This window comes from Malurus melanocephalus, unplaced genomic scaffold (assembly GCF_030028575.1).
Source record: "Malurus melanocephalus ecotype Western Australia unplaced genomic scaffold, MMel_1.1 scaffold_2, whole genome shotgun sequence".
Lineage (NCBI taxonomy): Eukaryota > Metazoa > Chordata > Aves > Passeriformes > Maluridae > Malurus > Malurus melanocephalus.
In genome coordinates this window covers 8,825,599-8,897,111 of record NW_026623234.1, presented here as the reverse complement: position 1 = coordinate 8,897,111, position 71,513 = coordinate 8,825,599, and the positions used below count along the sequence as shown (strand labels likewise).

Below are 71,513 nucleotides of genomic sequence, written 5' to 3'. Positions count from 1 at the left end.
CATATTCAAAATACTTAAATAGAAGGACAAAGAGATAAATGAGAGCGAGGTGTCAGAAGATGAGAGCAGAACAAACTGTTTCTCTTAGTAAGCAAAGTTGTCATAGTTCTGTAGGTGGGAGAGAGCATTGCATTCCAGACACCATGCCACTGAAAACTTACCAAAGGGGCAAGGACACCAGCCAGAACAAAAGTCCATGTGTCAGAGCCCCACAGAAGGTTCAATCCTATGTGGGAAAAAACTTGCACAAAAACCAAACAGTACCTTGAAACACCTGTTTGAGGTACTTGTCTCTCTCCACAAGCAGATTAGGCTTCATATCGTAGTTCTCTAAATTCCACCTGTGTTAGAGGCTTAAAAATGATGAAAATTGACTTTGTGCCTAGCTCCCTTATTCTCTTTCTCCTGGGTTTGCAGTGTGCTGACAGACACAACACAGAGTTGCAACCCCCTGCCTTGCTTCTCTTGTAATCAGCTATGACAAGTTCATGCAGCATTAAAATAAGAGATTGGCAGCTGTGGATCACCTTGCTGCATAAACCAGTTGCTCGTGGGAGGACCCAGTGGGAGGGCCAGGAAACYATTGCCCTCCAGTACTTTGTCAGCTGGTTTTGATTGTGTTATGGTCATCTCGTCACACTTCACACACAAAGGCACTCGTGTGTACTATTCAAGCCAGAACTCGAGCAAGAGCATATGTTTTATATATATAGGCTTGACTGGCACAGAGCAAAACAATGGAGAATTCCCATTTTCCTTAGGGAGTCATCTCAGGAGCAACTCGAGTGTTATTCTCAGTATTAATAGCTTTTGCCTTGTTTCATCCCTGGGTTTCTCCTGTTTCAGCTTCTAATTTCAGATTTCACTATGTGTCTTTCCAATAAATTAAGAAGTCATCAACTATTACTAAAATTGACTGTGATAAAAAACTTAACTTTCTCTTCTATAAAAGTACGCACTTATAACATCTATCACAAGAATTAATATTTTCTAATGCTTCTATTCACACAGATTTATCTAGATCATAGATTAGACAATTGAAACTTAAAAAGTCAGTTTGGGATTGTTACCAGCATGCTGGAGGGTGCCTGTTCAACTCCCATTTCAGAGCAGGGAAGAAAGGAGGATGGCATGTGGGAGTCTTCAAGCTGCAGAGAAGGAAAACAGTCTTTGCAAATGTATTTGTTTTCTATGGTTCTTTTGTGCCTGGCATTGGCTGGTACGCAGCCCATAAGGTTCCCACATACCATAGCACACTTTGAATCTATTTCTGAGTCCAGGCTGCAGCTGTGACTGCTGTGCAAGGGGTGCTGCACATCACGTATGCCACAGGTAACCTCTGTCAAGCCAGATGCTGCAAGGACGCAGACAGAGCTGGCTCGACAAATCCGAATGTTGCTGCCCTTAGGATGAGAGGTCTGGCTGCTTCTGGCAAGGAAAAGGAGGTATAGAAAGGGGCGGTGGAGCTGTGACAAGGTGCTGGAAGGCATCAGGRAGAGCCCTGGAGAACTGGACCTGCTGTTCTGGCAGCCCCAGTTGTGTGAGAGAGGGCCACATCTGCTGCTGCGAGGAACAGTCCATATTCCTCAGATCTTCCTTGAACGGCAGGAGCAGGTTTTTCAAGCTCAGGCAAAGTAGGCAACAGTCTGTGGTGGTTTTGCTTCCCCAGGTACCTTGTGAAATGTCAGGAAAATACCTGACAGAGATTACAGAGCAGTCTCTGGAAGCACAATGCAAAAAGCTGCACCGGAGAAAGAGATCCAAACAACATGGGGAGCAGGGAACCAATTCAATTACAGATTACTGGTTTGAATTCAAGTCAAGTAAAAGAAATACCCTCTGATCAACTATCCTCTGACAAGCAGCAGCAGTGACAGCTGTGTGGATAGACTGGTCATCTCAGCCCAGTTCTTAAATATTATTTGTCTGAGGGGCATGTTGATTAGGGGTGAGTGCTGAGGAGGCAACTGTGTCTGCTGCAGGTTGCCAGAGGAGGWCCATGGAGCATGACCTGATGTTGTTCATTACAGTTCTGCATCCATCCATTACTGAAAATAGCTTCTTAGCACAAAAACTCAGACCACACAAGATCATGGGGAGGAAACTCATGTCCAATTCTCACTAGACTTGTGAAAAGAGCTGCTGGATGGCAGAGGTTTGGGTAGGCTAAGAGAAGAGGTTGTCCTCATCCATGGCAGAACTGGGGGAAAATACTATTTCCAGACTTGTTACATCAATGCTTCTAGTAAAAAGCAAAGTAGGTCCCAGCTTTCCCTTTGGGTGCYGATCTGAGAACTTCGGTGTGGGTACCTGGGGCAGCTCTGCGGTCAGAGCAGGAGAGGCTGCACAAGGCAGCCTCTGATGGAGGATCCTGGCCTTTCCACAACCAGGAGGGTGGCCTGTACTGGCTGGGAGCRGGAGAGAGAAGACACCAGTAAGATATGGGGCAAGTTTGTGTGAAGGTTTTGGCTGCCTTCCCAGTACTGCATTGAAATTATGCCTACAGCTGCCAGATGTCAGGATGGGGTGTGGAGAAGAATACAGTTCCCTGCCAAAGGAATCCTACTTGCAGAGTCTTTGTTGCTGAAACCAGCATGCAGGCTGTCCTCCACRAGCTGGAGAGGTTTTTGGCTCTGTTCCTGGTCTCACACCAGAGCCAGGCACACAGCTCCCAGATGTTTGTGATCTTTGCTCTGGGATCTTTCAGACTTGTCAAGGCATTGTGTAAAGGGAGGAACTATTTCACTTCCATATGGGGGGTGGGAATGTCAAGAGCCCCTCTAGAGATCCCTCTGCCTGCTTCTCACAGGAGGGGTCATCTCCAGGTGAGCAGCCTTGGAGAGGGCTTTGTTTCTATACAGATGAGATCCCCAGACAATGCATCCTCAGAACAGTGGTTGTTGAGCTTTCCCTGGCATGACTTCTTTTCTGGCAGTTTCCATGGTGAGCCACAAAACCAGCACAGATCTCTTTTGGAAGGCAAATAATACATGATAGTGCATGAGCCTGGGGAGGGGGAGATAACCCCACTTTTATAATGTCGACTGAGTTCTAGGGTCAGTCCTGGGGCTGGCCCCTCCCTTCCCAAGTTGTCAAGGAAAGCATTGCTGTACCATTCCTCAAAAGGCTCAAAGCAGTAGCTCCCATTTGTAGGTGTTACAAGCTGCCATAAGCAGGTTCAAATGGTGTTGCAAATTGGTTGTTATGGACAACACTGSCAAGAGATATCAGAGGCAGCCCAAGCAAGCAGTGTCTGATAGTACTTTGACTGCTTGGGATTAGTGGTAAGCGGTGGTGAAGAGCCCAGGATGTAACACAGCATGGCCCAGCATGCAAGCACATACACAGGTATGATATGCCTGTCAATGTAAAGAGGAAACCTGCACTCTGCCCTCTCTCCTGTTTGTCTGAAAGCGCATGGACAAAATCTCAAACTTGTATCCTTGGTCAAAGATGAAAACCATTCTTGTGCGAGGAACAAACTCACAGTCTTAMCAGCACTGTACCATGCCATCAAAACTGCAGCCTCTGCTTTCAAGATCTCACCCTGCCCTYTTCTTCATTATAAAAGTGGCAAGTGTTACTGAGCACACTCCTCCTCACGGAGTTTGGAGGTGCCTGCCTGCCTGATACCCACCTACCCCTTTGCATGCAGCAACAACTGCCAAACAGCACAGCTGCCAGGATGGAAGGACATGGAGAGAATAGGTAGCTGGATAGCTTTTCTGATCTGCATCCTTTTTGTGACAAAGCTTGAGATTTCCAGAAAATTCTGCAGKAGAGGAGGAGTAACAGTTATAAAAGATAATATGGCTTTCAAATACAGCAAACATGCATCTTAAAAAGGAAACCTAATTTTGTGTGCCTCCACCTCCGGGCAAAAAGCTCTTGGCTTGGTTTCAAAGATGCCGGGAAATTCAAGGGCTGGGTACCTCTGAAAAACTAGCCCCAGGGTACCTGCAACAGGGTGACCTGGAAAAGGTGCCAAAATGTTACCTTAATTTTTTTTTTTTTTTAATTTTGTAATTTCCTATCAATGAGCACTCCCTGGGAGGTTCAGAGATTGATCTAGAACTTGTCTTTCACTCTGTGCACTGCCTGAGGCCGGAATCCTTGTAAGAGAAGCWGCACYCTAACTGGAGATTTAGGTGGTGCTYGGCTTTCACTGCACTGACTGCTGCGATGTTAAAAAGACTCCCACCCATTTCCTTATGCTGCGCTCCCTTGCCCAGAGTCCTGCGGGTCTCCAAGGGAGCTTCTGAAGCTGAGGTCACTGCCCAGCCTCTCCCTCTGTCCGTGATTGCCTCTTCTGCTCTGGGGCAGCCCTGTAACCTTAGTCTTGGTGTAGAGGAGKAACCTCAGTGCTGGTGTAGTGGTGTTCTGTGTTTCCTGGCTCCCTCAGAAGCAGATGCCAGGATGYAGCACTAGACAGCCAGCCAATTAAAATAGCTCCAGCAGCTCCAACACAGAACTGAGTTTGGGCCTTCTGCAAAGGATGTCATGAGTRATTTTTACTTATTTGTTTAATTAGTGTTAATTGCACACAGTGAGAGGTCAGAACTCTGCCTGCAAATGCTCAGTTGGCTGTGAAGTGCAAGTTCTCCAGCCATTCTACAAACTCCAGTCGAGGAGCAGAAGGAGGGGGATTTGCCTTTGGTGTCACAATGTCAGTTTCCACAGATTAATGAAACTCTGGAATTTTTTTTCTGGACTGGAAGGAGGAAGAGAACAAGAACTATAGGAAAGTCATCCAGAGAGCCACCAGGAGGGTTAATGGCCAACTCGGGCCCCCTCTGCCCCAGAGACCTTGGTAYACCTTCCTGGCTGCACAGCCACCCTCCCGAGGTAGGCACGGGCACCCGATCCCACGTACAAGGGCTTGCTCTAGGTATCTAAATTGAGGGGTGTTTCCTTTTCGGGGTTCTCTTTTGGTCAGAAGTGTCTTTCCATTTGCCGCTAGTACAAAAGGCACTGTTAATATCACACACCCGTGTTTGCCTTTTTGTGCAGGAATGCGCCCAGCATGCACACTCGTCCCCTGCTATGCGTGTGAGCCACACGGCCAGTCTGTCACGGCACGGATGTCGCGCACAGAGCCCSAGAGCCGCTGCCGCTGTGCTCCGGCACCGCCTGCTGGCGGGAGGGGGCGCGGCGCCGGCGAGCTTTGTTTCCTGGCTTTGCTCTGCCTAGCGGAACCCCTAAAAACGAGCGTCCTGAGAGTGGGCGACGCTTTTGTCCGGTTTCTGCCTTACCAGGAAAACAAACTTCCCAGCGGGGAAGTCCGGCATCGCCTCTGAGAGACATAAACACAACCTYTGCTAATTACAACTGATAGAATTCTTTCTTCATCTGGATTAAGTAGAAACCTTGGMTCAGACAAACACTCAGGTAATTTTTAGGGACCATTATGGGGGTACAACTCAGAGGAGAAACGGAGTATGAAAAGCCATMATTTGGTATGGGTTCCTGTTGGAAGGATGCTAAGACTTAGCCCAAACCATGTCTCTGTGACMTTGGATGCACATGCTAACTTATAATCCTGACTCAGCAGACACTTGGGTAATTATTCCTGAAAAGCAGATAAGCACTGGATTGTTTTACCAGATAAACATATGGGACTGTGTAGGGGAGTAGCAAAAAGTGTTCCTAAATCAATGATTGCATACATTAGCTATGTTCAGTTCAGCCATTAGTTGAAAGAACTATTTTCTCTTTGGTCCAAATCCAGAGACTTTTTTTTCTCCTTATATTCGTTCAARTTGGACCCACTTCCACTCTTAAAACAAGTCAAAACTCAACCCTGATTTTTCTGTAGAATCCACTTGTCTCTTCTCAGCCTTGACTTTTTTCTCATAAGGACAAATTGGCATGAGTCATTACCATTTATATTTGCCCAAAGATCACTTAGCTTCTCCAAAGACAACACAGAAACAAAAAGCTATCTATAAAACCTTTCATAAATTAAGAATTYTAACAGAATATTTTTTGTGCTGGATCAAATTTATATTCTTCTAATGTCATTCTTCTAATGAGCAAAAGTAATGCCACCATGACTGCAAGGTTGGGCTGCTTTTGCTTTTAAATCTAGGAGAGCTTCAGAGCCTGTATTGCTGGCTTTACATTACCTCTGCAAAGCAGTGTGCAGCCATACAGAAAAGCAGGGTACTGACCCCAGATTTCTATAGGCTTGTCTGAAATCAGTGCCCACAGTGTTCTGTTTGAGTTTAGATTTATGTTTAAGGCAAGCCTGCTGCCATAAAAAGTATTCTGTGAATTGTAGCCATTTAGGCATAAAAGAAGAGTGGATTCAGGACATCTTCCACCAATTCTCCTGTGCATATTTAGGCAACATCCCCCTGCTTGCAAGAGGTTATGCTCACATGGATTTGTGACTGGTCACATCATACCAACTCTGCAGAAGAGACAGCATGTTTTGGATAGCAGCAGCTGTGCTACTCCTGAAAGCTCATATTTGGTCCTCCCAGAGACCAAAATCTCTGGGAAGTGCCCTGAATTTCCAGTAGCTGTTTACACCATTATCACCAAATCAATCACAGATGGTGCTTTTGATGCTGGCAGGTTGGAAAAAATAATTTCTTGGCTTATATCCTGAGCACATTTGATCTGGACTGACTGAGTGGGATTGTGACAGCCCATCATCTTGTCATGGGAACAGAAACGTTTTCTTGAYTGCAACAAACATTTGGGCAAGGATGAACACTTTCCTTTAAATAGCAAACTTCAGCCTTAAATAGTTACACTTTGCCCTTGCTGTTCGGCTCTGTTGCATACCAAAGAATTAGCTCTTAGCAACATGAAATCTCATCCTAATTGGCTACTGTTTAACAATAMCACTTTGTACCACTCTCAGAATGCCAAGCTCCTATTCAGGGGATAAGAGGAGAGCATTTCATATCGAACCCAATCCAGTTCAAGATTCGTTCTGTGGAATTTGATTTTAAAATATATTTTTAAGTGGAAAATATCCCTGTATGTTAAAATTGAGCCACTCTGTATGAGTAAAAGTGACACTCAAGAAATTAAACCAAACATAGCCGAGAGAATCACTTGCAGAAAGCATCAAGACCCATGTACCTCCCTAGAATAAAAATTATACCAGATGGCACATGCAGCTCTGCCCACCATAAATGGCAATGACTAATGATRATAATTCAAACATGTGGGTTTGCATTTGGTCCTTTTTTATGCTATTATAAATACTTACCTTACAGCACAGTCCCTGGATTCAAGTCTCTTTCCTGGAGCCATCTCACGATACACAGAATGACAAGCCAAAGATATTTTTCTGTTCAGCCTTTCAAGAAAACTTGTTACAATCTGTTTCACTCACTATCCTTGTAACTTTGACCTAATTTCCATCTCACAAATTTACTCCCAATGACAACATGATTCTCAATGAAGACTGTATGATGACCCTAAATAGATCTATTTGCTTTGAATTCTAATATTTTGTGGTTGTATAGAATTCTGTCATTTTCTGCATATTGTGAAGTTGTACAACCAATGTATTCACATTCTTTAAAGAAAATATTTTTATCTTATAAAGTGAACAAAAGAACCCCTTATTGAAATGGCTTTGGTGCCTCTTTTTAAAGGAAAAACTCCACTGTCATATGGCACACTCCAACAACTGCAGGCAAATATAAAGCAAGCTGGGGAAAAAACTTTCCTGAAAAAGCTTTKTTGAGATAAATGTAAGGCTGCAGGACTGAGTCACTGTAAATTGGATTGGTCATGGTCCTGTAATATAATATCCAACAAAGCTTTATTTTTCAGATACCAGTGTCCATAAAGCCCTAGAGTCAGGGACTGAAATTTGTTGAGGTAATTCCTGCATGTTTTGGCTTTTCAAAAACAATGGATGCCCCTATGAAGCATACATCAGTACATCCCTTGATCTCCTGCTAAATGGGGATGCAGACAGCTCTGCAGAACTATTATGTTTTCCTCAGATGACAGAGCTAAAAACCATGTGCTTAGCCAGCTATGGAGTCTGAATAAAGGATAGTTGGTGGAGATTGCTTCCAGACAAGATTGTTGGAAATTATTAAGCACTGTGGAGAAATCTGTATTTGTTCCTGTCAATGTCAATTTGTTATTTGGGCTGGTAACAAGTACTTTTTTTTCAATTATTACCTTTGGATCCCCAGGTATCAGCATGGACAAAAACCACAGAGAACTGCTCAGATACTAAACAAAAATTTCTGCAGATAATTTTCTCTCCTTCTGCCATCCAGCAGGTGGGAGGAGATCAACACGAACAGTGAAATACAGGGTTACTTGGTGTATTGTTCCCTGATGACACCTGATTTGCTTGTGAACAGTGCAGGGCATATCCAGTTGCTCTAATTTTCATACAGCTATCTCAGGGAACATGACAGCCCCATTTTTTACTCTCTCGGAAAGAAAGGAATTAGATGTCACAGTGTTGATATTCATGGGTCACGACAAAGGGACACAGGAAACCCAGCAGTGCCTGCTGCACCTTGGGGTTGCCAGCTGGGGTTGCAGGCCTGCTGCCAACAGCTGGGGRCAGCTTGGACATCGACTTGTCTACCTGCATCTTTTCACTCATGTGCACATCAGTTTTAGACATTTCTGAGGTTAACGCTAAACACAGATTCTCAGGAATTCCAGAAGACATTGCTCTGCTATGCCAAAAATGCCCTATAAAAAGATAATCAGCACAAGTCTAGTGAAGTTGCTCTGTCAGAAAGTGTTAATTTGACGGCTGAGATGTCCACCTGGTAATGAGCTTTGGTCTTTTTTCCTTATCCTGATCATAGGGCAAGGGCAGTGAGAAYACAGGAAGTGTAAAAATTGAGGGAAAGGTTGTAGAGACCTGTTGTAGTGTATGGGAAAAGCAYGAAACACCACAGTCTGACTATGGAAGTGGAGCTTGTGATTTCCTAGTTTATCCAAGYTTTACTTGTGGTGCAGTGATGTTTGCAAGTAAGTAACAGCTAAATGTTCACAGAATTATGAGCACATAAATGTTTTATAGTCAGTGCAATACAGTTACTAGTGTTGGCGCATGCATGGGATTATGCTAAAGAAACAGCTCATTTGGGGAAGATGTACTATTTCTTTGTCCTCTAGTCTTATTAGGGGGGTTGAGAAGAACATCAGTTGATGGTGAAGTCTGTACCTCTGAGACTGGCTAATAAAAAACCCTTAATTGCTTGTATTAGGATAGACATCCCTTAAGAAAAAAAGCCTACTGAAAATGTAGCTGACTCCAAATGGATTTTATAAACTGATATCATCTTTGGCTGTGTTAAAGTAGAATAGAATATTTCTCCTTAATAGCATGCCAAATATTACAACAAATTTTAAAATGGCTTTGAACCAAAAAGCAACTATGGATTTTTTTTTTTCTGAAGAAGTGAAATTCAGTCCTGATACTTTTACTCTCAAATTCCCCTTCTATTAGCTTGCATTTTTCCTTTGGAAGGGTATAAAAGAGGTCATTTAGTTCCCATTGGCAAAGACAACTAAGGAAAAATCTTTTGAAAGCATTTGGTGGCACAGGTGTGATAGAAGTCAAATTATGAAAGTGAGATTTACTTATGCATTGTAGCCTAATTTGTGCTTCTTTCTGAGTCTCATTTGACCAGTTTAGGATGTGTCTCATGTAGTTAGTCAGGATGTTATGAAACAGAATGCACCTAGTTTGACCATCAGTCTGGGATTATTTTAGCCTGACTTCAGTGACCCAGCACTCAAGAAGAGGGCCTGAACTACTCATATAGCTCCATCTATCATCAGTGAGGACAGAAAAACTCATTTAATCTCCTTAGGATCTCTGACATTGTGCAGAAGTGCCCAGTTTGCATGAGTGAATAAATAGGGAATTGCCTGTACTGTTGAGAACTGGATAAATCCATAGAGGAAGAGTCACAACAAATTGTGCAGAGGACTTTTACAGTTGACCCCAAAGGTGCAGCAGTACCTTTGCTCATATTSAGCTCACTTGATCTGGTTCTGTGCTTATATTTCTGAGGCTGATTTCTCATGACCAGCATCAGTTATACTAGTTGTAACTGGGAGCTTTGCAGGATGACTGGGATTATTTGGTATTAAGAACATAACCTCTTGTCTCTTCTGGAATAGAAAATCCAATCAATTATGAGTTTAAAGATTTCTGGACTGAATATTGTTAAGMTGTTAAGTGTAAAATAATAATTGTAGATTAAAATACGAAAGAAAATCTAATTTCTTTTAGACATATCATGAACTAAACATTTTTCAGGACTACGTATTTATTTAATCTCATTAAATTTTTAATGGAAAATCTCCTTAATAGCTTTCCAAAATGAAGATTTACTCTTTAGACAGTATTATGGCCATCCCTATGCAATCTATGCTGGGGAAACGCCTATTGATAGCGAGCTGTGCTGTGTAAGATATAGATGAATATTTGATGAAGTAGTTATTTATTTAGCATATCTGTAGAGAGAGACARTCTTTTTGTCTGACTCTTCTTAGTCATCAAAAAGATTCGGGACCATTTAACTCCTACCCCCCTTGACCCGCTGACATTTGTTGGGATCATGTGTTTACTGTGGGACTGCTACCAGGACAGCAACAAGATCTGAAAACAGAGGAAAGAAAGGAAAAAGCTACTTTTCAAAATAGTGCAGTAACCTTCCTGTGCATCACTTTATTGGGTTCTTCATCATATGCATGCAKATGGCAGCTAAAACGGATGATGAGATTAGGTGGCTGCTTGTCCAGGCTTCTGGATATTCTTCAGTCCTGTGTGGTGAACCTCAAACTTCTCTATATGGGCCTGAGGCTATACAGAYGAAAAATATGCAAAATATTCCTATGCAATGCATTCTGAAAGTGGCATAACAAAAATAAGGTAGCAGTGAAATATCAGCTAGTGAATTCAGTGAAGACTGCAAAAGAATTCAGTTGCTAGTGAAACTGTTGTGTAATTCGTATCATCATTGTTAAGAATAATATTAATTGATGGTAATTCTTAAGAAATTCCTGTATTCATTGCTGTATTCATTGCTAAGAAGAAAGTTAACTGAACCACCATTCTGAAAACTGCTGCAATAATTTATAAATTTCTTTGTTTAGTTTGTCTCCAATTAAAAAGTGAGTAAAAAATGAGTACGAGAAGGAGAGTGCAAAAAGATGGTATGCTCTCTGTTAAGTATAGCCTCCCAGTATTTTGGAATTATTAGCAACTCAGACCCACAGGCGCTTTAACGCATAATGGCTTAAYGTACTTAATAATAACAAAACAAAAGATACCATTGTAGAAGAAGAGTTTCTCAGAGATGACTGAATCAGATAAAAGAACAAGACAAAACACATTAAAGCTGAGGAAGAGAAACTCAGACAGAAAAATACGGCAGATAACAGAAAGCTGCTTAAGAGTCACAGGATTTTAAAAAAGTCCCAATTCTGTAAGCATAATAGAGAACAATGTTGTTTAAAATGCCATCCTGGATCAATGCTTGAAGTGAAGGCATAGTTAGAAAATAAAAAGCCTACATAGCAAATGGATAAAAAGGGAAATATTTAGCAATCAATATAAATTGGAAGTTATATAATATAAAAATAGACAAAATAAGAAGACAACAGAGGAAAATCATTGGCTGGCAGGCCTTAAGACAATAAAATGAATTAAGAGTAYATTAAGAACAATAGAAATCTTAACAAGGGTACATGCTGCTGCTCAATGCAGATGAGGAAATAAAGTTGCAGAAAAGGCAAATATTCCAGATGTATTTCTGTTCTGCATTTAAAAAGAAGAAAGATGATGCACTTATATCACATGGGCTGAAGAAAAATTTTCTACTCTTAGTGACCAGGAGGAATGTCAAGTATGTACTAGAGGTAAATGCTTTAAAATCAGCAGGTCTGCATGGCTTACAAATGAATACTAATAGAACTTATTTAACTGRTCTCTAGCCTGCTGATATTGATATTTCATAAATTGTCTAACAGCAAGGAAATAGAATACTAAAGGAGGGTCTGTTTTATGACAATAGTAAAAAAATGGCAAAGTCAATAATCACAATAGATGTGCACTAGCAAGGCTAACAGCAGTTCATGGAAAAAAATGCAGAAATCTTTGGCTAAGAATAAGAAAATCTAGGGAAGTATTTTCCAGCATCACAGTAATCTTGATAAAAAAAATAAATTTTAAACATCAAGAGTAATTTAAGCACCTCTGGCATGAGCCAGAAGATGACTAGAGATGCTCTCCAAGTTCTTTATAGCCCTTCCTTCTGTGGTTCTATGAAGACATAACATGGTAACAGAGAGTCCTGACTGGACAAGAGTGAATACATGTATGGGTTGTGAATTCTGTTTGATTTTATTTCTTACATTGTTTTGTCACTGAGTCAGGATCAGGAGCAAAAATGGACATTTGCAGCTGGATGACTCTCACTCTTTGAGAAATACACAGGACACAGGATGGTTGAAGCATAAAGCAACCAGTCCAGCCAAGTTTGTCTGTTGGACATTGAAAAAAATAAAGCCATGTCACCTGTGCTTTGCAAAAGCTGTGGAAGTAGTATTAACATGAATTTTATATTCAGTACTATTCAATATTTCCATCATTGCCCTAGAAGTAAATAGAAACTCACTCTTAATAAAACATGCAGGTATTAGGAAGCCTGGTGGAATGGCAATGATCAGGGGAAAGCATTTACATAGGGCAGGTTGGATCACCTTCACATTCAAGCAAAAAGCCTTTTACTACAGCCAAATGCAAAGTTATGCATGTGGGAACCAGATAGGAGATTAGGAGATGTGTAATTGGAAACTCTACCCTGGAAAAAACAGCACTCTGGAAAGGATCAGCATCATCASAGCATGGAGAAGTTTCACTATAGTGAGATACTGTGGCAAAAAGGGTGAAATCAATCCTTGAGTGCATAAACATGGCAATAGTGAGTACCAGTACCAGGTTGCTGTTTTTCCCTTTGTGGCAGTCATTAGACTAATCATATGCAGGATATTTATTTTCAAAGGTTGCTGAAAAGTTGGGGAAGGTGCAAAGGGAGCTTGGTAATTATTCAAGATCTAAAGAAAATCCCTTATTGTAGAAATCTTTCAGTGCTCAACCTGTCTGACTTACTGAAAAAGAGATGACTTGATTTATGGCTTGATTAATGAATTGGTACTGCTGGAGGCATAAAATACTAGCAGGGAARGGCTCTGAGCAGACTAAGTTGTACTGAGGGCTGAGTGGAGAAACTATTAAGCCAGACAAATTCAAGTGAAGATTGAGACACAGAAAATGATTAACCATTAGAACAAGCTAATGTGGCGAATTCATCTCCTTATGTCTTCATCAAAATTAGACATTTTTATTGGTCTACAGCCAACTGCAAATTGTCAAGCATGAGTTGTAGCTTTTAAGACTGGAATGTAGCCATGAAAATTAATGGTCTATGATATCTAAGAGGCCATTCTAGGTGATAGTAATCCCTGAGATCCATTACAGGAGAGATATATATTTATTAATTATTATGATCATGTCAACAAGCAGTAGATAAACATGCAACATTCTCTCTGTTTGGACTTCTAAGTACTACAAATTATTGATAAGATGAATTAAGGTTGCCAAGATAACTAATGAAGGAAACTAGAGGAACGTGAAAGTCTATGATTGATTTTCTCTCTTTAGATATTCCACTATATTGTCACTTTACCAGGTRAAGTAGCATGATATGATACAAAAGAAATGCCATTTGTTTGGTGACTTCGTTTATCTTTCTTTGATCCTCCATCTAGAAACTACTATGCACCTATGATAACTAAGTAACCAGGCCTCATTTCAGATGTTTTTGTTAATCGAAAAGCTCCTGGCCTGTGGAATGTTCTTGAGCAGCTCACTGTGGATATTTGAAACACGGGAGTAGAGAGTCAAACCACGATTTTTATCTCTGAATCACTTTTATGTATTCCTTTGACACGTCCACTCTCCACATCATTTGAMATCTCACAGGAACACTTTTTCAATGTCATTCCTATTACATAATTTCTCTCAACCATCTTCATTTATCTTTGCTTTTATACTGCAACCCTTGTCTTTTCTATCACTTCTCCTTATTCATTCCCCTCTCCTCCCTGGTTTATTATCCCTACTTGACTGATGTTTGAGAAATGTATTGTAAGTGACTTGGAGCAGACACTTGTCATTTTACTGTTGATCAGAGCACTTTGCACACGTCGGGTTGTATAAATAAAAAACTACTGTTCCAGAAATATTTAGTCTCTCAGTTATATTTTGTAGTGTAATATGTAACGGAGACACTTTGTGAAAGAGAATTATTTATTATAATTATCCCATCTCTGGCACTGACATTCAAAAGCATTTTTGGTAAATCATGTGTGATCTCTCTGTCTCAGTTTCTTAGCTAGCTCAGAGCTACAAGATGTGTCAGTGAAGTGCCAGCATTGGGTTGTTTGCCATTCTAGAAACTCTTCAAATGTAACATCTCCTTGCTTAACCTGYTTTTTATTGGCTCATCTCAAAGCCTTCTAGCAAAGGAAATGTGTTCCCTCTTTTACAGCTGGGGAAACATACAGAGGTGAATTTGAGGGTGTTGGGAAGGCCTGAAACATGTTTGTGAGTACAACCCAAGCCTCCAAGCCTCAAGTGTCCTGCCATTTTTAATCGGAAACCCCAAATTAGATTGTTTTGAAGTTGGTGAAGTTGGCCTGGACATGTGCAGGTTTGCAAAGTGGCTTGCCTCTCCTCAAAACTATGTTTGCATCTTGCTGAATCTGGCAAAATAACAGAAAACAGAGTTGCCCCCAAACCCTTCAGGATCTGTAATTTCCATGTATATAGTAYTTGTTTTTCTTCTGCCCTTGAATCCAGAATAGAAACCCTGAGGGATTCTTTTACTTATTTTCATCAAAAATTCAATCAAATAGAGGTTGACTTAGTCAGCCATCAGTCACACCTCAGGTAAATCTTACCTTCTGCTTGTTCTAGAAGTCTCACGCTGCTGTGTTCCAAAGGACCTGCCTGGCATCTAATCCACATGAAGGCAAAGGYGGCAGAAGGTAGTGGAAGACACTAGTGCTCTGCTGAGCAATTTTTCCATCAGTCCAAAGAGATGATCCCTGAACAACATCTCAGAAGAAACTCACAAGCTTTGACAGTGTCTGTTAAAATAATGTCTAACTAACATCTTTTCCCATGGATACCTTGGACAGGAACACCCATGGAGAGGGCTTTTCTAAACAGGGAAATGCTTTGCTGCATGGCGCTTTGGTCAYGTCTCTTAGGAGTGAAAGTTTCCCATTTGCAGTGTTTCGTTTCAGAGCCAAGCTCTTACCAAGCCTTAAGGCATGGCAGGTATCTATTACAGAAAAATGCCTTGAAGGAAAGAAAAGGTAAAAACTAATGCAAGCTTTACTATTATAATCTATATCTAGAGGAAAGAAAATATTCTGAGTAAGGAAATTATTTCAGCAGTCTCAGACAGAAAGGCTAGAGTTTTCAAAACCAGCTCTGGCTTCCTAGGGGATTCCTGCCTAGCCTTTAATATTTTTAAGCTGATCCCATGGACAGCACCTTACTGACAGAGACTGATACTTGCACAGTTAGAAGAAAAAATGTTTAAAAGGCTTCAATTTGAGGCAGAGGTAAGTTAGGAACCTTCATGGACTTAACTCCTGCCTCTACCCTTTTGTGAATCAAGTACTTTTTCAGGAGTGATGAATATGGCGCTAGTGTCTGAGACATACAGAAAAYCCAAGACCCTGACACAAGCAAAAGAAAGAGAGGAGCCTTCAMCCAGGGAGTCTCCTCCAAATTCAAGGAATCATGTTTGAAAATTCCTTTCACGTTTTCTTCAAAAAACTCACCAAATGAGTGAAGGCAGTGCAAATCCATGGCTTTTTTTTTCTACCTTCATCAAAAGGATAAAGAGACAAAGGAAGCAATTTCCATGGTATTGCATGAAGACCTACACAAGCTGATCTGAGACAGTACGTRACTTGTGGTATTCTTTAAAATCTACTTCCTACTTTGGGGATTTGAATAACACTTGTCACCATAGTGGCTGGGGTACCCTCAGAGGAAAAAAAAATAGTTCCTTCTTTAACTTCCTTGCAAGCTTAAATRTTGCTCTTTGTTCCTCAGTTCCCTGTCAGAGAAGCCCATCTTTTGGYGGGTGTGGCAGGTACATCCATGGTGGGTTATTAAATAAATACAGACCATCTCCTCTTTATTCTCTATACACAGGGAGATGAAATTCCCAATTTCCAATTGCGAGGCCTCCTCAGGAAAACAGGAGAGAAAGAGCCAAACTTCCCTTCCCCAAGAAGGGAAAATCTCTGATTCCACCCTGAGAAGTTTTAAACAATTGTGATGAAGTTTTCATGATGGGTGTTTCCTTTAATGCACTGGCTGGGCTGTGTAGAGAATGGGACTATTAAAAGGTGAGATTCTCATTTCATTTGCTGCAGAACTCATTAGCATTAGAAAGTGAATCAGGAAATTAGGCTGACTCAATAAGCCTGGTGGTTAAACCCTGCTCTGGAAAGATGGATCCCATTCCTCATTAGTTCCTAAGCAATGTCAGACCACTCACTTGGACTAAACTGGTAAGACTATTATCCAGGTGCTCCTTTTTCAAGGCCAGTACTGGTTTTACAGAAGGGATGAGCATCCACAACTGGAATTTAAATATACAGAGACATATAAAAAACGAAATTATCTGGGGAAAAAAAGTTGCTACAAATCTCAAATTTGGGATTCCTTTTAACTGAAACATGTCTGAACTTCAAAGCCCAGTCTGCAGAGCAAGAGCTTACCTCACTGGGAATGACTAAGGTGGCAGTGATATTCATGATGCGCTCAGATGCCAGTACAATGACCACATTAAAGTGTTCCTGAAGACCTAAGTAATTCTTTTCCTTTTTTTCCTTTTTTTTTTTTTCTTTCCAAATATAACAACAAATAAAACAGTGAGTGACTAAGCTCTGCCTGTCACAGAATGGATGAGTGAGGAACCAGCTTGGGGTGTTCCTGCACTGCACTCCTTAGCGTGCCCAGAGACAGAAGTACAGCAGCAAATAAATGTGATTATGCTACTTTCCAAGATGATTCCATATGCTAGACCCAAATGAAGAAACCTTTCCAGAACCAGCCAGGCTGGTKCAGAGACATCCCAACTGGTTTTGGGCACACAAATAGAGGAACTAGATCAGATATTTTATGTGATCTACGCTATTTCAGAAAAAGGCAACACACACACGAAGGGATTATGAGACCATTAATAAGATCAGCTGCATTCCCTGTGCCTGTTTACAAGTGGCTACAGAGACTAGAGATTCCTTATGTCACCACAAACTCTTTTCATCGTGGAGCCAGCTTCCTGCGCACAAGCCTGGATGCTCCRCAGAGAATGGTGCTCGCTCCCAGCACCAGCACTTGGAGAGCTCAAGTGTCCTCATGAATGACTGACAAAAGGGCAATTCTAGAAATTGTCTCACCTTTGTCCCCAGTCTTCATCCTACTCCCACTTTCACTGTATTATAATCTCAACTTAATTTTTTTTCCCTCTTTCATTACTAGCTGAGGCTGAAAGAGTCAAGGCTGGACAGAATAACAACAGCTCTTCTGGACCAGCTAATGCAGCAGGGAWGAGCTGAACAAGCTCTCAGGTGTACAGCACCACCATCAGGTGCTTGCTCTATCATTTTTCCCTCCTGCCTGTCCCCTCAACATAGCACAGTGTCTTCATTCCCCTCACCCTGCTTCATTGCCTCTTCTTTCCTTTCTTCTCATTCTGGAAGCCCTCTCCTTTAGCCTTACCTCCTCCTTCCTCTCTCTGCGTGATGTGACTAGACAGGAGAATACAGATTTATGTATTCCCTACACGTGCTTCTCATTTTTTCCGGTCCAGCTTTGGCTGTTGATTTCTCCTTCTTGTAGGTGAGTGTCTCTCAGCTCTCTTCCTCTCTGACCTTTCCTCTGCTTCTTGTAAGGTATTCTCTGCTCTCGTACTGTGAAACATTCATGCTGTCTCATACTGTGAAATGATCTCTCTCACGCTCTCTCAAATATATTTCTAGCATGGTCCACATGCCTTCTAAAGGATATTATTTCACAATAAATACTAAGCACTGCTTCAGRCTGCTGTCTTCTCAAACTGCCTAATTGGATATGGTATTTTAAAGGTGCTTCTTAGAACATCAAAGATGCCTTAGCTATCTTACCATTTTCCTTTTCAGCTCTGTTGAAATTTATATAAAGCAATTGGGGGATTTTTCATGCAGCTTGAGGTCACCAGCACATGCAGTGCTGCCCTAGCTTGCACAGCTCGCTTACTGGGGTAGGGCTAGCTGTGCATTATTCTCCATTTCCCTTTAAAACACTCCATCTTTCTGCATCTCCAGCTCTCACAGTGAGATTGTGCAATCAGGTGACTCGGTGACAGGCTGGTTTGCTGCATTGTGGCATCCTCGGAGCAGCTACAGGGGTTTGTACACAGAGCTCCCCGGGCGAGCGCAGAGGGAACGCCAGCCAGCAGCCGGGAGCTCCTGGGCTGCACAGAGCTGTGCACGCCGCGGCCGCTTTGGGGTGTGAAGCGTCTGCTGGCCCTGCAGCTTTGGGGCTGAAGSAGCAGCCTCTCAAGAGAATACCTGCCTTGAACGGAGTCACTGCAGCCAGACATCTTGAGAATCCTTCATTGTAATTGCTTCAGGGCTTGCACAGATCCGATGTTGCCTCGTTATTGGAGCCATTTATTATTGAAACCAGACATGCTGAGTCATTAAACAGAAGTAATAAAAACATCCATATTCTGCTAAAAAACATTAGCTCATCATTTCTGGTATTACAGAAGGTAGGAGAGACCAGGAATCCTTGTGCCCGTGAGAAAGAAAATGCAGACTGCATCAGAGGCCTGGAAAGATCAGACAAGAGCCCTAAGTCAGTAACTCATCAGGAAAAGCAGGGTTAAAGGTTAAGGGCAGGTGTCTGGGCTCAAGATTGCCATTACTGTGTTTGTGTCACTTCAGGTTATCATTTTATCCCAGAATATATTAATATCTCTGGAAAGGGACAGAACTAAAACCCTCACTTTTRTCTGAAGATTATAAGGCACTTCAGAGGCACTAGCAAGCAAACTTAACTGCAGAGACCTGCTGTTACCTCCATTTTTTCATTCACAGAAAGCCACAGAAGCCACAGAAACAGAGCTTGCAAGCCCGGGTTCAGGACTGCATTCTCCTGATTTCTAATGCCAAAGAAAGACAATTTTTTTCTTGTGTCCTTGTGCTGCCAAAGAGTTAATGAAGCCAGAGAAAGGCTTTTTAAATTTATCTTTAATTTATTTTAATTTATCTTTACTACCTATGCTTTATTTTCTTACTTCTCTTCCTCAGGCACTTTTCTGAATTTGGAGAGATCCTTTTGGGTAGAAAAACACATTTTGCAGAGATTATGTTTCCCTATTTTAATACTGAAGCTACAGACAAATACTTCCTTTGATAGCTGTGTTTGATTTCCTGCACTGCAGGGATGTCCTGTCAGCGTCCAGATCCAACAGCAGGCGCATAAGGGTTACATCCCTCAGCTCATGGGGTGTGTGTTTATTTGTTTTTGTTACGGATTTCTTTGGAGGAGTAAATATGAAGAACTCGTACTGCAGGCTCACCAGCCAAGGCGCGCTGTTGCCACATCGAGTTCCCGGCCGGTGCCAGCACTCCAGGCGTTTGAGGAGCTTTTAGGGCAGGGTGCTGCCGCCACTCACCTGAGCACACACCGGCCCGCACGGGCAGGGTCCGGCTCTCCGGGGGAGGCAGGTCCCTCCCGTGGGGCTCCCCCGCGGCGTTCAGGCCCTGTGCCCCAGGATGGCCCCGGGAGGGCCCGCCGGGCCGGCCGCCCCGCCCGCGGACCGAGGGAAGCGGCTGCAGGCCGGCGCCGCGGGGCGGGGGAGGCAGTGCGAGGCAGTGCGGAAAGAGTTAAGGGAAGGTGGCGGGGCAGGCTGGCTGTCGGGAGCGAGCATGTGCAGATTGAAACCGCATCCATACTACGGGCGAGTGTCACTGGCACACTTCACCTCCCGCCGGCCGCGGGGCACCCATGGACACCGGTGAGGACACGAGCCGCGGCCGGGCGGGGGGGCCGAGCGGCGGCACCGGGAGCTGCCCGCACCCGCTGCCCTGGCAGCCGCCCCGCCGGGGGTGCGCGCGGCCCGCGGCGGCCTCCACACAGCCGAGCGGCGCGGGGGATGCGCTGCCCGGGGCGGAGGGCGGCGATGGCGCCGTTGGTTTCGCTTTCCAGCGGCGGGAGGGCCGTGCCGCCCCCGCCGGGAGGGCGCCGGCCGGAGCGAGACAAAGGCGGGCGGCCGAGCTGCAGCTTCCCCGCCGGCGGCGGGCCCCGCGGGGMCACCGGGCAGCGGCGTGTCGCCCCCTCCCGGGGAGCGGCGCAGCCCCGCAGCCGGGCCCCGCCGTCCCCCGCAGCCCCTSGGGGCGGCAGCGCCGCGGGTGTCGAGGGGCTTTTGCTCGGGAGCCCCTGGCCGCGGCTGCCAAGTTTTCGGGGCTCTGGAGGAGCAGGGTGGAACGGTTGTTGAAATCGGAGATGGTTGTCACTGGAAAGTGCCTTCTTTTTTTTTGACAAAAAAAAAAAAGAAATGTTCTCGAAGCATTTATTTTTTTAAAATTGATTTCTRTAAAACTTTATTGCAGGCGAGGGGAAATAGCTCTGAATGAGCCCAGCGTTTGCAGAGCAGAAGTGGGAGGTTGGGGGCTGGCTCTGGGCCGTTCAGTGACTTTTCTGCAACCTTGTGAATTACTCTTGTGTGTAAAGCCAGAGGTCAGGGATACATATAGTAGTTAGATGAAAATTACAGKTTTTTTTCTATTTTAAAAAAATAGTCTCAAGTTGTTTGCTCTTGTTCCATTTTTGGTATGGAAAAATATTCAGAATATCTGAATTTTTGCAAAATGGAAAATCTGATTCCTTCTGTCCCCCATTTGCTTATTTACTCTAGGGTTTTGAAAATTGTCTCTAGGATGCTTAGGAGCAGGGATGCTGGGGAGGCTGCCCTGTACTGCTCATGTTAAGCTGGACCGTTACACTGGGACTTCCTAGAGAGTATTTCACATTGCTGGTCCAAAACTGCTGGGGATGTACAAACTTGTTAAGCCTCATAATTACACAAGAGATGCAGTAAAACTCTGTTACGTGAAATACTTTGTATTGTTCTCCAGCCTAATTTATTTGACAGGTTTGTTCTGTTTGCCTCTTATTTCTGAGGAAAAAAGCAGTCCCTGCAAAGCTGATTTTTTTCACAGGCAAGGTGGCAACAGCTCTGTGACTGCCAGAGCTGTGTACATCGGGGATTTGCAAGAATGGATTGCCCAAAGAGCTCCATTCTGTGGTTTCCAGGAAYACAAATTCATTAATATATGTAAAACATCAGTTAGAGAGGGGGCTAGTTGCTCTTTGGTGGTAAATAGGAAGTAATGAAAACAAAAATTACCATAAGGTGTTAGAAAACAGACTTATTGACATGGAATCCATAATGCATGTAGCCACTTTCAGGCAGTGCTGAGGAAAGCTGTGTAGGAAGTCTGTGAGATACTCTTGTGCCCAGGACACATTCTGAAGGTCCTTCCAGTGGCTTGTCCCACTGGCTTGTCCCAGTGAGAAAATATGATTTCTTCCACAGAGAAATGTCAGTTTTCCTGTATTAGGTGACAGCAGCTTGCTACTGTGGATAAATTAAGATCTTTCACTAAATTTGAAAATATGTATTTTCTCCCTGAGAAATATGTGCTCTCTGTGCATATATCTGAGAATTTCATAGTTCTCTGTTGAGGCTGCTACTGAAGAACATGTTTATAGAAGGGGAAACTGAGGTAAAGGAAAATGTCATTTCATGAGTAGCTGTCAAATTGAAACACAAGATTTAACTCCCAATAGTTTGGTTTAGCTAGTGGCTACAGCAGCTTCCTAAACRAAGGTCAGCAAAAGTGTTAAAAACAGCTTAATCAATGTGAAACATTCTGGGATCTTCTGATCACACGCATATTGAAAAAGTGTGTAGTATTGTCTGGTGGAGGGGAAGTGGAGGGATAAGCAGGAGTTAAGGTAATACTGCTTATGACTGCATAACTTCTTGCTGAGGCTCTGGCAGCATGTCCATAGCCTTGGTCAATACTGCTCTTCCCACTCTGCTGTGGGCTGATGGTGGAGGCAGAAAACAAGCTGCTCCCTGGGAGAGTTCAGACCTTGGAATTCTTATGGCAAGATCCCATGGCGGTTTACAGAAACGGTAAAGGGAGTCTAAAACAAGAGGTATGGATAGCACAGGCATGTGGGTTGAGGGTAACCTAGATCTCTGCATCCATATGGAAATGGTACCTGGTAGTGGGGACTCTGCAGTTTGGCTGACAATGTCATAATGTGATGTTGTGCCAAACAGTGAAAGGCAAATTTAACCTTGACAGGAGATGCAGGTTTCTGGCTTAGAGTCTAAGGGAGGAAGAGGTTTTTGGAGGTGATGAACTCGACGACATATGGAGTTTTTGAGATATCTTTTTACAATCTGTACTTTAATTCAGCATCTTGGAGATGTTCTAGAGAGTGAAGATGTAGGGATTGCTTTGGCCTTGTAATTTGTGGATCTGCTTATTCCCATACATCAAGAAATGGGGAGATGAGTTGTTTTCCAGCGTTGTAAATGTGCTTTTAATACCTGTCTATRTTGTTAAGACAATGACTGTCCTCAGATTGGGTATTTCAGGGCTGCTGGCAGGCACTGCATTGTGTCCAGGAAGGGTGTTTCTTCTCATGGTGTAATTAGTCAGATGAATTTAATTTTTGCCTTCCTCCAAAGCGTTGGAAATGAACTGCAACTGGGGACTGAGCATGCCAGGAAGAAGAAGGTCTGGAGGGGGAGGGAGAGGAGACTGTGTACTCTTCCTGCAGAAGCCCCCAACTTTTTGCTATCATCACATGCTTTGATGGCAAGTCTTGCTTGTGTACTCAGAACTGTACTTAATGCAGAGTCTGGGGCCAGGCTTTGTAGGTTTTCTCTTTTTTTTCTGCAGAGACTCATTTGAACAGTCCTTTGCAAGTTTTGGAGTTGCCTCACTGGCTGTGGTGTGCTTTCTTGTGCTCCTTTTTTGCGGCATGCACATCTACTTTCCTTAGACTAAAGAACTAATGTCCTTACCCAAGTTGCTGAGCTGTGTTGCAAGAAACTGCATGAAATTTTAGTAAAAGATCTGCAGAAGGTTTGACTAGGTTTTAGGCAAAAGAATCCTTTCTGTTGCTAAACTGTGACAGCAGAAATTTTTCCTCATGGAAGATGATTGGAGAGCATCCTGGAAAAGCTTCTAAAAAGGAGAAAACATATTGAGGAAGCCTAAAGAATGGTGGCATGGAGGAGACCTTGTTCTGATGATGAAATCATAGAAGTAATGGAAAATGTTATTATTGCAAATTGTACCTTAGTATTCTTTGTTTCTGGATTGCCTTCAACAAATGGCATGTTTAAGAAAATTAGATTTAGTTGTTTTGTTTCTGTTTTCAGTCTCAGACAGCCTTCTATTACATCGTAAGAGGAGAGGTAACAACATGGCTAATTAAAGGRCAGCAGTGCTTCATTCCTTAGGGCTAATTATTCTATAGAAAATGGGTCAATTACTTAAAGAAATTGTTTGCCAGCAGGAGGTAGGAAAAGCCTTTATTCCCACTCCTCACCATCCTTTAGTGGAAAGCATTTTCTATCTCCACAGCAGTTGCAGTACCTTGTTAGGCTTTCAGGTGCCAGAGCCATGTCCTGCACATAGGGAAATGGCACCTGAGCAAACTTATATGTGGTCTCTTCTGTCCTGCATGTTCATGTAGAGCTGCAGATGAGGCAGTGTCCAGTGGTGTTCCTGGCTTGTTTCTAGAGTGAAAGAAGTTGAACAATGCAAGAGGGACTTCTGTTTCAAAACAAAATTTGCATRTTGTAAAAGGTGAAGTATGGTTTATTTCCTTGGTTCTTTTGAAAGAAGTTTGGTCATCTGGCTAATGTGTAGCTAATGTTTTCCAACATAAAAGGTATTATCGGTTTGTGGCTTGCTTGGTACAGGTTTGTAAATGATCCCTTTTCAGATCTGCTTCCTGTATGTGTTTTAGTATTCTCTGATGGCTTTATCACCTGGCCATGCTGCTCGCTTTAGCTCTGCAGGCTCGGTACAGACGGGGTGAGGGAGCAGAGGGCTGGTTAGCCATGTATGTCAGAAATGAACTGGTCTGGTTTTCACATTTCTGTGATGATATTGAGRCCGAAGTATCCAGATGGTTCCTGAGCTCCTAGGTAAGGTGGCTGTGCAGGCAACTACAAAGAGTCTTGAAAGAAAGCCAGACTGGGCAAAGGCTTTGGCTCTGCAGGAGCAGATTACCAACATCTGTGCCAATTGAGAACAACGCTCTCTTTCTGGTTGGTCAGAGCACAACATTCCTGGTTGTAAATGATACACCCAATAATGTCTGTTGTGAGCCAGAGCTTATGCACCTTGCCGTCCAGCTAAAATGAGTGTAAAAGGCTTTGCAGGTGCATGCTGCTCAGTAACATGTCCTCAGAGGCAAAATAAAAGCTAGACTGCTTTAAAGATCTCTTCGTAGGCATATCTGAATGAGCATACCTATCAGTTACTAGGTCAGAGGTGTCTAATCATAGCATAAAAGGGGGAAGTGTTTCATGTTACCCTTTCTTTTGTTCTGGATTTTTATTGGTGTCAGTGCACAAGAGTTCACCACAACCTTATTTCAGAACTCCCCCGCCCTCACATGCTTCTGTCAAAGCTGGATTAAATGACTGAGGGAATCTTCCCTACCACAAATACTGCTGTCTTGCTTTCATTGCATAAGATCCAAGCATTAGTAGTCACTAGGTGAGTGTTGATAGCATAGCCTGGTGAAGCTGCTGTTTGACTTCTTCCTTGCTGGATCTTTCCTCTCAGGTGTGCCATTTACTGGACGTAGCCTATATGAAGAACTTCTGTGGAGCACCTCTCTGTCCTGTTTTTATGATTTTGCTGGGAGCATGATGAAGTACTTCTGAAAGAGGAAGCTCTCTTTAATATGGCATAGTGCTGTGTGTACTGCCAAGTGCCTTCTGGGGATGGGGAGTCTGTTTTGTTTTTATTTCTGTCCTCCAGAATACATGCACAGAAGATGATCCAACTCATTTGGCTCCACCAGCCTAATCTGGATTGAGAAATTTTGGCTGGAGCTGTGTCTATGCAGAGCTCCAGGTAGAGTCATTCCTCTCTGTTTGCAGCAGGGTGTTCCTGATGATAGTGATGTATTTGGCTGTTTCCTCTCCTGCTAACCAGCCTAGCAAAGTTGGACTTGCCTAACCCACAGAGCACTTTGAGCCATGTGTTTCCTTTTTATTTTATGTCAGCAGAGGCTTATGGTAAGGATACTTCCAGTAAGTTCTGGAGGAAGAGTTATTTATTTTTGTGATTTCTGGTGTTTTCAAGATGTGTCTGGTTTCCCCTAGTGATATGATAGATACCATGTGATTTGGTTTATTTTGATCAAGCAGTTCTTTCCAAGGCAGACCTCACAATTAAGCTTTTAATTGGAAGTGGACGTGCACAAGAGCTGCAGAATATAGGGCACAGTTTATWAAAATGCTTGAATGTCTTACTAGAAAGAGAGGAGCTGCTGTGAAGGTAATGTAATGATTTCTTAGCAACATTGAGCTTGGCTGTTGTTGCTTTTGGTTTTCCTTTGCTGCTTCATACTTTACCATGGAGATGAGATACATTCCAAACCATCAGCCTCAGCCACTTGAGCTGAGAGAGGTTGGTGTGGTGTTTGGAGTGCCCTGAGCAGCTGAGCCATTTCCTGTGCAGTGGAATACTAAGGTGTATAYAGAAAGAAGACAATTCATGATGTTATATTATATTGCCTTATAACTTGTGATGTACAAAAGGTCAGCTTCTAGAATCCATGTCCTCCTGTTACATAGTTACAGCCTTTTGGAAATAATACCTCACTTTGGTGTTTGTATTAGAGGGCATTACTGCACACCATAATGACAACTCTTAATTCTTTCATAGATTAACTAGAGTGTAATTAGTTTTTCAAAGTTCGGATCAATAAACAGAGCATGTTGATTTSTAAAAATGTCATACATGCACATTTTCTGATTTCCCTTTGAATTTCATGGTACAAACTGCAAGAGCTGTGATAATGCTTAGTACTGCAACTCCAAGTTGGGTATGCTGCCTTGTGTGTGGGGCAATGGGAGTAGGTTTTTTGGTTTGTTTTTTTTTTTCTTTCCCCAGCTAGGTATGAGACAGAAAATGGGAAAGTGTCCCATTCTGATGCGAGAAATGTAGTCTCCTTAGTCTGAGAAACAATACTGGACAATGTCATGACAATGATGAACATTTGTTATTCTTAAGGACCAGGGCTTAGCAACCTTTGGAGTACTAAAGAGCTGTAAGTGCTAACACCAGCACTTCCACTGCATCTTTCATTTGAGAATCTCTCTGTTCTTAATGAATTTTCAGTGTGTTTCTGTGAGGCTGGTACTATTAGTGTCATTTTGCAGACAAGTAGATAAAATAAAATGCTTGTATAAGCACATTCAGCAAGCCASGAAAAGCAGGAATAAAATTCAGGAATACTAATGTTTCAACCTGTTTTTGAGCTAGTATCTTGTACTTCTTTGTGAGAAAAGAAAGACATGAATTTTGGTAGCTTTCCTGCCCCCATCCCCCTCTTTTATTTCCCATAGGGTTAGGCTGCATAAAAGCGAGACATTATTATGCAACATATCTAAGTGTGCATGTGATACTTGAAAAAATGGTAATCAGATAAGTTGCCAGGCAACAGTACCCTGCCTTCAATTACCAAAAAGCCAGTGAGTGTGCTTTCATGATGTAACRTGTGTTCTGTACTTCTTCATAAAGAAAGTGTAGGTGTAGTTTTGCAAGAGTAGCTCCTTTTTAACTCATGTCCTGTTTAATCTCTCGTATTGTGAGGTCGGATTTGACCCCAGTTTTAGAGAAAAGTACTTACAGAACCCAAARTCAACAAGAACAACAAAGTTAGATGAGCTCTCAAAGATAATGAATRGTATATGAGCATATATGAGTAAATAACCATTCCTTGCCTTGGGTCTGTGAGTCTGATGGTTCAACAGCTTAGAGAAAATAGTTCAGAGCTCATCCTTGGGACTGTGAAAATAGAGGTAGGGAACGCACCTGGATGTATCTGGGAAAGGATGCACATAACCTTGAAATCACTTGTTTTCCTCGAGTAACTGCAAGTTGTTGCTTTACAGAGTTGGTTTTCCAGTTTTTTGGTTGGTGTTCCAGAAGGAGCAAAAGGCATTTGTATTTCAGGAGGTGGCGGACTGTGTCCTACAAATCCCTCTGCAGGATTTCAGTCCAGTATAGGAACAGGTTCARAAGTCCTCATCAAGAGGCATGGTGGGACTTGAGTTGAAAGGGAAATCTGCATCATCCTCTAAGTCCTGCCAGAACAGGGGGAGTTTCTGAGAAGACACACGCTCACTTTCTGTTTCCAAATTTGGCACTTTCTTCCCAGGAGAATCCCAGATAAGTCACGGAGCAGTGTTGTGGCTTGATTTTTCTGTTGCACAACTTATCACTGCATATTGCATGGACTTGAGCTTTTTTGTAGAGAACTGTGGAAATAATGAAGGAGTTGAAAGGAGATGAAAATAGAAAAGGAGTTGAAAGGAATTGAAAAGTAGACAGTTGAAGGAATGCACAACTAACCACTTTCCAGTTAGGATTTTGCTTTCCTTTTTGTTTGCTTTTCTTTGTATTCTCATTTGATRAACAGTACTGCTAGATTATGCTCATGTGCAGTCCCCAACCTGCTGACACCAGGAATGTTGGTATCTGTGTCTGAGGAACAGTCAGAGCAGGAAGTGCTGTTTTGGGAAGTCTGAGATTTTAGTTTTTAACTATTTTTGTAAATGCAGTTGAATGTTCACGCTACTCTTACTGGGTTTTTTTTTTGTTTTTTTTTTTGCTTTTTCCTTACTACAAACACTACACATTTTTAATCATTAGTATTTTGACACAGAAAGTCCATTTATATACAAAAGGAAAAACAAATCTCCTTTTCTGAACAGCTTAAGCTTTGTATTAATCGTGTGAGCCTTAAGGTCAAACCTTTCTCTTCAGCTCTACTGCTCTGCTGACATGTATTAGGACATAGTCTTTATTAATGAAGATTTTCTTCAATCAGTGTTTTCTTCCAAGTGTAGATACATTTGTAACCCATGGTATGGTTTCTCCAGCAATTTGAGTTGAAAGCAATGAAGTATTTTGTGAAAAGGGAACTTCTTCCTCCTGGGCTGTGTGCTGTGAGCCGAATCTGAGAGATGGTGATGATGGCATGGCTGAAAACTAGCAGGCTTTAGGGTAGCATGGAGTAGCATCCAGGTGGCTGATGAGTTCCTTGGTCTGCCTCCAGGTGAAGCCCCATGGGTGGCCTGAATGCTGGTGCCAGTTCTGCAGGATGGCTTGAGCAGAACTGTGTTGTCCTAAAGTTAGGTTGGCTTGAAGCCTTTTGTAATATTTGTATTTTCTGTGTTGAAGGGGTTGGGAGTGTGTTGCAGTTGCTCGTTTTGTATGATTTTGTTCCTCAGTCTTTTACATATCAAATTATAGATAAGTAGGTCTGACTATGTAAAAAACATTCTCAATGCTCTTATGATTCTAGGAAAATGCYTTTTGAAATTTTGTTTGCATATATCTGATAAATAGTTCAGTAGAAACCTGTTGCAAATATCCAACTGTGGCAAAATGCATATAAAGAAAATAGATCACATGCAAATAATTTTAGGAACATTGATGTAACAACAATTTGTACCAAAGCTAGGCAACAAACAAGATCTTTCCCAGCCGCATATATATCTGGTAAAATAGCAACTATTTCTTATGGTAAGAGAGACTTCAAAGTAGGTGCAAGCTTCATTGCATAGGCAGAAGGTGCTAGTTGTGTCTCAATAATACCCATATTACATTGATTTAATTAGTGGGTTTATGCTATTCATTGCTCCATTAATCTTGTTGGGAAGATTTTTTTGGKGGAGGATTAGCTATTTAATCTGCATTTTTAATTGCAGTGGTTTTGTAGTTCAGTGTCATCTAAATAAAAACAGTGTAGGTTTGTTTTTTTGTTTTGTTTTCTTTTTTAAGGAAAACATGTCTCTCGAATTCCTCTTGGATTGTGGTGCTCAAAAATGCGGAGATGTATTAGGACAACATGAAGAACTTATTTGTTACACAGTCTGATACATAAATGTCCTTGCTTTAACTTCCTCATACGCAATTAATCCAGAAAAATGCTGTATAGACAAGACATTGGATTGTAAGATCTGTGAGGCTGACGTAAGTAAGATGTTGAATACTTGTTTGTTGAAGCTGTCACCTCAAGGTTTGACCTCTGTGAAAATCATGAATGTGGCATCCTAAATGTTAACATTTAAAGAGAAGGAGARCCCCCAGCTCATGGGTTCCACTTGCTTGGATCATGCAGCTGTGCTGTGTGAGCCCAGTACAGAGGTGAAAGGCAGTTGGGTCACTAGAGTGGGGACAAGACTCAGTGCCAGTGCTCCCAATAACAGATTGAGATGCTGTGTGGGTGGCAAGGGCCTGCTTACATGAAGTCCACACTCTGTCTTGGAATGGGGAAGACAGAAGAAAACTGAAGATTGAAGAAGTGAGGACGAGAAGAGTTTGGGGAAGATAAGGAGGCATTGTTAGGACTGAAATAGGATGGAGGTGAAAAGGTGTCAGCAGTGAAGCTTACTTAAAAAATGGAGACATTGACAGAGAAAATAGATGTCAAGCAATTTCTGGCAGACCCTTCAAGGGTTAACTGGGACCTTGGCTGAGATGGTAGCAGGGAACCTTTGGTCACTGCTTCCAGTGAAGTTGCTCCRTGTGTTTGCTTTGGCTGAGATCCAGGATGTGGGAGAGCAGAATGTCTCAGCCTCACCAGAGGATAGGCAGCTGTCAGAGTGCCGCCCTGGGCAAGGGGCAGGTACAGGCRCCCTTTGGGGACTCTGAAGGAGTCAGTTCTTCCAGAGTCCAATGTACTGGAGCTAAGCTATCCATACGCACAGCTCTTTCAGWGTTTAAAGCCTCTCCTGCATTGTGCTGTATCAAGATTAAACTGTACTTCTTTGGTTTAGGAAGGCTGGCTGGTTGCTRTATTAGCTGGTGGTCACACGCACCTGGGCTGGAAACGACTGGCATCTGAAACGGCTTGGACTTGCTGGAGGCAACCTGGTCTGCCTGCGGATGCTGTGAACTAGGAGCTGGCCAAAGAGTGGGAGAGCTCCAGGATCCCTCCCCGGAAGAGGTAAGGTCTGGAGGGTAAAACTGGTGGGACTGCACCTGTAGACCATMGAAACAGAGCAGTTCTATGAAAACAGAGCTGACTGCATTGTAGATGGGACCTTTGATATTTAAATATGTAGACTGCAAAGTTATTTCTGTTGGTTTAAACTTCGAGTTGTTTTCTGGAGGCGTAAGATCACCATTTGCAARCAACACCCTTGATTTCTGTCTGCTGTGAGTCACGTAGTTCTGATTGCTTGTAATTTATACAGCCAAATTTTCAATCTTATTGTCTCTTTAAAACCTCAAACTCTGCTAGCCTTAGGCAGTTAGAACAATCAGGACAGTGGAGCAGTATCTGTGAGCTAAACCAGAGCAGTAGGTAAAGAGCAGAGGGTTGCTCTCTGTGAAAACACAGGTGTGAGTCGGATGATGAGGAATCTATTCCTAGTCCTAACAAGCAGTGCAGGCTCTGCACCTGATTCACTGATGTGTTACTCTACTAATCTTTTTTGCCTCATCTTGCCACTCTCCTGTATAYTGTAGCAATCAGCTACACTTCCACRGAGTACRTATAAAATGCTATCAATTTGGAAGGGTGATTTATATCCTATAGCAGAACTTTATATTGATTCTGGTCAGTGAGGTGGACATTGTGGGACCAGAATAATTTCCAGACCCTGCAGCATTTTTGACATGCTATGTKTGTCTGCAGTATGTGGTGTGGCTCAGGCTACAATATTGTTTTTCCTATTTTGGGTCAGCTTTCATGGGCAGGYTGTGTACTGTACTTTATTTCTAACTGGGAGCTCACTTTGAATGTGTAGATGCTACATGTATAAACTTCAGATACCTGTAGCACCACCATCCCTCAGCCTGTCCAGTCTCAGGTGTCTCATTACCCTCTCCTAGTTGTAGTGTGGAAGAGATCTTGTTTTGGGCTATTCTGCTGTCCCACTCCTCTGGATATTCTTGCAGCTAGACCCTTTCTGAGAGTGGGGAACAGACCCAGTCAGCTGCTGAAGGAAAGCAGTAGACTTAATTGTGGCAATGCTAACAGTATGGATAAGCAGATAATGTGCTGCTTAGAGATTCAGCTGTGATTTTGCTGCCCATTGTGTAGCTGATTACAGGGCTTCAGTTGGTCAACAAGTGTCATCTGTTGAGTGGCAAAGTCCAGACCAGTGCTGCAATATTATGACAAAGCAARTGTCAGCAGCTTCCTGAGAAGGCAGCTGGTGATGGGCTGAGCTTTGTATGAGTCTAGCTGTTGGGTCAGTGATGTAGCCATGAGTATTTCTGAAGAATATGAAGTGCTCTGGTGTATGGTACTATTGCTATGAGTAGAGAAAATGCTGCTTCTTGCCTGTCCTCAAGAACCATCGAAGGAAGCRCAGAAGTCTCCTATTACWGTTAAAACAAAAACTGAGTGCCGTRTGGGCACAAGAAAACATAGATCCATTGGCAGCAGAACAAGACTATGAATTATTCATTCCTCCAATGCCTTCTGTATGTTCCATCCTCTCAGGCTGTACAGGATGCTGTCTGCTGGAGATGCAGACAGATCTGCTTTCAAAGCCATGGGGACATGACCCTGCAGACATGACCCTGCAGACTGTGATCACCACTGTTGAGCTTGTCCTTCATTAAACTGGCTTGGGCCTTATTGTGTCACCCTCAGGGACACAGAAGTAACCGCTGATCATCCTGTGGGTTGTTGGTAGGAACACTTGTAACACCAATGAAACCTGGGGCACATCTGGTAATGCCAGCCTGGAACTGTGTGTGAGGTGAGGGAAGTGAGTTAGGAACAAGATGGAAGGCCTGTCTGTTCTGGCTCACTTTGCAATGGGGAGGTGCGGGAGCTGCATCTTTTGTAGCATTGCTTTGTTTTTTTTTAAGAGACATTACACTGTGTGATTTTGTTCCTAGCTCTGTCTTGCTGAGAAGCCAAGGTGTCTCCTGCTGAAAGTTCCCTGAGAACAGGCAAAGTGCTTTAGTGGAGATGAGTGTATTTAAATGGCTGTTTGGGAACATCTGTAACCTATAGTTTTTCTCAAATCATTTACTAGTAGGCATTTGTATGTGTAATGATTGTCAATTGGCAGTTGAATATGAGAAGCACTGAAGACTTACGGAGCTGCAGAGACTTAATTCTCCTCCAGCTCTTCCATGAACTGCTGTGAGCTCAGGTAAGAGGTGTCCGGTGTGAGAGAAGGTGCTGCTGAAGGTTTGTTCAGAGGCTTTTCTTCAGCTTAAAATGCACATACTTAGTTGCAGAGGAGTTTTAATTATTCTTTTTCTTTTTTGTTCCCACTTTTTGGTATGAAGATTCCTTYAGCCATTTTGCATACTGAAGCTTGCACCATGCATGCTGTATTGCAGATTTTTGAGCATTTTTCCCCATTTTCCTTCTGCATCTCTCAGAGTTGCTCTTGGCTGTTAGGCTTTTGCTGAGAGGTATCTAATTTTTAGCACAGGGAAAGCTACCTGTAACTAGCAACAGCTGTAGAAATGACGGTCTTCTTAAAGCAATTAAATGCCTTTGAAATTARAGCTGTCTTGTAATGGACCCGTACTCCATTTTGAGAGCACTTCAATTGTTCTTAAAGAGCTTTTTGGAAAGGAAGAGGATGTTACTTTAGTCAAAACAAGACACTGTAGCTTGTGTTCAGAGCAGTTTTCAGCTTCTCATGTCAGCTAGCTGGCTGTGCCCTACAGTGAGTCACCTTTGGAGTTGTCCTAGTCCAGAAGCTGAGGGAAGCTGTGGATGCTAAGATAAAATCCCAGACTGTGTTTAAAGAGTTCTCACTAAAAAAAAGTGGTGGAAGCATCCTGAGGGGGACAGCTGCCCAGCTGTCTTGAGAGGCTGGGTAGGTTTCACAAAGAATGCTGTCAAGAAAGAAAGGGTTGCTTCTGAAGAAGGTAAAATGTGTGGTCTTGACTGAAATGAAAAGGCGATAAACTGGAAGCATACCTTTTCTTTGTTTGTTTTTAATCAGTGAAAGCAGTAGACAAACAGAGCAGGCAATGGATTTGTGGTTTCCATAGTGATGTAGCTATGGAAGCTTTTGTGCAGCTGAGCTTTGCCCTCACTGCAATCACACTTGAATGATATGAGTGTTCAGCTTTTTTGCCAGGGAAATGTAAGTATGTATCAAACATGGAACTGGCTGAAAATGCAGCTTCATGTTCATGTTTTATTCTTTGCCATGTTACCTGAATACGTGGATGTTCAGAAGCTCAGCTTATTTCTCCTTTACCTGTTCTGCACTGGAACACTGCATCAAACCATATTGATACCACAGTTCTTGCTGTGCTAGACAGGGATGTATTGACCTCTGCCTTTGCTTTCTGCCATCTGTATATACACACACATCCCACAGCACCAGTGCCTGTGACTGCAGCCACACTGATTTCAAACATGGTCAGGAAACATATGCACAACTCTTTTGGGGCATGCTAACCGATCAAACCCTGTGAAACTTTACAGGTGTACCTTATGCTGTTCATAGCCATCAACTCATTTGTCCTTGTATCTGACATTAAATCATGCTTTTTTTTAATGGGCATTTTGAGAGTGTTTTAATACTCAAAATACATAACCCTTGGGGAATTTTTGCATGTGGAGAGAGCTTTTGTGACTGTGAATGGTTGATTAATTCTGGCTTTTAAAACAAGGTGGAGGTGGAATTTTTCAGCATCTCAGTGGTGAGATTACCAGTGGGTCCTAGAGGCAGGGGGAGGAAAGAACTCAATGTTAATGCTGGATGCACATATCAGGCAGTTATGCACACACTAGTCCTGCACACATGCTTACATTGTCCAGTCTTTGTAGTTCACAGGCATTTCTGCCTCAATCTTCTGCATTTCTTTTTCACTTGTACTGCTGCTAGAAGCTTTCTTGCTGTCTCTCTGAACAAATCTCCCTTACCTTCAGCATTTGTTTTGCTTGTCTMATGGATGTAATGGGTCATCTGTTCTCTTTATAGAAAGGAATGTTAATTATTTTCAGAAGGCTAATTAGGTTGCTAATGAGAAGCTCTACTGCAGAAATATTTCTTTTAATTACTCACTCTTACGTGCTGTACAGAGGCGCTTATTGAATATGCTGTTAAATACAAATGCTTGTATCTGGCTGAGAGATGCACCTTCAGGCTCCCTGAAAGAAATATTTTGGTAAACTTAGGAATCCATGTGACATAGATGTCTGAGCTAATGAGACTGGAGCTAAGAGCTGCCTAGTTGTACAGCCTTTTTGACTGCACCTCAATTTGGCACTTCTGCAAGTGACTGGATGCAGTTGCCCGTAGTATTTCAATTTTGCTGATGACTTTTGTCAGTATAGGTAACTCTTAGTGCTACCTGCCAGASCAATCTATAATTAGATGCAGCCCTTGCACCAAATAGTTTAGTCTAATCAGCCAGATGGCAGTCAGAGGCACACAGGGGTGGAGTGACATGTCCAAGGTCATATTGCATATTATGGCAAGCCTAGTAATAAAGCAGAGGTTTCATCAGTCCTGTGTTAGTTCACTGCATTATTTGCCCCTTGTGCATCTCTTGGGGCCAGCATAGCTCACTACAAGACTTCCATCAGTTTGCATATTGCTTCATGAGACAGCACAGCTGCTCAACAACACCATCCGTGTAGCCAGCTTGGCACTGACTTAGGAAGATCCTTTTACTTCCCTRAGTCCTGTCTTCTACTTGCTTCACTTCCTTGTTGTAGTGATACCGAAATTGGCTAGAAAATAAACTTTCTAACACAATTTGAAATGTTAGAAAGCAGGCATTCTTTATTACAGTGCTGGACACTTTCAGAGGATGTCTCCTCTAACAGTGTGTGTTGTGAAACTTTATGACATCCATCATGATTATACATATCCATTATAATGTGCTTTTTAACTAATACACAAACATTGCTTTCCTTAGAACTAATTTGCATGCATCTGCCTCTTACTGGAAGTCCTTTTATGGTTCTGGAGAGTCATCTGAAGGGGTACTCACTGAGTGGCCCAATATGACAGGTAACCATTCCTTGAACTTTTCTTTGGGCATACGTGTTGCTTCTTGTTCTGTAACATGCCGAAACTCCCACTGTATTCCTCATTTTCTGTTTATCTGCTGGTTCCAGCTACATTTGTCATCCTGTGTGCATACTTTTGCATTCTTTTATCTTCCTTTGCTAGTAAGTTTTTAAGCTTTATCTAGCAACATCAGGGGAACTGAAAATTTTTACTCTTTATGTTATCTATCAGTCTCAATGCCTTTTAGAATTTCTTTGGGAGAGCTGCTGCATTCTAGATGATATTTTACTTTTAGTATTCCCAGGATGTAAGTTGGAGTGGATCTCTAACGTCCCCTGCTTTTTGATTGCTGAGCCTTTATACAGCTCTGTAGAAGAGCTTCACTTTCTTTTCAACATCCTCTGATGTCCAGTCTGCTCTTAACCAGATTCTTGGAACTTTTTACATGCTGTGGCTCTACTGAGAAAATGGTGAGGGAAGGCTGCTGGGTGGAGGCAGCTTCCATGCATAAGAAAATGGTCCTTACTCTTTTATATACTGGTCATCATAAACACAGCAGGAGAAGGAAGGAAGATTTGTCAATGTTGTGGATGCAGTGCAAAACTTGGCATTTTGCTCTGTTCTGCCAGCATGTCTAAGTGCAGGTGMCTCATAAGAGTGACTTAGACATAAGAAATACCCGAGAAAACTATTATCAGCATGGGACCATCCTCTATTTCTTTCCAGGCGCACATGTGCGCTCCCAGAGCTTTTATCTGTGTGCCACACATGCAGCATTGCCTTGGCTGAGGCACATTCATTTAAAAGTTCACTTTGCATATGGAATATTTAAGTTAACTTTGCATATCTTTACGGCTGTGGGAGCTGTTAGAAGCAGCGAGGATGCAGGGAAGCAAGTTGCTTAGCTGCAGTATAATCTAGGTTCTAAGTTGGTACAAACCTATGCACAGCAAGCACACTTGAAAATGTTARCACTTTAAACACCTTGGCATTGCTATGAACTGTTGTGCAGATAGTGCTGTTTGGTCTATATGCAGTGTGATGGGTTTGTTGTTGCATATATCAAGACTAGTTATATTATGGAATGACATTTAGATTGTTTTAGCAGGAGACAAAAACTTACATTCTTACTCATTCTACCAACAGTCTACTGCTTAATACCTAGTGATTGTTGTAGAAGTCCTTGAATGCTGCAGGTTTGTGTACATCTGAAAAAGGAGCAGACAGCTGACCAGAGTGTGTGCCTCCAGGACTGCCGATAGTAGATGCACAGCTCAGGCATGCAGATGACAACTCTTAAGTATCTTACATAAACATGGACAAGATAACATATGGTGCCTCTCTGGTTCTATTTGCTATGGGTCACCCAATGCTCTGTTAAACAGATTTTAAAGATGCCTCAAAAATAATTTAAGGTTTGGGGTTTTTGGAGAAGGTTATTTTTGGTGTCCAGTGTGAGCAGTATCAAACCATTTTACTTAAAACTGAGGAATTCTTTTCTAGTCTTAACACAAGACAGTTCCCAACACACAGATGAGAACTGGCATCTTTGTTCAACTGGCATTTTGCCCAGAGGCATGAGGTACCTATTGTCCAGAAGAAAAGCAAGAAAAAGAAAAAAATCTTGTTTGATCTGAAATTACCCTGTGTAACCGCAAGTATTTCACCGAGGTGAATAAATCAGGATTGTACATGCTTYAAGCAACTCTAAGTAGGTACTGCAAAGATAGTATCAGGAATGATCAAACTTCACTTTTGTCTTCACAATGTCCCTAGCTATCTTCACAGGCTCTAGTAACTACAAATGGGAGCCTGTAGGCAAATGAAGCTGGTAATGAAGGTGCCTTTGTTAGGTGCCTGAAATTCATGAATTAATTTGGGCTCTGCATGTATGTATGAAATGTTTATATGAAATTCAAAATCTAGTAAAGCCATGTAATGCAAATAATTTGTTAGAATGGTATCATGTTGCAGTAATAGTGTAAGGCAGATTACTGGAGGCAAACAAGTTTCTGTCAGAGGGGCGTTTCAGTGAGTGAGACCTTAGGGTCTGCTCAAAGGAGGGATCAGTTCCTCACTGCTTAAATAACAACTGTGSCTCCTAAAATAACAACCAGTTGTTTAGAGTATATCTTTAAACTTTTCTTGAGATKGTAGAATGAAAGCTGAAAACATAAGTTGGGTATTAAGGCCACCACAAATGAAGAGCTGGGCAGAAAATAGTGTGACTGTGGGAAAGCCCTGCCAGTTTGAGAACTCTGTGGCTGATCATTAATGGGGCAGGACACTCTTGTGTGATTCAAGACAGCCAACACAGCTTTGCCAAGGTTAAGTCCTGCTTGACCAACCCAGTGGCCTTCAGTGRTGGAGTGACTCCATCAGTGGAACRGTGCAGGTGTTATTTATGTGGACTTCTGTAAAGCCTTTGACATGGTACCTCACACATTCTTCTCTCTAAATTGGAGAGACATGGGTTTGATGGGTRGATTCTTCAGTGAATAAGGAATTGTTTGGGCTGTTGCATCCAAAGGTTAGTGGTCAATAGGCAGAGTCCCAACAGATGGTATCCCTCTGGAGTCTGTGCTGGGACCCTCTGCCCTCATAAGACTCTGCTTGGGTTACTGCATCCAGCTCTGGGGTCCCCAGCACAGGAAGGACATGGACCTGCTGGAGTGAATGCAGAGGAGGGCCATGAAGATGATCAGAGGGCYGGAGCACCTCTCCTGTGAATGGAGTTGAGTTCAATGAAAGGAAACCCTTTGAATTTTCCATCCACTGAAAAGCGTCTACTGCCTTTGGATGAGGCTCCAGGTTGGCAGGTTTGCCTCCATGCTGCAGAGGCATGCTTCTTTCTTTTCTGGTTGTGCTTGCCAGGCCCATGGAGAAACTGGGTCTTTCCAGCCAGGTGCAGAGTGCAATAAACTTCCTCTGACAAGTTGACAGAAATTAGTGGAAGCTCAGCACTTAGCAAAAAGAGAAACTATGTACAGTAGGTGTTAAGAACGAACTGAACCTCATGGCTGGGAAGTTGTGGTTTTACCACTTCCTCTTACGTGTTCCTGTTTTGTGGAAATGACTCTTCAAGTGTTTCAGCTGAGAGTGTCCTGTGTTTCATAGCATTCAGCTACTAGGGTGCCATGGGACTTAAAAAAAAAGCCTCTTCTGGGAGCCAGGTGAAGTGCGTTCAGCTCAATATTCCCTTTTCTAAGGAAAAGTGATAGGTTTTACCGAGTCAGCTGATATTGCGAGGGAGGTGAAAGGGGGTCAGTAAATTACAGATACTCAGGCTGTCTTTGGGCTTGAAGCTGTTTGAAGTTGAGTATCCTGTTTCTATTTGTGATCTGACCAAAGTCGTAAGATCAAAGTTACTAAAACATTGTCTCGATCTGCAGTAGCTGATTCTTCCTGGCCTGAGCATTTTCTTGTGGAGCCCAGCAGTGAGGAAGGATTGTATACATCACAACTGCAGCTGGATAGAGACATTGGGCACCAACTCCTCCCTCTTCACACCTGTGTCTCAACATGTTCCTAAGGCCCCTGTATGACCATCACAAATACTTGTGTGAAGGGAATTCAGGGTCAGTGAAAGGTACTGTATGGATTGTCCAGAGAAACATCAGTGCTTTTATAAAGGAAAGAGAASCTCTGATAGTGAGAACATGAACTTTCTGCATTATGCATCCACATGACTTATCTATTCTGGAAAGAGCATTTTCCAGAGCCAAGTAAAAGAATACACTGTTATCTCGTCTCACTTCTGAGATGGCCAGGGATCTTGGCCAATTAGTRCTTGTATTTCAATTACAAGGATGTTTTGTCAATCACTGGGAATGAAATGAATATGTATAAGAAAAGAGCTGTGTATGTTTTGGAACRTTTTCTTTTTTGAAGCATATATAACAGAATAAATACAAACACACAAGCAAGAAAATTGCTCTACTGCATTAGCTGAGTGTGTGGACTTAAATTCAAGCCTCTTTTTATCAATGTGCTGTGACCTTTTGCCATCTTTCTGCACCTGAGAGTGGAAAATGTCTTCTGTGTAGACTGACAGTTGAGGTGAGTAGTATTTTTATATCCTTGCTGAGTTTAGGATTAGAGTTAGCAGTTCTTAAGGATTTTCTTTTCTAAGATGGAAGCTTAATTCCTTTTTCAGGTGTTTAGCAAGTAGGTGGTATTAATATGGTGCAGTTAAATTCCTTGAGTCCTGAAGCAGATGCACGTTAGCTGCTATTCACAAGAGGTGGTTTTGAATTTTTCAGTAGGCTGAATGTGTAGATTGGATCTCAGAAAAGGGGTGAACGTGAGTTGGGTCTCAGCCATAAACTGATAGATCTGTAAAGCAGTCTGAAGCAATGGTRTTGCTTTATTTCATGATCTAGGCTTGCTGGACTGTGAAACTTAAATTCCTGGACRTCAGGCATTCAGAATATCCTGAAGCAGCTCTGTTCACATACCTACAAACTTTTCTGTCTTAAGGAACCCAAAGTGTTACACTTAGGTTGACTAATAAATACAGATAAATTTTGAATTTTTTTTCCAGTAATGGAATTGAAAATTGAATTTTTTTTTCCAGTAATGGATTTGTTGTTTTACTGGGGAGATTTCAATAGGACGTGGTCATTTCGACATACTGCAGTCATGAAAGGAAATGTGGAAGAAGAGTATAAACATAATATTAAATGGATCTATTTTCAGAGACTCTGTAAAGGTTGAAGTGAGCACACTGTGAAACTGTGATGAATGACTGGCAGGTTGAAAGTATGAATTTCAATCCAATAGTACTGTTTGTAGTGTTTGCAAAGGCTCACCTCATGACAAAAATGAACACAGTCAGAAGAGGCAGTTATMAGAAAAGAAACTCATCCTCTTCAAGGAGAGGGGAAATGAGGACAAATGAGTAAATAAAATAGGACAATATATGAAGGTGTCTCTATATCTTTATATATCTATATAGCTGTAGATAGAATTCAGGTTGAATAGCAGGTGGATTTGCCTTCATTAAGGCAAACATCTACGGTCCATTCCAAAMTAGAGAAGAGTCCAGTTCTGCAGTTTGAGAGAGAGGTAAGAACAAGCTCAGAAACAATAGGAAAAGAACAAAGATGGTATTAACTCTAGTCAGGGAAGATATGGGACATCCTTATGACCCAGCTCCCTGACTCATGAGCTGGAGCACATGAAGCTGCAGGAACATGTCTCAGTTGGAAGAACAGTGCTGAGAAACTCTGCAAGTACAGTACCTTCATAAGTAGACTGATTGGAAAAGGAGGGAGCTATGGGATGCAAAAGCAAAAACTTGTGGATCAATGTTGAGGTAAGAAATCGATGTCTGAAGACATAAGAACTTCCATGAATGGCAGGGAGGAATAGCCTGGCAAATACCAGTTCTATGTGGGGCACAAAAGTTGAGTTATTCCTTTCTTTTTAARGAGATCCCGAGTGTTCAACTTGCTACCTTTCAGAAGATTGAGTTTCAGTCACATTTCCCTGTGGAAAAGCTCTTGTGCTTCCTTCTTGGGACACCCAGCACATAATTAGATGAATGACTTGATGGGGAGTCAAAACACATTAGAGGTTTATGGTGCATCTGATGCTTCAGGTTTACAAAAAAAAAAAGACAGGAATGCATGTAACATGAAGATGATGTCTTTGTGATTGTAACTTGAATGCTAAACTTCCTGATACCTTGAGGAAATAACAGTGCTAAAAATGTCAGCCTTCTTTTGCAAAGCTGTAAACAGGAACAGAAGTACCCAACACAGTGGGGGGTTATGTTTGCTGTGTAGGAACTAGGTCCTAAAACCTAAGTTTTTGTTGACTTATTATTCAGAACAGAGAAATTACACACTTTGCAAGGTGATAGCATTATTAATACCCGTGGTATGCTAATTGGTGGGCAGTAGTGGGAAAAACTGTGGGAACTGCTTAGAGGAGCTGCCTTTCCCAGCTGTTGGCATGGTTATCTACTTGAGGATCTTGCTTTACATGATGAGGTGGTCAGTAGGATTCTGAGATTTATCCTCTTCTACCCTTCCTTTCCAGGATGTTTCTACCTCTGATGCCTGTGTGAACTTGAAATTAAGAAGATGAGGTAGATTAGGTAATCTTGGAGCCTCCACAGGAAATCCTTCAGTGAAAAAGAATTAATTTGGTACTCTGAGACTGCTTAAGTTTTCTCCACTAGGGGTGTTAGGAGGAAACTTGAGGAATCACAGCCTAATGAGTAGCAGTTTAATGTTAGGAGAAAATAGTTTAATGTTAGGAGAAAAAAATTGAGAAGGAAAAATTATTTTATGTAGAACTGCCATCAGGAGACTTCCAAAAGGGGAAAGAGAAGGAAACTCTTCATGACAGTCTTGCGCTATGAATGTGGAGGTGCTTAAGAGTGTGCTCCCTCCTATTTCCTCTGATTTTGTGCAGTAGCTTCTGCTTGCAGGGTTTAAACCTAACTCGGCTTAGACCAAGATGCTACATTTCTTCATGAACTGCAGCAGTTCTGTCCTTCTAGATGAAGAGTGACTGTAGTTGGTAGCTGCAGGTATTTAAACTATCTAGTTAGCKACTATCAGTTGAATTCTGGGAATTTTTAAAGGCTTGTGCACCCATGAAGAGTGATAAAAGGAGAGAGAAACAGTTCTTTACAGTTGTGTATATGCAACAAAAATTTCCAGTAAAAGAAGCAGCTGGTTTCATGAAATGCTGCTTTGACCTTTATCTGCAGCAAATGAGGGGACAATATTTTGAATCTGTCAATWGTACACTTTTAAGTGACTTGGATTGTGTCAGTATATTAGCGAAGTAGGATTTTCGGTACCTCAACATGTTGATCATAATATTTTTCTCTGCCAAGCTTTATTTTCAATGTGARAAGTCTTTCAATTTTTTTGTCTTTTTTTTTTCCTGCAATCTGGCTTTCATCCATTTCATGCTGATTCTGGTGTATTTCTGAAAATGGTTCAGAAGTTCTGGGCTAAGCATATTTATTTGTTACTGATACTGACCTCTGTGAGTTGATCAAGTCAATTTATTATGATAGGTTGAAGCAGAATGATTTATTTGCTTTTCATTTTGCTTTGAAAAAATGAGGCATTTTTAAGAAGAAAAAACCCTAGCTTTTCAAAAATGAACTGTCTGAATTTCAAAAAAGCTGTCAGAAACCACATAAGATGCGTGACACATAATGTCTTGCCATAATGTTGTCTTTTCTTTACACGTGTTGGCTGTGTAGTGACAGTGGAAAGGATAAAATCCTGCAGACTCTCATTGTGTTTCAGGACARATTCTCTCTCTCCATTCATCACTCTGGTTTGGGTTGCTGCTAAGCCATGATATACATTATGTTCTTTGAATGTCAGATTTTCTTCAGTCAGCTAATATCATGTGTTAAGCTCAAGCTTTTGAGAACACGTGAATTTTGATTGCCACTGTACTTGAATGCAGAGTTTGAAATTATGGAGTCCAGCTCACAGGAGCTTACGAGTCAGTCAGTTRCCCAGCAGGGAGCTGTAAGTGCTCAGATGTAGGCATGAAGTCACTGTGTGTGAACCTTTATTACCTTTTGAAAACTGGGTTCTAGGAACTCAGTTCTGTTCTCACTACAGGAAATGAAGTCAACTGTCCAGGTTAATATAACGGTGAATCCAGGAGCTAAGCACCCAAAACTGCAGGATGGCTGATACAGATTCTCTGATCAGATTGTGTCCCCCTGGAAATGCCATCTCCTTGGGCACAGACCTTCCATAATGCTGGGCTCAGTGTTAATGRGAAGCTCTGCCTGCTCCTACAGGAGGGTCCTGGCTTCAATCTCTGCTTTGTGCTGGAGCCCCATCAGGGGCACTTGGGCTCTTGCTGGACATTTGCTTGTTTTGAGAACTGTACTGTCAGCAAATGTTGGGAATTCAGGGCAGCTTTTCCAAACAGGGAAGCCAGCAGGTAAGGCACAGGAGTCTAATGGCAACAGGCTTGGAGAACAACATGACCTTACCTGRATGAGATGGTGAGGAGATTTGGGCTTAATACTTGTAGATGTCAAGTTTGGATTCAGTTATTTTTCATAGTGTCTTTCAAATCTGCAAGTAGATTACTTAATTTCTGTCAGGTACTAAGGAAACATTCCTCTTGGCCACTGTAAGTAGAGCTACTGCCTTCATTTGTTCTCAGGTTGGAGTGGTCACTGTGRGCTAAGGTGTTGCACATAACATGATCCTGTGTGTGAGGCAGGGCGTGGAAAGTCCTCCACTTTCTGCACTTCTGCCATTCATGACATCACTTTAGTCAGAAAGCTATTTTTTAACAATGTCTCCATATTTTGTCTTTGTTCTCTGAGAAGCCACCCTGCCTCCTTCCCAAGAAAATCCTACCTTTCTTCTTTCCATTATGCCATTGTGAAATGTGGGCAGCCCACAAACAGCCAGTACCGGTAAGAACTACACTTCCCCATCCCTTTGGTTTAGTCTGGTAATTGGATTCATTTAATCTCCTTTTGTTGTCATTCTTTTTTTACTGTATCCCAGTTCTCTTTGGAACAGATTTGAAAGACAGACAGGGATCAGAGGCTGCCAGCAGGTACAGAGTGAACTGGGCAAGGGAACGGGAAAATAAGGAGTGGCAGGGAAATGATGTRCCTTCTATGGGAAGGAGGGGAAAGTGCAGATAAGAAATAGACTGCTTTCTTACCCTGGAGTATGTGGAAGGRAGACAATGTTCATCCTGATGGATGTGGAGTCCAGACAGAGAAGCAGCAAAAACAGATGACTCAGAACTGACCAAATTCCCAGGGCTCCAGATCCTTCCTGAAAGCACTGAGAGTCTGTGTTTGGAGACATCTGTGGCATGCTTTTAGCTTCATTGCAGGGCTTGATTAATCGATCTTCTGGAGCTCTTCCACATTTGAGTACAGTTGAAATCCTATTTTCTGAGCCACAGTTAATTGAGGCTCTCAGTTACCTGAAGGATGAATATCTCCTCAGAGTTATGACTTCAGCACATAAGTACCACTAAGACTTTACTGTATAAATCTTTAAACACTGATGAACTAATGTCTTGGGGCCAAATCTGGTACCTAGCGTTCTGTACACATCTAGCATTCTGTAAACCTTTACTTATAATGGTGTGTGAGACCTCTGTGAAAATGTTGCAACCAGATTTGTATCACATTCATTGAATGCTGCCCGTGGCTRCAAACTCTTGCTTGCTAGGTGTTTACTTCCAGGGAAAATGCAAAATAAGAATTAATTAAAAAAGGTATTTCCAAAAATACGTATCGATTTTCACCAACACATTCACCTGTCTACTGAAATCCTTGCTAAAACAGAAAAGCAGATACACATCTGATTCTCCCAGTCTTGAGAAAGAAGATAGTAGCAACAATGATATACCAATGAGAGTAATTTAAAAAGTAATGAAGAATGGTTATTTTTACATAAGTACTGTTTAGATAGTAAGGATCTGAGGAAAAACATTAACAGGGGTAGGCAAGTACCCTTTACTTCAGCATGGTCTGCTACTCACAGTCCTGTCATTTGGAGAGGCTGAAGTATCCTGCTGTATGTCTCCTTTGCACTTCTTCAAATTGAAGAGTAATTATGATACATAACATAGGGTTGTAGGTGTATCTAAGGCATTTCTTAGAAAAATGAACAYGAATGTTATAGAACTAAAAATATTAGTAAATACTTGAAATATGAATTTGTAAAATAATACAGTGCCCTAAATTTTTAACTTGCAGAAATAACTGCAGAATAACCAAGAGTAAGGAAGATGCTGCAGTTGTTCAAGTTCACCTGCAGTGGATCAAGTAGCTGACAGAATTCATAGCCTCAGAACATCACTTGTTAGGGGAATTGTCTCATGGAGGTTTTTGTTTGTGTTTTTCTTTTCTTGGCACTTCAGAGTTAATTCAGAGTTTCTTGATGAGGTCTCATTACACTCATCCAGAGCATCTAAATAATTCTGCTGGATTAGAGGGAATAAAGACAATTTGTGAGAGACTTTTTAAAGCACAATTTGACTTGATAGCAAGGAAATGGGCAGAAAGCCACTGCAAAGGAGAACTTTGAAAAAAAAGTGAGCCAGGCAGTGTTCAAGAACTTAATTAGGCATGAATATGACATCCACTGAGGTCTCCCCTGCAGTGCTTGTGTGAGAAAAATCTGCCATTATTTCTTGGTCTACCATTGCTCCATTTTCTGATCGTCTCTCTTGCCTGCCAAGGCTGCCTCACTGCAAAATCGAATTTTGAGTGTGGAAATGCTCCTCTTGCACAGAGGGTCTCATGTGAGGTGGGGCAGTGTGGGATGTAAATCCTTTCTGCTTACTTGGCCTGATGTTTCAGTTTTATCTGTATCTTACCTCAACTTAGGGTATTATTAATATCCATTTCAGAGATGGAATTCTAAAATCTTCATTGCACAGAAGAAATAGTGTGGGGTAGAACAGGACATGGCTTGTTGGATATGTTTCTGTGAGTCTTTGGCTTTTGTAGGGAGGTGTAAGGCAATGGAAATAACTGGAGAGGGGATCCTTGGAATAAAAATGAAGGGGGAGAGGGAAGGACCCTATGTGCATTTGATCCACTTTTGTGAATAGATTTTCAAAATTAACAAGATGCTCCCAGCTAAAGTTCAAATACATTTCTTGTAAGGCTGTAGAGAGAAATACAAGGATTAAGTATCACAAGTGAAAATATTAGAAAGGCTTATAGAAAAGAGAGGAAAACCATTCAATCCCATGGCAATTCAGAAAAACCTTTACAATCATTTTCTTCTCTGGACAATGACATTACATATTACAGAAACATCACAGAATATTTTGAGTTGGAAGGAACCCACAAAGATTGTCAAGTCCAGCTCTTAAGTGAATGGCCCATACAGGGATCAAACCCATGACCTTGGCATTATTAACAGCATGCTCTAACCAACTGAGCCAATCACATTATTATTACATTTTACTTTGTTTCAGCTATTAAACTCATCTTAACCCATAAGTTTTACTTTTTTTCCCCCTGATTATCCTTCCCATCCCACTGGAGAGCAGTGAGCAAGTGGCTCTGTGGCATTTAGTTGCTGGGTGGGTTTAAACYATGATGCTTTCTTAGTGCTTTCTCTTACTTCTATACCTCTGATTTTTGGTTTGTTCTTTAAGTTATGTCAGCAGGGGGTAATGATACAAGGATTCAAAGTCCTAAGCTTATCAGTTGTGCTGATAAGTAACATTATATTGACAAACTCTTCTCAGTTTGCAGTGCCCTTATTCATCAGCTTCATATGGACTGTGTGCATATACACCTCCTGCATATTTCTCATGTGCCACCTCCTCTGCTGTCTTGCTGAGTTGTTAGGAGACATGGGGCAATCTCTAGTAATTCTTTAGTCTCTCACCTACAAACTTACTATATGCTGTTGATCTTTGACTGTAGCATCTTATGATGGCTCTGTCCTGTGTGAAATGGATTCTGCTGTTAGAAAGTGGGTCTTTGTTCAAGCACCCAAATCATATGAACTGTCAAGGCTTTGGTTGTGGGTCTGGTTAAGAGAGGCGTGAACAGGTCATGGATATAGCTCTGTCCTTTTCACTTTCAATATTCCCCTGTGCATTTCTTCTTTATGTTTACTATTATAGTTCAGTTCTTCTTTATAGAAGTTTCTATTAGTTCCTATCAGAATTTCTGTTGCACTGCATGTTAATTCTTTGTTCAGAGAGGCACTGTGTTTACAGGGCAGGGCAGGAACAGTCTCTTTCCAGATGGCATGGAATGACTGTACATAAGGTTAGTGTGGTCCTTCTTAGCACATTGTGCCATGGAATTGACAAGTGCAAAGCAAGTTAAATAGTGCTTGATGAAAAGTCAAGAGAAACTCAACTTCAAAGAGTAAGTTTCTAAGAATGAAAGAGGTCAGAATCATCCTGTGGTGTAAATCTGCAAGGCTTCAGTAAAATTGTGCTTATAATGACCTTGTATCATTGACTACAGTCTGGCAGACTTGAGACTTTCTACAGAAAGTGTAAAAGCTAATTGTGCTGAAACAGGTATCAGTGATAAGCAAGTTGTGCCTTTTCAAAACCTCTTCACCATTTTCTTCCTGTATAGACAATTAGAGTTTGTTCTCATTTCCTATTTATCATGACTAACTACCCCTCTCTAGGCTCAGCTGTTCCTTTTTATTCTCCTTCTTTTGTGTTTTGCTGTCCTGAAGCCAAATCTGAATGGATTTCAGTGGCTCTCTTGTGCTTTTTGACTTGGTATCAGGCAGTCTGACACCCTAAGAAAATTATTTTCCAAATGCTAGCCATACAGTGGATGAGTTCTTCAACAGGCAAAATAAAAGTTCATCTGAATAATGGGGGCAAGGTGTGGTATCTGTAAGTGTAAAACCTCTTGAGTTTTCTCCTCCAGTTTCCTTGCTACAGCTCCCATCAAAGCTCAGTTTTACAATACAGTGAACATTTTGGATATAGAGACTGTAGGTGACATCTGGAAAGGCCCAGTTTTTCAATGCTGTGTTCATCTGATCTGTACTATAGTAGAATCAGAAAAGTAAGGTACAATGCTGTTTCTAGAAAAGAGCAAACAGGTGATATGTGCACCTTGTGGGATGACTGTATTTTTCTGCTGACTTGCAAACAGTAAATTCTTTGGCAGCCTTGCTCCTGGCAAAGCCCTTGCACTTGTCAACTCCCTCCTTACTGCCAAGGTAATACCAGCAGCATTCCCCTTTTCAGGCAGAGCAGTGYATGTTGTTCAGGCCCATCCTGAGTCATGGAGCCCTGTAAGGTGCCATCTTTACCCAGGACTTAAAATGTGTTGTGATAAAAATGGGAGTCCCTTCTTTCTCAGATTTATCCTTTGTTATGAGTTTGTGTGTTACCATCTGGGGGATAAGGACTTGTGATATCCKTGTTGACTTCTCTCTCTCTCTCTCCCCCTCTTCCTTTCAGAGTGCTGCTGGGGTGAGTGCAGAAGAATGGCTGCGGCAGAACCTCTGACCGCTTTCTCCCGATGGTACCTCTATGCCATCCATGGCTATTTTTGTGAGGTGATGTTCACAGCTGCCTGGGAGTTTGTGGTCAACTTCAACTGGAAGTTCCCAGGTGTTACCAGTGTGTGGGCACTCTTCATCTATGGCACGTCCATCCTCATTGTGGAGAAGATGTATTTGTATCTCAAAGACAAGTGTAACATTTTAGTGCGCTGTTTCATTTACACACTGTGGACATACCTCTGGGAGTTCACCACTGGCCTCATCCTACGCCAGTTCAATGCCTGCCCATGGGACTATTCCCAGTTTGATTTTGACTTCATGGGCCTGATTACCCTGGAGTATGCCATCCCATGGTTTTGTGCTTCTTTCATCATGGAGCAGCTGGTGATCAGAAACACCCTGCGCTTGCGATTTGATGAGACTGCCGAGCCGGGGGCCCCCACCGCCCCCGTTGCCTTGGCCAACGGCCACGTGAAGACAGATTGAGCAGTGACTTAGAACCGTACTTAGCAATCTGAGAGAGCCCAGACCTCTACTGCGGACTGTCAGCTCTGGCCCCGAGGTACTGCTCCTTGCTGTATGATAAGATTCATAAACCCCATTTTTCTAATGGGGGTGTGCATGGGATATAACAGAAAAAATGGAACCAATAGATTTTCTATGGATTTTACTCTTTGGGCTCCAAGGACCAATATCAGTTACATGTTAGTTAGGTCGTTTCTGATTTTAACTTATGACTGATGAAAGCAGTCCTTTTGCTTACACTTTAAAGTGGAGAAAGAAGAAAAAAGAAATGCTACGGCAGAAATGCATCCAAAAAACCCCACCTAATCAGTGGATGGGCATGGACACACCAGCTGAGTTAGTGATTGGCTTACTCCATTAGGCAATATTCAGGTGCTTGCTTGCAACCAATACCTCCCGTGGGACCTGAGATGCTGCAGGAACAAGGAAAATCCATCTGCTGTTGAGAAGTACCTAAGACTGGCAGTCTGCTGGGGAGGTAGACGGTGTTCCTCGCCAGGTCCCATTGGCTTCTCCCCAGGTTCTTTGTTGCACCACGAAATAATCTGGTGCTGGACATCTTGCTGAATTTATATAGATCTTGTACTTTTTGAAATCTCAGTCCTGATACTCATTAGAAATTTTTTCTTTTCCTTTTTTTTTCTCCTTTTTTCCTATTAAAAGCCTTTTTTGCCAAGTGAATTTTACCATAATCTGTGCAATCTGAATCTTGGCAAAAGGCACAAGATATAGTGCAAGTCTTCCCATCTCCTCTGTTCCCCCAAAGCAGATCTTGCCTGAGTGTCTGCTGCAGATTCCAGCTCCCATCTCAGCCACAAGAGTTTTCTGCCTTTCTTTCCAGGGATTCCTCTGTTTCTGGTGATGTCAATGAATTAGTCTGGCTGCAGCCCATTGTATGGCTAACGTGGCATCCAGGATTTGGACCTCTGGCACTGACTCTCATGTTCTTTCAGCACTGGCAGGTCTTGGCTCAGTTCTGCCTACTATTCTGTTCAGTGTATCAAGTGGGTTTGCTTTTTCTTCTCAAATTCTGCTTTAAATAACCACAATGGTCGTGACAGTAATCAGAGGCAGCAAGAGATATACTATGCTGCCTGATACATTTATTAAAGAAAAAAAAGCAAAACACACTTCTCTGAAAAGCACTTACTTGTTCATGCTCTGCTTGAATGAAGCTTTGAATTAGGGTGTGGGAGCAACAGTAGAGAGGTGGAGCAGGAGGGAATGCTGTGGCTCCACTGTAGAACTACTCGCACCAGGGACAGTTTGAAATTTAACCTATTAGGAACACTTACCGAGTACAAGACACTTGTGGTGCAGGGAAGGTGTTTCATAGTGGTAGCCACAAGTTTGTAATTCATTCTGTCAAATCTTGGGTTTTGAAGTTAGCAAGAAACATGGAACTTCCAGCTGTCAGATATCTCGCTCCTGAACTGATTTATGGGGAAGGTTTGCCATAGTTGTCCCTTAGGACCAGATCAATTTTTCTTGTTCTTCCACCACAGTCAGCAGAGCTGTACCATGGATAATTTGGCTTGAAATGCAAATCTGTTATAGGATTCCACTCTTGTTTTGGAAATAGTTGGGCCATTTCCGTGTAGGTCCTTTGTCTCTGGTAGGGGGTGCTCATCTGTGAACCTGCTCCTTGCCCTGGCACAGCCATTCCTGAGAGAAAAAGCACTTCTGGCCCTGCAAGTGGAATTGTTTCTTGGTTCTGCTCTTACAAGGCAGTGTTAATCCTTTTTTTGTATCACACAGAGAGTAATTATTTTATTCATTCCCTTCCCCTTTTCACATGGGATCCATTGCTGGCAATGGTCACATGAAGACAGTGGTGGTGGCAAGGAGTTAATCAAATCTGCCCTGGGTATGCAATGTATCCCAGATCACTGAGAATACTTAGGTGGGTATTTAGAGTTCCCTTTTTATAGTTTTTTAAATGAAAAGAGAACAAACACTGAACAGATAGTTCTTTTGATGCTGTAGATGCCAGTCTTATGAAATCAGAGTAGCAGTATGTAGTTAATCAGCATTGTTGGTCTCAGGCTTGTAGACCCAAGCAAAATAGTCACCTGAAACTGTACGTGGAGGGAAAGAAAAGCTTTGTGTGTGGGATAACATAGATGAGCTCTACTGGAGCAGAACCAGAATTGCAAAGTGCAGATGAGCATTGGGATCCCACATTTTGGCCCTGGTTGTGTCAGATCATCAAACGCAGTGTCTAAAGCTGGGTTGTCCTCTCACAGCATAGCTTAAATGTGATGTTGTGCTGCCTCCTACTCCACCCCCACGTCATGTAAAACCCTCAGCTTTACAGAAACATCCTTAGATCCCTGCTTTCTCCTTAGCTGTTACAAAGCTCTTTAGAAAGGTTAAAAGGAGTTAGCAATGTGGTGTGGAGGACTGGCTGTCCACAGAGCTAACCTGGTGTGCAATAGCAGTTGTGTCCGTTGTTGTCTTTACTTTAGAAGGTCCCATGTCAATGACAATTTCTTTGTGTTTTGCTGAGTGATGTAATATTTAACTGCTCAAACTATGGAAGGATTTCCCAACAACATCTACTATCCTAGGGCATTATCTTTATTGCCTGTGTCATTGAAACAGCTATTGTAGTCTGCTTTCCACTGGTGTCTGATGTGTACCACCCAGCTACTGCAACTTCATAGAGTGGTAATTTATATCCAGAAGTGCACTTTACTTGCAGCTTGCACACCAGAAACAGAAAAGGACCTGGCAAATTCTTAAATCGTTAAATTATGTATAATACCACATACCTAATGCAGCAGGATTAGCCAGACTTCTTTCTGAGCAACATGGCTGCTGTTAGAGCTTTGTCTTTTCTGCAAAATCTCCCCTTTTAATACTTGTGATGCTTCTTGTAACATCTTGCAGAACTGCCCAGAGCACGTTACCAGGATCTCAATGGCAGCTCAGTGAGAGCTCAGGAGCTGGACTGAAGTTGAAGAGACATTTACATTAAGAAGAAAAAAAACGCACAAGGCCTAACATTTGTTTGTATGTGTATCTTCCTCAGTAGATTAAAGTTGCCTGTTTTGAGTTCACCAGCAATAAAAAAACCTTGTGATTTATCTGCCTTGTCCTAACTGCAGCAAGGAGAGAGTGACCCTCTTCTCTGCCTTTTTTTTTTCCAGGGGGTGGTGGGATATGGACTTCAGTTACCCCAAGGTTCCAGTTTTGCATCTGTTCTCTTGCTTATCTCCTGTATGGTCCACCCTAAAGGATCTCAAAGTAGATGATAAATAAATACAGAGTCTGGTGTCCTGCATACAAGAGGCAGTTCCAGCATTACTGTGGTATCTGTTCATACTCCAAAGATTTTGCCAGAGGGGAATGTTTGATCTACAGCAGGACCAGATGGCATTTTGGTCTTTGGTGTTATAATTGAGAGAAATGTGTACATACGTACCAGGTACTATTGCGCCTTTGGTCTGAGTGCATTTTGTAATTAAAGCAGAATAATCCAATCAAGATTTTGCTTGACTTGTCCAGTGACTATAAAAGGTAAAAAAAAAAAAAAAAAAAAAAAAAAAAAAAGTAAAAAAAAAACTTTAGCTGCTTTGAGAATTAGGAAGCAGGTGGCTGAAGTCCTGAGTTCACTTGCACTGCTCTGCTGCTGACTGGTTTTCTAAAATGGGTACAGAAAGAAAGGGGATTTCTTTGCTCACGGAAACTTGTGCCCTTTCTGTAAATAAAACATGAGCCACAACTAAGACGTGAACTGAAACCAAATGTTTTCCTATTTTAGTTTATCCTAAGTCCTGAATACATGCAATATGCTCTGTATTCAGAGGGGAGGCTTGCAGACCTGAGCTCCTTTCCTCCACTTCTGCCTTCAAATTGCAGCTGAACCACCTGAGGGGGGATTACTCTCTTCCCCTTCCTTTCTGCACATTGGTAGCTACCCTATCCCTCTGTGGTCTCTCTCCTCTTGTAGAAGGAAATTTTTCCTCTCACATGATATGGCCCCTTACCAAATCAGAAGCTTTTAGTAATGTGTGTCACCTCACCCAGCAGCTTTGGCACCTAATGACCACTTTGGGTCACAGCACTCGTGAGAACATGTGAACACTGTCCTTGTTTGGTAAATGGCCTCCCACTGAACCTGTCCTGCCTTATTCCTCCTGGAGTGTCCTGAGCCAACTGCTGGGGAGGAAACATTCCCTTCCTGTCTTCTGTGGTAGAGAATGGAGCAAGCTCTGCAACTGCTCAGGGGCCTTTGGCACCACTCAAGATTTTAAGCTAACACAAGTCTGTCTCCACCTTGGCAGGGAAACTTTGGTTTTAATAGCTGTAAGGCTCTGGGCTTTAGGCTCATCACAAGCAAGGCTTCCATAAACCTCTTAGTGAATTTGTACAGTGTGGAGTGGCTTACATCTTCTGGGATGGCACGTGGTTGCTCCATCGAGTGTTTGACCACTTGATTTACTTCTTTGTGAGCAAGAAGGAAGTTACAGAGTAGGTGGTGTCCCCAGTACCTGCTCTGCTTTTGGCCCCTGGGCCACTAGCACAGATGCCAAAGGAAAAGGTGCTGTTCTGACAAAAGTCCTCGGCAGGGGCTGGGGATGCACTGGTTAGTTTGTGTCCAAAGGCACCACAACTTTAAATACAAAGTTGTGCTTTCCCACTGCAATCATCACTGCTTGTAGAAACGCGAATGTCCGCTTGCCCCAACGTGTGTGATTGCTTCAGCTTACTCTGAACTAGAAGGAGTGTTTAAAATCTCCAGTCTTCCTTCTCTCCAGGTGATTCCCAGCTTGCAACTTTGTGAACAAATACATCACCTAGGGATATACAAGCTAATGCTTATCAAGCCAGTATAGGAACTAAAAGCCATTTAATGCTGTGCTCAATCCTGCTAAGTTAATCATGCTGAGAAGCAGAATAGACACACCTCAGAGTGTGGTGCCATCTGACTATGCCACTTCACGACCTGAATAGGTACAAATGCCTACTCAGGAATGCATTTTGCCTTACAAAATGTACTCTTAATTCCATGCTTAAGAGGGAGAAAGACAGAGATCCTATTACATAGCTTCGTCACTGCTTCTGATTTTACCTGAGATTTTACCTGTGTAAAATTTTGGCTACTTAGCTGGGACCCTGACAACCAAATGTGGAAGGTGACTTTTTACAGCTCTGGAGTAGGTCAGTAGCATCGCACCACTGCACTCTGCATTGCACGGGGTGTGCTGTGCAAACTCCAGTGCACCACCAGGATCGGCTTCCTCTATACAAGGACTATGATGGGTACAGGGGGTCACAAAAGCACTACTGATAATGGTGGCAGAGCAAGGACTGGTAGTGACTCCTACATTCCCAAATCTTCAAGAGCTAGACAGGTTGAAAGGAGCTCTTCATATCCTCTGTATCTGGTATTTCTCACAGGTCTAAAGCAAACTGGCAGGTTTTTCATTCTAACAGATGCAGACCATTTCCTTGACTCCTTACTCTGGAGTCTGGGCAGGTCACTCCTGTTATAGTTACTGGATTTTCTGATAGGAATGGCCTTCATTAGTGTCTCAGAAAATAGCAATTTTTAAATGGTAATCCCAAATGTTTGACGTCAGTTTGTATTTATGCTTTAGTCAATTTAGGAACTAAAGACCCTTAAGTATCTGGTGATGCTGTTTGTTTATACTGTTCTTTGGCATGCTGTCCTGCTTTAATGCTATAATGCAGAAGAAAGAGAAGGAAATACAAGCAATTTTCTCTTTAATAAAAATACATAAACATGCAGTTGAGACAACATTTCTTAAATAGCTGAGGTATACAAATGCTTAAAGATGTCTGACCTTTCAAATATGGGACATTTTCCAGTGCAGAATTTCACTTTCCATGGTGGTTAATCCCCTTTGCAGCATTTCTATATTGCTGTTTCAGTATGGTTCTTTGCCTAGTACTCTGGGAATGAGAATTACACTATTTTCATTTTTCACTGAAGGATCTTTTAAATGCTTTTCATAAACTAATGAAATAATTCTTGCTTCTGAACAATTACTGAAGTGGGTCAGAATTAACCCCAAACAGCCCTGATCAGGAGCTGAAAAAAATGTTCTGACAGTTCCCAAAAGGTCATTTCAGAAAGAGAGAAGGGAGTTCAACACTCTACCTCTTAACCAAATTTCCAGATTTGTGGAGTGAGCTAAATAGAGTTCCAACAAAATTGGGAAACTGGGGAACTACCACCTGGTTTCCACTGTGTGAAGCCATTCCAGAAATGGTTGTGCACATCATCACATTGCTCTCTCTGCCCAAGTCAAAGCCAGCACATGAAGGGACTGTCTGAGCTGAGAGGCAGCCCAGTATCTTGTATAAAACAGGACTGATTCCCTCTGTCTGCTACATAATCCCATCTCCATCAGTAGAATACTTTTGGCTAAATATTGCTAGGGGGAACAAGCTATGTTAAAGGCTAAACTGAGGTGACCATCTGCTCTATCAGCTCATGTTGCAGTTGTTGCAGAGCTTATCTGTGATGTTGTTTCTGTTGTCAGACCACTCAATCTGATAACCACAGCTCTTCCTACTGCTCCTCTTTCTCCAGTGGCTCCTTTGGGGTATCCTGTCCTTTTCCATGCTTTACCTCCATTGTGCTGCAGCAACAGGCACCCAAGGCCCCCTACCCTAAGTCTGAACTCCACCTTTGGCAATTGAACAAAAATGCTGGGTTAAAGGATTGCTGATGAGCTGTACCTTCCATTGAAGTCCACAAGTTACAGTTGTCAGTGCTTTGAAAAGCAGAAAACATTTAACACATTTGTTTTTCAGGCACAGGTATATTAGCAAATTTGCAAGTACTGTTCAGTGCATTTGCTCTACCTTCCACTCAATGGTACACAATCGGTTTTCAAAGCTAAATCCATAAAATGCTTCTGTGGTCAATCTCTAAGTTTCAGTGAATGTAGAATAATACATAGTTTTACCTGATCTTTCACATAAATGTGTACACACATAGTGTGTTTAGGTGCACAAACATAGCTGATGGCATGCAGGCTGCATCATCGCTTCTGCCAGCAAAGAAGAGCCATTCCCTGTTTAGCTGCCCACTCACTGCCACTTCCATGAGCAGATCAAGAGGATATCCAAAATAAAGCCCACATACACACGGAGAAGGTTAAGATCTAAGTTGAATGTTCGTTACCTTGCAAGCTGCATGTCTGTCCTTTGGTAGGTGGGAAGGCCTCAATTAGATGTCAGGGAATTAAAACCTCTAATCAATGAGCAGTCAGCTCAGAGAGGAAGGTTAGACTTAAGTTTCTCAAACATGTTTTACATACATTTTTTAAAATCAGATTAATGTCTAAGGCAAACATACCATGCTATCCTGCTTCTTCTTTTAAAAAAAAGGGAAGTTATCATGTGGGGGGCTTCTGGTGTCTTTGACAGGGTTTGGTTTCCACTCTGTATGCACACTATTATTGCTAAGGAGAGCAGTGTGTACTCTGCTGAGTCAAACCCATCCCATCCACTTCTCTTCCTTGGCTAAGGCATCAACCGAAAGTACTCCCACCCAGGCAATGTTGATCCTAGACATCCTGTTCTTCTGCTGCTCCATCTGTTGGCCACTGGATCTGTCTGCCATCTCCAATCTCAGTCACGTTGCAAATTCTCCAGGCCAGGCCTTGTGTTTTTGTTGTTGCATTGATGTCAGCATGTCCCTAACTGGATCTGTAAGTGCTATATTATTGGAGATAGTAAGCATTAAAAAAAGTTTCTGAAATCTTCAAGGATGAGAGTAAACACCCCAGCTCTGTTCCACCAACAAAAGGGCCTGACCAAAATATCCAAGAGGTACCTGTGCTGTCCCTTTCCATCCAGCCTTGTCTGCCATGCAGGAAGGCTAATCCCTGATAATGACTTGAGCATGCCAGCAGCACCAAAATGGAGGAGGGCTTGTGGCACACTAGGAGCCTCCTCCCTGAGACTCCTCTTCAGGTGACACACAGGTGTCCACCTTAGCCAGATGCTGGCATTCTCGAGCAAAATAGATTTTTCATGTTACTGGATGGTGTACTGGCTCTTCAGCAGAGGCTGACTGGAGTTAGCATGGTAATGATAATGACACTTTAGTTAACAAGTGTGAGTAAAAAGCAACAGCTGCCCTTTGATCTCACAGTAAGGGCAGCATGGCCCCCAGCAGTGTGGTGAGGCTGTGTGCTGCATGACTCCTGAAAGTAGCACAAACATCTCCAAACAACAGCACAGGCTGCAGTTGTCCTGGCCACTGACCTCTGGGCATGGAACCAGCATGAAGCTTGTGGTGTTATACTGTCCCAGCAAGGCTCCCTGGGACTTTATGGCTGCAGGCAAAGCCAGCAGTAAGCCTGGCCTTGGCTGTTCTCATGTATGGTTCATCAAACCTTACTTCACTGCTTTATCTTCCATTGCCCATCCTGTCCTCCCTCTCTGCCTCATCAGCTGCCTCCTGGCAAGGTCTTATTGCCTGTTAGGGCTTTAGTGTTCATCTCAATTTCCTAGTTTATATCTGGTGACTTAACCCTTGCCACAATATTTTCTTGGCTGGGGCTTCACAGCACTGTTATCTCCAGCTCTTTGTTGTCACCCTCTTATGGCCACTGTTGTCTCTGCCTGCTTGGGAATCCCTGTTCAGATCCGCTGTGTCCCCAGTCTGGGCACCCCCATCCAGCTACGCAGCCTTTATTGCCATCTTCTCCTCAGGTCTCAGACCTCTGCCTCCTTCCCAGCTTGCCACCACCTCACTAGACCAGCATTTTTCTTGGCTCCACTGGCATCTCTTCCTGAATGAGTTACCAACAACTCGAACCACCTGTAGCCAGGGTGGATTTTTGTGCCTCTTCTCATGTACCTCATTTTTGTCCTTTCCCCCTGGAAGATACATAACAAATATGAGAGGCGGAGACATCTTTGACCTTGTCTTGTACTCTTCCATAGTTGCCTCGTCTTTGTGTTTTGCTTCCTTTTTCCTGCCCCTGGAGGTCTCCCTGCTGGACTGGTGCTGTTGTTCCACAATTCTGTTTCACATTACTATCCTGTATGCAAGAAGTTTTCTTCAGCTGTCCTGCTAGAACATACCCTTCTCCCCATGCCAGTTTGTCTCACTAGCCCTACAAAACCCTGCAAATTAAATCATCTGCATATCTATTTCACATATTTATGAGTGAGATACTAATCCCTGCATAGTGAAAGGGTCATATGTACAAAAGGGGAAATGAGGACATCAGCATTAAAGGGAGAAGTGGGGGAAGGGAAGACCAAGACTGAGAGCAAGGGCAGGGCAGATGTCAAGGAGATGAGCTTACAGTGTTGAAAAAAAATACAGAAAATTGAAACGAGCAGATCTGAGTATCTTTGGCAAGCCACACTGATGTTCTTTCCTTGGTAATTCTTCATTTAAGCACTCTTTTCTACTCCCTGCAGCTGGGTCTTCAGAGCAGAGACCAAATCCTCCAACTGGCTCAGAAAAATATATAAAAAATTTAAAAAACAGTAGACATCCCTTTTCCCTGTGTCTTCTATGAAAAGGGACACCCAGCAGGAAAGCTGATCTGTCAGACTGATCCATTTGCCAAGGCAGCCCTCCCAGGCCTCCCTGCCAATTGTCACTGTGCAAGCAGGGAAGCTCTTCCTGGCTTCCCCAGCGCAGCTCATGCGCCACAAGGTCCCTGTGGGCAGAGGAGCTGCACGTGATGCCGTGACCCTGACCTTGCAAAATGGCTCTGCTTCCCATCTGTTGTGTGTTGTTACCTTCCCAGGACATAAAGGCATGTGAAATGTCAGTTGGATACAGAAACCTCTCAGGCTGCAGCCATGATAAAATATTTCCTCCTTAAAGCAATACAGAGACATCCTTTCCTGTGCAAGAGCTCCTTTCAGATTAGGTTGGGTTTTTTATTGCCCTATAAAGGATTCTGCTATGACTGAGCTGGAGATTCCACAGTTGCATCCCAGTTGGTCATATTTTAACGTAACACAGACAGCAGATGCTTCAAGAAGATTATATTTCTTCATGTGCATTGGGTCTCCAGGGAGATTACACTCAGGGTCAAGGGCTAAAGGGGGCTGGCTGTACAGCCTCGCAGGAGGATTTTTCTGTTACCAGCAAAAAATATCTGTAGAGTACAGGGCATTCTGCCAAGCCTTCTATATGGAGTCAGCAGGAAATGCTGCTCCCAAGAGATATCTCTGTCAGGGATAGCTTTTATTATAACAATAGCATTGATCAAATATCCCCATTGCTGCACCTTGCAGCCCAGATATTGGGGCTGAGCCTGAGCAGAGGAGCAGCAGTTACTCCCTGAACTGTCAAAAGGCTATTTGTGTGGGGGAAAACTGTCTGCTCCTGTAAAGGCAGGCAGAAATGGGCACTATGTCACAGTATGGTGTTTTTGAAATGCAGATATCTTGGCCAAGGAAAGCATTAGCTGGCCAGCTCAGAAGACCTTGCAAGGGAGACAATTATGTCCAAAGATGCAATGAAAGCTCCCATGGGGTTCTCACTGTACAGACTGACAGGACAGAGATGTTTTAATGAGGTTTTACAAAGAAGCTGCTCCCACTCCCAATCCTGCATGACTGTTAATTTATCTGCTTTGTGTATTGAAGGACTAAGACTGAGCAAGCCCTGCTAGAATAGGAATTTCCACAAGATTTAGCAATCCAAACCTTGACACACACCCTTCTAAAATCCAGTCCTGGGAATGTCTGTAAGCATCAGTACAACTCAGGTGCAGATACAGGCACTCCAGGGTGCCAGCTCATAGCCAGGGTGCTCAGTAGCTCAGTAGCCTCAGCACAGGCAGGTGGGACTCACCCACCTGGTTCTGGCAGCTGCTGAGGCTGCACTGTTCCAACAAGGAATGCCTGTGCAGCCCAGCCCTTTGCGAGACAAAAGCATGCACCAGCACAGACATGGGCCTTCCTACAACTGGTTTCTGAAAAAAAGGAAAAGTTTATGTCCTTAGCCTGGACTATTTTTTTTTTATTCTGTGTCATGCAGTCACTCATGGCTTGCAGGTTTAGTGTAAACTGCTGCTAAATCATAAAGGGAATGTTCTGTCCTGACTGAATGGTGAAATCAGTAGCACTGGATGAGAACCAAATGGAACATGGACCTCACTTATTACTAATTTGTGCCTCAGACAAAGCTGCTTCAGATTTCTGTGAGTGTTTTATTAAGGAAAGAACATAAACCAAGGAAACCAGGATTTACCTTAAATGCTGAAATCTGCACTAGAGAAAGGAACTGGTTTTAGCAAGTGGCCTCCAACACCTGCAGAGCCATATGGGGCATCAGCATGCCTTTGCAGTGCTGTGCTGGGGGGCTAAAAACATGCACTGCCCCACTGTGTTCCCCCACCCTCATGCACAGAGGTTAATGGTGCCAAAAATGTTAAATGTCAGGAAGTGTTTCTGAGATGGAATGTATAATAAATTTCATTTTACCAAGTCATCAGTCCCGCCCACCTTGGTGTATATGAAGAAAGTCTTGCTCTTTTTGGATTCCTTCAATATCCATACTTTTGTGGGTGAAGTAGTGTCAGCAATTTCCTTTTTTCTCCAAGTTTTGAACAGGCAGAATGAGGAATGGAGGTGCTTGTAAGCAGAGGAAGTTAACAGTGGGGAGGAAAGACTGAGAATTCCTGTCCATACCAACCTATTGTTTTTTTTCATTTCTTTTGAAATACATGGTTTTGATGTTATGTGTTGATTTTGATTGCTGGCAGACTGCATGAAAAGAGCCAGTGTGTTACTCTAGGCATTTTTGGCAGATAGGAAGGCAAGCTATCCAGTTAGGATCAGCAGCTAACCCACAACAAAGCTTAATCTCCAGCCAAAAGCTTAATCCAACAGAAGCCAAACATCTGCCCCTCTTGAGTATGCTGGGATAGAGACAGAAGTCTTGGCTTCCGGATGGCTTCAGAATTGTTCTTCATCTTCTGACTCTTCCCAGATGGCAAAGCAGGGCATGGACACTCGCTCTGTGGTTTAGGATACAGCTACAAAACCTCAGAGTGAACTGTACACAGATCTAGTACAATTAAGAGTATCCCTGTAAACATTCTGCTATTTCTGGATTTTCCCTCTCAGTGTCTCTTTTCATACACAGCAGATTGGGACCATTATCCCTGGAATAAGAGGGTGAATGCTGCTTTTTTTTTCACTGTATCTCATTTCTGACCTCTGCTGCTTTTTACTTTTCTAGTTCTGGTTTATAATAGGAAATTGAAAGCATGAAGATTTTCTTCATATCTGACATTCATTCATCCTCCCAGCTTCTTTTTGTCTCTGTCAGATTAAAGGCAGAGAGAAAGAAAAAATAAAACTGTGTTTATGGTCCATGTTTTTAACACCCTGAATCTGTTATTAGTCTGACTTAATGTATCTTTATTCATTTCAGTGACCTTATTCTAAATCCTCACCCATGTAAGAAGGACGTTGGGTGATATATTTAAATATGGGTAGATTTTAAACATAACACTGAGAGTTAAGACAAAAAAGTCATCTTGCTCATCTGCCCATTCCCAGCCCTGATGACTGGTCTATATTCTTGATTTTATTATTCCAGCCCAAATATTTGAAGAGTAACCATAGATTTARAGTGACTCAAGTTTTACCAGTCTGGGACATGTGTCTCCTGATTCTCTTCAGATAGCTCTGGTTAGAAGCTGTCAGCTGTGCACKCCTGGGCTAGAAACCTGGAAATCAAGCCAGCTCAAATCAGAGRCTTTAAAAAATCATTCGACCTTTGTATGTGAGCTGGTGAGCCCCTACTGCGAGGTCACAGAAACACGCAGCTCCCAGTGGAAGCTGAATGAGAGCCAGTGGAATCAAACGTTTGGTACCATAGGGCTGTTGAGTCACACAGCCCAGGATACTCCTGTCCCTGCTGATGCCATGGCAGCACAGCTGATCAAAGTCAGTCATGAATGCAGACTCTAACTTCTTGTCAGCTTAGTGGCACCTTTCCTTATGGTGCACTCTATTTTGCAAGGCTGCGAGTGTTCTCATTTCATGCCCTTTTCCGCTTAAGCGTGAAAACTCGTGAGGTTTGGGAAAATAGTCCTTCTGAGACTGAAGTAGAATGGACTCTGAGGCTTCATGCACATTTGTAAGCCTATATGCTAAAGACCACTGAAACAAAAGTTCAGTTATTAGACAATAAATAGGACCCTGCCTCAGCAAAACAGCTAATCAGCCATTCAGCTTCTTGCTGTACAAATGTTCTATTTTTCTTCAATTAAGTATAGGCTTAATTTGCTGCATAGTTAATTTRATACAATTTGCTGTAGTGATTTATTTTAAAAATAGCTGTGGCTCTGTAGAAGCAATTTATCATGGGTAGTCAGTGCAGGGCGAGGATAATGTGATCACAGCTATAGCATCATACCCAAACACTGAGTGACAAACATGCTTGCCTGGATAGTCTCTCCAGTAATCAAGTTTGCAATAATGGAGTCCTGGGATGATATCTGCATATGTTATTGCTGTGTGCTCATCCCAGTAAAATGGATAAGAAGTACCATGCTTCAAGGCAAAAAAAAATAGTCACCACAGAATTAACCTGATCTCTTCTTTCCTCTGTGGTTAAATCTTCTATAATTATCCACTGAGAGATCTCTTCCATCTGTTCTCCAGTGCTGCTAAGACACTGGGTCTCTGGTTTGATCTTGTTTGAGACTGCTGAGTTCCTTGTAGGTGTGTGTGAGCATGAGTAACTGCAGGGCATGAAGATATCTCATTCTTTCATGGGCAAGCAGAAAACTGTAACGCACAAATACTGTGGCAGTGAAAACATTCCTCTGCTTTCTCTGCCCAGGTTTGCTGTTTTTTCCTGTCTGCCAGGGCCACTTGGCCACCTTTAGAAACACTTCATCAACATCTTCTAGGAGAAGATGGTGAGGATGTCTGGAGCAGTTTCGTTTGTAGTTCCAGTCATAGGGGTCTCATTCATTGCTTTAAAAATAACTAGAATAAAAAGCATGCAACAGCCAAAGGCCCAARACTGAAACAATTAAGGAATGAAATRTTCCAGGWTTCATTCACTTTCTGATTTGTGCATTTGTTGTTTGAAATAAATGCTAGTGGCCTGAAATCAGCTGCTGGGTTATCAGAGCAATCAATCTCTARCATCACCAGTGAAGACTCCTTTTTCCCCATTTCTGGCAACTGCACAGAGATGAGTGTCTGAGATCTACTCTGCTGGTGTTGTCTTGAGCAAAAAAGCTCATCTCTTAGTCAAGTCCACTGGCTTCTGTTGTTTCTCCACTGAAGAATTCTACAGATGGAGYGAGGGCTGTACCTGAAAGCAACAGATGTCCCACCCGAATTGTTAAAACCAGGCACCATCAGTGCTAATTTCATGGCGTCTGACTCTGAGTGTGATGACAAGGGCTACACACTGCACTTTTGCTGCTGATCACTGTGAGGTACTTGGATTTTTCCAGTCTAATTGCAGCTTCTCAATAGAGGCTGGCTACTGTGAAGGATCACAGTGATCTTAAAGACCCRCTGCTGTGATATTTGTCACTTCTTCATCTATCTCAGCATCTCAGGGAAAGCTGCAGGAAATTCTGTGTTGAGAGTGGCAACTGGTGATTGCAGACATCACTACCGGGACAACCCCAGCAACATCAGTTAACAGAATGTCAAGACAAGGCAGTCAAAAAGAGGTGCTGRTAAGGCATAGGTGCAAGGCAGGAGGATGTCAGGTTTGTTTTATGTAGGGTAAATTTGGTTTAGCATGTACAGGTAAAGATCTCTCTGGTACCAAAAGCTCCACATTGACTATTATGCTGCTGCTGTATCAGTTCATGACCTTCTCACCTAATAGAAACTTAACAGAGAAATAKAAAAAGTCCAAAGACTTGAATGGCTCCCCCTGTCCCTTTAACCAGGAAAAGCTAAATTAAGTAGGAAGCTGATCTTGAAGGGTAATCTTCTTACATGAGTACAKGCTAAAAGTGGAATAATCCCTGAAGTCTCTCAATTTGTTTGTCATAGTTTGGGCAGAAAGCAAATGCAGCTGAATTTTTCAAAGCTGTCACATGCAGGTGGGTCTGTCCCRCCTGCAGTAGTGAATGTGGCTAGTCTGCTTTTTTGTAAGAAGGGTAGGAGGTACAGATGCTCCTTTCAAAAAACTCTACATTGCTGCTGAATATTTCTGAAATGGTTTTGGGGGTTATRGATAATTTTGGATTCACAGCAGTATGTGTGAAGAGGCAGAAAACAGAAATGCCTTCTGCCTGTCCTGAGGGGGAAAAAAATAAATCTTTTTCCTGGGTGTAAAGRTGTGTGGTCAGACAGGTCTTCACTAATACCTGAGGAGGATTCATTATAATTGGGTTTAATCCTTCTTGAGCAGGAGAAAAGAGGTTAATTGCCTGGGGAGAAGCATTTATCCAGTCCACAGATGGTTCAGAGGACTGGGGCGTGGGGGGAAGAATAAGTCAAAATGAAAAGATGAGTTACTTTTTCACAGATCTGTTGTTTTTGATTTGTTTATTATAGCCAATGGCAACAGTGCTGCACTGCTTCTGGAACCAACAGAAGGGTGGTTTCCTTTCCCTCCACTGCATCCTTGGAGCAGATGGATCTGGTAAAATCTCAAGTTGAGGTAGCTTTGCTCAAGCTGTGGTGGTATGGCCAGCAGGGAAAATAAAAGCATTTTTAACCAGGGTTCAGGCCTCCTTATGAGATCTTTTATTTTATTTTATTTTTTTTATTTTTTTTTTTTAATTTTTTTTTGAGATAGGGAAACCTCAAAAGGGTGGTAATAAATCTCCAACTCTTTTGGAGAGACAGACACAGACAGAATACTTCATTGATGGTTCCTTTGTGTACTGTTATTGAGCAACCTCTTGGGATCTTAATCCCAGGAAAGCATGGGCTGTTCTATACCTGTTTTCCAGCCTCTGGAGTTCATGGGTAATTTCTTTCCAATAAAGAATGTGGTAGGCTTCAAGTGGATAACCCTGAGGAATAAGAATATATTAGACTAATTAGACTCCAGTCAGCAAGCATAAGGCGGGGGAATTGCTCTGAGTATCTGGATTACCCTTGTGATTCTGAATTGTTGCTGTATTCTCCCACAGTAAACTCTTCTGGGGAGACATTTTCCCAGGAGTAGGGGAACACTGCTAATTGTAAGGCAAGAATTGATTGAAAAATAGTAATAAACCTGAGGATTGTTGAACACTATCAGTGAGCTGTCACTGTGTTAATAATTACGTGAATCATCTGAAATGTTCCAGAATGAAAACTGTTATCTGACAACACTCACAAAAGGCTGCCTTGGGTTTGAGGAAGAAACTTTTCTGTGGAATCTGTTGCAGAAAGGAAACATTTTACCATTATCTTTTCAATTCTAGGGACTTGAATTATTAACTGCTGAGTATTTATTTGGGTAGGAACTGATAAGTACTGATAAGATACATCATGTGTCTTTCAAATCAGACTCCATCATTTTCTGATTAGCAAGCTAATCACCATTCCCTTTTTTATTTTAATTGGTGTGCTTGATGTTTGATCCTTTTGCTTCTATGAGACCTCATTTATTGTTGCTGTTACACTTCTGCCTTTCTGTGACTCTTCCTCCAATGTTGCCAGTTCAAACGACCTTCTTATGTTAATGTGGTGAAACTCAGTTCTTATAAAGTAATCATCTCTTAGCTTTATTAATCCCTTCTTATAAGTTCCAGAAGCAGCAAAAGGCTTAGTCTAGTGCAGTTCTATGTTGTATCACGCCCGACACGTAAGTTAATTGGACCGGCACTACTTGCTATGTTTGYAGACTAAAGAGCTAAAAGAAAATCCAAGAGGGACAACAGACACCCTGTCATGAAGAAGCTTGACCAAGGTCAGAGCAGAGCAGAGCTGTTTGCAGAGTGGCCTGATTCCGTAGCCACTACTGTCCTACACAAACATGTGGAAGCTGTGGAGCTGCCAGCCRTGTTGCTGCTTGAGAACCTGACAGTGACTAAGCACATGTGAACCTCTCTGGTTATCCTCTGAATGTTCTCTCTCAGGTTACACAGAGAAGATGGTGCACAATTATTTGACAGTAGGTTTAAAAGTGTATCTGCATGTCTGAGAAGCAGACAGTGGAACAATCATGACACCTCTGAGAAATGAGATTCAAAGGACTTGCAGGAGAGGCACCTGGGTATAGTGATTTTGTTTCTTAACAACTTGGCTGGTAAGATTTTCTTCCCTTGCTCAACATCCCCAAACAGTTCTCTGGTTTAATACAGGTATTCTGTTTGTGTAGAAAGTGGAAAGGAAGCCTGTTGGCCTGGAGGTGAAGGAAAAGCATTTGTGGGAGGAAAGAAAAGTCATCAAGGCAATGCTCCCTTTTCCTCTGGTGGAAAGGTGGGGCTTCTGCTACCCCTATACCAAGGAGGAAAGAGTAGTTTCATGATGAGTTATACTATGGTAATGTCTTCCTTTTTACACTGAAACTAAACTGCAGCAACAGACATATCTTCCCTTTCCTTGGACAGCTTTTCACAACTGTGCCTTAAATTTTTCAAGTCAACTTTTAAAGGCCAACTACACTAGGAGGAGCTCTTCCTCCATACCATCTCTCCCTGTTCAATTACCTTTTCACTACAGCTCTGAGTTGCTTGTATGGGCTGCTTACTCCCTGCCCAGCTTCTTAAGTCCTCTGGACTTCTTTTGGCATGTAAGCTCCCTCCAAGGCATGAAAGAAACACGAATTTACTGGCCCTTTTGAACACTGTAGTTGTTGGGCATTTCATGATAGCTTCTTGCTGCTCCTGCTGTTCACTCATTTGGAACAATGGCTGGAGTATTCTGTAGCTTGCAACTTCACTGTGGCATTTGCTTCAGAATAGACAAAAGCCTTGCCATGCAGTTCCCAATGTACACTTTCTCAGTTAGATGTCCAAAGTAAGGTGACCCATCTTTTCTTCACTTGGGTTATTTTTCTTTTAGTACTGTAAAGATTATGCAGATAACTTAAACAGTACTAAGTGCAGTACTTTCTAGTGTAACTTAGAGTGGGTCAGAAAATTCACACCATAGACATTCATGTCAATCATGTTTGATGACAGCTTCTCCCTGTTACTTTCAGAAATTCCCTGTATCAAGAATAGTACGGCCAGTAGGACTAGGAAAAGGATTCTTCCCCTGTATTTGGCACTGGTGAGGCCCTCTCTCGAGTACTGGGTCCAGTTCTGAACCCCTCAATACAGGAAGTATATTGAGTTACAGGAGCATGTCCAAAGAAGGGCAACAGAGCTGGTGAGGGGCCTGGAGTTCAGTGAGGAGCAGCTGAGGGAGCTGGGGTTGTTCAGCTTGGAGAAAAGGAGTCTCAAGGACTCATCATTCCACTCAACTCCCTCTCGCTTCCGGAGAGGCGCTCACGTTCACGAGCGGAACGAACACTGACCACACTCCCTCGGGCCCTCATTCCCCGCAAAGCAGAGCAGACTCCTGACAGAAGAGGGGCGGCGTGACACTACCAGGAGCAGCGCCATCGCCATCACAAACCCGCCCGCTCCCGAGAACTACCGCTCCCGGCATGCCCCGCGCGGTCAGCGCTGCACGAGGATTGGCGGGAGCGCAGCCAATGGCGAGCGCAGGCCTTGCCGGCAGCCCCGCCCCTTGGCGCGCGGAGCCTTTGAAAGCTCTCGGGGGCGCGGGTTCGCKCCCTCAGCGGGGCTGGCCCGGCCCGGCCCGGCCGGAGACACTGGGGCCGAGGGTACGGGCTGCTTTGAGACCCCGAGCCGCGGGGGTGAGGCTGCTTTGCGGCGGGAGCGGGTTTTGTGGTGCCCGTGGTGCTGCCGGGGGCGAGAGGGGGCCGGGCTGGCTCTCCGGCTGCCGGCGCATCCCCGTGTCCCGGGTTGCTGCGGCGGGCACCGGGGCCGGCTGGGCTGGGCGGCGGAGGGAGCCGGAAACGTTTGGGTTCCTTCCTGTTTAAGGAGAATTTCGTAGTGCGGGCAATAAAGTTTCCGTCTTGTGAAGATGTGGAAGCCCTTGCATCTGCAAAGTTGTAACAGTTTTGTGTTATGGCAAGCATTCACAATGTTTGCACTTACTACATTATAAAACCTYTGTTTGCCTACATTTACATAAGAATGTTGCCTGAATAACGCGTGTGAAACCGACATGGTCAAGCATGCGTGTATGTGTGCTTGGGTTGTGCTGGACTGAACACCATCCCGTGGCATTTTGTTCAGCAGAATTCTGTGTCAAGGGGTCACCAAAACTGAGTGTTGTATTCTAGCAGTGTATGTTCTGGGGCTGAATGCTTSCTGTGATTGCTGGCTTTTTTATGTCCTAGAGCTGTCTGTCCTTATAGACATTGCTGACACTTTCGTTCTTGCTGGTRTGTTCTCATAGGTGGTCAAATACGAGGGGCTGTAATTTAACAAAACTGCATTCAGACTGTTAATATAATTTAATGTGACACAGACTTAAATGGRAAGTCTATATCACATTACATGATGTATATGTGCACACCTCCCTGTTCATTAGAAGGGAGTTAGTGGAATTGTCCACATAGTCATACTCAAATTGTCTTTCAAACATTTCTTTCTTTTATTTGCCCTGTAGACTGGGAAGCATGGCTGCTAAGAAACTAAGAAGAGCACAGTTGTCTCAAGAGCTGTGTGAAAGGCTGAGTCGCTATCAGATCACTACCTGTCAGGTGAAAGGGTTATTTTGTTTGTGGGGTGGTTTTTGTGGTTGGATTTGGTTTGGTGGTTTTGGGGCCAGCATTGAGAGAGGTGATCCTKCCCCTCTASTCAGCCCTGGTGAGGCCTGACCTGGAGTGCAATGTCCAGTTCTGGGCTCCTCAGGACAAGAGAGACAGGGAGCTCCTGGAGCAGGTCCAGTGAAGRGYTATGAAGATGATGAGGGGACTGGAACATCTCTCATRAGGAAAGGCTGAGGGAGCTGGACCTGTTCAGTCTTAAGAAGAGACAGCTGAGAGGGGACCTCATCAATGTCTATGAGTATCTGAGGGGAGAGTTGGTAAACCTGTGGAATATGTACTAGTTCTGTGCAGATTGCCTCAGTTTAGTCCTCAGCCTGGATTTCTAGGTTGAGCTCTCTGAACTGCTCTATAATCTTTCAGGACTTCTTATGTCTTTCCCTCTTGGAGCTAATGAAAGTGACAGGACAGAGCTACTATGAGGTGCAGAAACTTCTTCATAAAGTGAGCCGAGCTTGTGCTCCCAAAATGCAGACAGTAAGTATGTTTGTGTTGATACTGTTTTTGATACAATATCTGGGGAAAAGCTGAACATTGTCACTCATCTTTTTAGCTGGGAAGCTTGTGGTGTCTCAGTTTTATTGCACAATGACATCATGTTTTTATTTTTAAATGTAGGCCTCTGATGCACTTTAGGTTGATGTAGTTAGATTTCTTGGCTATTATAGCCCCATGAGATTGTTCAGGCTTGCAGCATCGGTTCTGAGTGCAGTCGGGAAATAAGTCATASTCTTGGCAATCCAGCATGTAAAAATTTCTTCTAGTTTGGATCCTGCAACTAAAAAATAAAGATTTTGTTTAATACAAGAAAATAATAAGAATTTMATTACAAAATTTGGTTTAGATATAAAAGTGGTACCAAGTGAAATGATCCTGAAAATAATTTCTTGAAGGCTTTTTTCACCCATGTAAATGAGCTGTARTGTGCCTTAGGCTACAGGTAGCCTAACTGGGGAGGTGCAAGAGGGAAACATGTTAACTGCAATGCAGTGGCTGGATTTTTCTTTTTTTTGAATTCATGTGAAAAGATGTCTTTTAGAAGAGAGAGGGTATAGACAGTTCTGACCTCAGTCAATGCAACCCCGTTTTATTCCTGACAAAAATACTCCATGTCAAAGTTTATTACGTGTAATTGGCATAGTAATTATATCTGTAATTTTGTGAAACTTTAAATTTACAGATATGCTGCACTAAAGTTAGTTATAGAAGAATTATTACAACTTGTATTGGATGTATTTAAAGCTAGCTTATGACTAGATTTTCATCAATAACTGTTAATAATTAATAAATTGAAGAGAGAAGGAAATTTAAACGGAGTTCTAGCATTTGCTTTTGCCTGTCATCCACACATCTCTGCTCAGTGAAGCCAGAGAAGCCTGGCAGATACTGAAGTTTATCAGACAGCAGTGGTCACGGTCTGTTTATACAGAGGCAGCTGGTAGATGACCAGATGYGTGCCTACCATAACTATACTTCCAGAAACAGAGGATGTTAGCTGCGTTTAAGGGATGTGGATTGAATCTTTGCAAACACAGGATATCAAGTGGACTTCAGGTCAGAGCGAGGGATGTAGCATCATGACCGATGTAGCAAGAGCAAAAAACCCAATCTAAATAAATTAGATCATAGGAGGTGTGTATAAGGGGAAGATACTCTCCAGATATAAGATTTGAACCAGAATTTGAGAMTATGCCAAAATACGCAGTAAAGCCCTAATTTCTGGAAAACTTGAAGGGTGATGAGCTAAGAGCAGACTATAGCTGAATATGGCAATACTTCACTCATTGGCGAGTGTTAAGTCATCCAGGTTGTTGAAAGCAAATACTATTTCCATTAAAAAAGCATTTTCTGATTCTCTTGTTTTCTCTTCCTGTTTTTCCCCTCCTTTTGTAGGCTTATGAAATGAAACTAAGGAAGTCTGTCAATCCTTCTTCAGCCTTTTTATCCACCACGCTTCATAGTTTGGATAGAGTCTTGCATGGTGGAGTGCCTTGTGGATCCCTCACAGAGGTAACTTGTTTAAAATATTATACTTTAGTTGAGCATTCTGCCTAGAAGTCAAAAGTCACAGATAGGTTGGATTCTCTTGTGTCAGATGCTTTAAACACAAAATACACAATTTTTGGAAGATACCAGTCCTTGCCAAGTGCTTTTCTTTGTCTGCTGTGGCAATTTGTCACAGTAGAGGAATAAAAATGAGAAGTTGTGAAAATCTTACTAGGAAGAAAACACTTTTTTTCACACTCTATAATCAAGTTAGATTGATTTTGATATCTGATAGAAATGACTTATGAAATCTAATYGTGAGGGGATATTAATTTTTAAAGATCCTGAGTATTTCCATTTGTAGATGATAGTGTGTACACCATGCAGGTTACCATCAAAATGTAACTTTTATTGGCCAAACTTTTATCTGCATGTAAATGAAAAACACAGCCCCAGGAAAGGAAATATTGCACTTTTAAGTTTTCTACTGCAAAAAAGTTTTTGAATGTGACTTTTTTGTATTCTAAGATATTTTGGTTAAAAATGCAAAGACCTGCCTGGTGCAATTCTCTTCAATGGGGGATCTCACCAAGGGCTGGAGATGTTGGCATCTGTACAAGATGTGTAGTGGATGAGACCAGAGCTACAGGCACTATGTCCTTCCACCTGTACCTTGGTGGTGATTGCTGAGAGGCTGATGAGACTGGCACATATAACTATTTAGTCAGAAATATTGTAGAGATAACTGGGTAGAATCCACAAATTTGATGAATAACTCAAAAGATAAGAGGTATCAAAAAGTCCCCCAACACTGTATTGCTTTTTATTTGCCTTTTAGGTACTAAGTGTGGAAAGCAATGAGGGCACCTAGTAGGGGTTTCTCAG

The 71,513-nt window shown here is 42.5% G+C and overlaps 2 protein-coding genes across 4 annotated transcripts in view; both read left to right on the top strand.

The window, feature by feature from the left end:
• Window positions 1-19,690: 19,690 nt before the first annotated feature.
• Window positions 19,691-53,086, top strand: TMEM229B (transmembrane protein 229B). 3 transcript variants are annotated; one of them, XM_057367344.1, is made up of 4 exons: window positions 19,754-20,114; window positions 30,219-30,388; window positions 38,789-38,985; window positions 48,336-53,086. In XM_057367344.1, the coding sequence occupies exons 3-4, from the start codon at window positions 38,919-38,921 to the stop codon at window positions 48,863-48,865; spliced, it is 597 nt and encodes a 198-aa protein (XP_057223327.1). In that variant the 5' UTR covers window positions 19,754-20,114; window positions 30,219-30,388; window positions 38,789-38,918; the 3' UTR covers window positions 48,866-53,086. The 3 variants fall into 3 exon arrangements, 2 of the variants coding, with proteins under 2 accessions (XP_057223327.1, XP_057223336.1); XR_008965402.1 differs by lacking the exons at window positions 38,789-38,985; window positions 48,336-53,086 and adding an exon at window positions 35,302-37,331 and having other exon boundaries at window positions 19,691-20,114; XM_057367353.1 differs by lacking the exon at window positions 38,789-38,985 and having other exon boundaries at window positions 19,755-20,114.
• Window positions 53,087-67,535: 14,449 nt separating this feature from the next.
• RAD51B (RAD51 paralog B) overlaps window positions 67,536-71,513 on the top strand; it is a 355,670-nt gene continuing 351,692 nt past the window's right edge. The window contains exons 1-4 of the mRNA XM_057367333.1: window positions 67,536-67,661; window positions 68,483-68,576; window positions 69,006-69,119; window positions 70,536-70,652. Coding sequence (XP_057223316.1) covers window positions 68,493-68,576; window positions 69,006-69,119; window positions 70,536-70,652 — 315 coding nt within the window. The 5' untranslated portion in view covers window positions 67,536-67,661; window positions 68,483-68,492. The remainder of the gene's footprint in view (window positions 67,662-68,482; window positions 68,577-69,005; window positions 69,120-70,535; window positions 70,653-71,513) is intronic.

Excerpts from the sequence above, each read along its gene's own strand:
- TMEM229B (XM_057367344.1), top strand. The coding sequence starts at position 38,919 with ATGTTCCTAAGGCCCCTGTATGACCATCACAAATACTTGTGTGAAGGG. Across the intron at positions 38,986-48,335 it reads GAATTCAGGGTCAGTGAAAG|AGTGCTGCTGGGGTGAGTGC; the intron begins GTACTGTATGGA and ends TCTTCCTTTCAG.